This window comes from Scylla paramamosain, chromosome 20 (assembly GCF_035594125.1).
Source record: "Scylla paramamosain isolate STU-SP2022 chromosome 20, ASM3559412v1, whole genome shotgun sequence".
In the NCBI taxonomy this organism is placed as follows: domain Eukaryota; kingdom Metazoa; phylum Arthropoda; class Malacostraca; order Decapoda; family Portunidae; genus Scylla; species Scylla paramamosain.
The window spans coordinates 2,722,194-2,794,282 of record NC_087170.1 but is presented as its reverse complement, the minus strand read 5'-3'; the positions used below and the strand labels follow the sequence as shown (position 1 = coordinate 2,794,282).

At 37.7% G+C, this 72,089-nt stretch overlaps 1 protein-coding gene across 15 annotated transcripts; it reads right to left on the bottom strand.

Moving 5' to 3' along the window:
* Positions 1-27,035: 27,035 nt before the first annotated feature.
* LOC135110174 (uncharacterized) lies at positions 27,036-63,127 on the bottom strand. Of its 15 annotated transcripts, none has more exons than XR_010273136.1 (7): positions 63,005-63,127; positions 53,089-53,331; positions 39,889-42,320; positions 29,116-29,223; positions 28,816-28,951; positions 28,451-28,507; positions 27,036-27,911 (listed from the first exon to the last, which is right to left on the bottom strand). XR_010273136.1 is itself a non-coding variant. In XM_064022170.1 (6 exons), the coding sequence occupies exons 4-6, from the start codon at positions 28,831-28,833 to the stop codon at positions 27,612-27,614; spliced, it is 375 nt and encodes a 124-aa protein (XP_063878240.1). In that variant the 5' UTR covers positions 28,834-28,951; positions 29,116-29,223; positions 39,889-42,402; positions 63,005-63,062; the 3' UTR covers positions 27,036-27,611. The 15 variants fall into 15 exon arrangements, 5 of the variants coding, with proteins under 5 accessions (XP_063878240.1, XP_063878245.1, XP_063878242.1 ...); XR_010273137.1 differs by having other exon boundaries at positions 63,001-63,052; XR_010273134.1 differs by lacking the exon at positions 63,005-63,127 and adding an exon at positions 62,813-62,994.
* Positions 63,128-72,089: the final 8,962 nt, after the last annotated feature.

The window sequence follows — 72,089 nt, the reverse complement described above, 5'->3', positions numbered from 1 at the left end:
GAAAATGGAAATACAGAGCAAGGCAGGGAGTTCCAGAGTTTACCTGAGAAAGGCATACGAGTAAATGATTGAGAATACTGGTTAACTCTTGCATTAGAAAGGTGGACAGAATAGGGGTGAGAGAAAGAAGGAAGTCTTGTGCAGCGAAGGGGAGACATGCGGTTAGCAAGATCAGAAAACCACTTAGCATGAAAATAACGGTAGAAAATAGCTAGAGATGCAACATTGTGGCGATGACAGAGAGACTGAAGAAACTCAGTTAGAGGAGAGGAGCTGATGAGGTGTCTAGAAGAGCGGTGTGAGTGGAACATGACATGTGAAGCATACTCAATACATGGACGGATAAAGGTACAGAATTAGCAGCTGGGAAGGTTAAAAAAAAAAAAAAAACTGGCGGAAACGTCTCAAAACGCCTAACTTCAGAGAAACTGTTTTAGTTTCCAGATTAGATTTTAAGTAAAAGAAAGACTAAGGATGTTAAGTGTAGAAGAAGGGAACAGTTCAGTTTCATTGAAGAAGAGAGGATAATTGTCTGGAAGGTTGTGAGTAGCTGATAGATGGAAGAATTGAGTCTTTCAGGCACTGAACAGTACCAAGTTTTCTCTGCCTCAATCACAAATTTTTGAAACATCAGAAGCCAGGCGTTCTTTGGCTTTTCTGCGTGAAATGTTTACTTACTGAGGTGTTGGACGTCTATGAAAAGACGTGGAAAAGTGCATGGTGGCATCATCAGCGTAGGAGTGGAGAGGACAAAAAGTTTGGTTTAGAAGGTCATTGCTGAATAATAAGAAGAGAGTAGGTAACAGGACAGAATCCTGAAGAACATCACTGTTAATAGATTTAGGAAAAGAACAGTGACCGTCTACCACACCAGCAACACAACGGTCAGAAAGAAAATTTGAGATGATAGAAGCCATAAAAGGACAGTTTGGAAATCAATGCTTTGTGCCTGACTCTATCAAAAGCTTTTCATATGTCCAATGCAGCAGCAAACGTTTCACCAAAGCCTCTATAAGAGGATGACCAAGACCCAGAAGATCACCAATAGAGCGGCCTTGATAGAACCCAAAGTGGCGATCAGATAAAAGGTTGTGATGTACTAGACGTTTAAGAATCTTCCTGTTGAGGATAGATTAAAAAGCTTTGGATAGTCAGGAAATTAAAACAATTGGACGGCATTTTGAGGAGACAGAGTTGAAAGAGTTTGACTAGGCAAGGCGCAAGCACGGAGGCACAGTTTTGGAGAAAAATAGGAGGAACCCCATCAAATCCATAAGCCTTCGGAGGGTTAAGGCCAGAGAAGGCATGGAAAACATCACTGCGAAGAATTTTAATAGGTAACATGAAGTAGTCAGAGGGTAGAGGAGAGGGAGAAACAAACCCTGAACCGTCAAAGGTAGAGTTGTTAGCAAAGGTTTGAGCGAAGAGTTCAGCTTCAGAGATAGATGTGATAGCAGTGGTGCCATCTGGTCGAAATATAGGAGGGAAAGAAGAAGCAAAGTTATTGTATATATTTTGGGCTAGATGCCAGAAGTCACGAGGGGAGTTAGATCTTGAAAGATTTTGACACTTTCTATTAATGAAGGAGTTTTTGGCTAGTTAGAGAACAGACTTGACATGAGTCCGGGCAAAAATATAAAGCACATGATATTCTTGTGGTGGAAGGCTTAAGTACCTTTTGCGGGCCACTTCTTTATCATGTACGAGTATAGCACGAGAACAGGCTGTGTTAAACCAAAGTTTGGAAAGTGTAGGTCGAGAAAAAGAGTAAGGAACGTACGCCTCCATGCCAGGCACCATCACCTCTGTTATGCGTTCGGTACACAGAGACTGGTCTTTGACACGGAAGCAGTAGTCATTCCAAGGAAAATCAGCAAAATACCTTCTCAGGTTCCCTCAACTAGCAGAGGCAAAACGACAGAGGAACCTCATCTTAGGAGGATCCTGAGGTGGGATTGGAGCTATAGGACAGGATATAGATATGAGATTGTGATCGGGGGAGCCCAATGAAGAAGAGAGGGTGACAGCATAACCAGAAGGTTAGGAAAGGTTAGGAAAAAGTCAAGAATGTTGGGTGTATCTCCAAGATGGTCTGGAATACGAGTAGGGTGTTGCACCAATAGCTCTAGGTTGTGGAGGATAGTAAAGTTGAAAGTTAGTTCACCAGGAGGGTCAGTGAAGGGAGAGGAAAGCCGAAGCTGGTGGTGAACATTGAGGTCTCCAAGAATGGAGATCTCCGCAAAAGGGAAGAGAGTCAGAATGTGCTCCACTTTGGAAGTTGAGTAGTCAAAGAATCTTTTATAGTCACAGGAGTTAGATGAGAAGAGGACCAGGAGCAGATCCTTGAGGAACCCTGCATTTAATACTGGTCTAATCTGAAGAATTTCCATTAATTACTACATGTTGTTTATGGTCTGATATCCAACTTGCTATCCAATTCCAAAGATGATGAGTAATCCCATGAGCTTTTAATTTACTAACAGGACAGTTGTGTGGAGCTCTGTAAAATGTTTTTTTTTTTTTTTAACTGAGGTAAATTACATCGACCGCCCTAGTTATCATATATTTTAAGTACATTATATTGTAGAATTCGCTTGTTTCTGAATCCATGTTGAGAATCTCTAACAATGTATTTTTTTTTTTTTTTTCTAAGCAAGTAACGATTTCGTCTCACATGATGAATTCCATTAGTTTTCTGACAACTGACGTTAAGCTGATAGGCCGATAGTTATTGGGGTGTGACTTGTTTCCTTTTTAAATATCGGTGTGACATTTGTTAACTTCCATTACGGTGGCACTACTCCGGTGTATAATGATGAGTTAAATACGATGAAAAGTGGCTTTAATATTTCATGATTTGTTTCCTTAACTATACGTGGTTAAATTTTGTCAAGGCCAGTACTTTTATTGATTCTGACGTTATTTATCGCCAGCAAGATATCGCTTTCCTGGAAAGTTACTGAGCTGATGTAGGAGCCTTTGCTCTAAGCTGTTAGGATAGGTTTACTAATTTCTGTATTTTCGGATGTGAATACTGATGTGAAGAATTTATTTAGAATATTGACCACATTGATGTCATTTTCCGTATATTCACCACTTTCCATAAATAGTGGCCCAATGGTTGAGGTTAACACTTTCTTATTTACGTAATTGTAAAATTCTTTTGGATGTTTTACTTAAACTAGCAATCCAGATTTCGTAATTCATTTTGCTCTGCTTAATGATTTTTTTTTTTTTATTGAGTCTAATTCTGTCGTGTTCGTCTCCCTCATTCATTGTTACTTTGTATTTTTTTTTATAAGCACGTTTCTTTACTTGGAGACTGTCATTTATTTCACGAGTCCACTATTTTGCTTTTTCTTTTTGGAAGCAGCGTCTGTTTCGCATTTGCGCAGAGGATTTGATAGCTACATTTAGTTTAGTTGTGAATATATCCTATGTTTTATTCATGTCATTTGTCTCGGAGATAGTGGTCCAGTCAGTGTTCTCAAGATTCTCCTGAGATTTTTAAAGTTAGCTCTTCGTAGGTCGTGTACTCTATCTTAATTTTTAATTGCGTTCCCTTTGGTAATAAGAATGTCGAAAGTAATCACCAGATGATCACTGCTGCTGAATTCTGATCCAACGCTTTCATTACTAATGAGGCTTTCGTCTGTTATGAAGATCAGATCCAATATGTTTTCACCTCTCGCCGGTTGTTTCACGTGATGGTACAAAGCGCTTTCTAAGACATTTGCATAAAGCTTACGTCCCGAGTGTGTTGTCAGATTGGGTCCCCATATTGATAATGGGATATTGAAGTCACTGAATATTACACATTCATTTACAAAAGATTTTTCTGCAATTTCACAGTACAATTTATCGTCGACTTCACTTGTTTGTGCTGGTTGTCGATAAACAAGGCCAGTTTCTACTTTTTGTGAATGATGTTTAAGTAAAATAAAAAAAATATATTAGTGTTATCCATTTCGTGTTTCGATAAAACAAGAGGATGAAGGCAGGTCTTAACATACAACACTACACCTCCTACTGCCCTATGAGCTCTTTCTGAACTGAAGAAATTATACCATTATCAATTATAGTCAAGAAATTTCTAATTGTTGACTCTAACCGCGATTCGGTAACTCCAGTGATATCATATTCATCTAAATAAACAAGGTTTTCAAAATTTTGAAATTTATTACGTATGGTTTGGGCATTTAAATAGCAAGTTTTAATGGTATATTTTACGGTTGGGACACTGTGACGACTACGCGTGATTACCTTGTTGTTGGTGTCGCTTCCTAACTGACGTTTTCTGGCTTGTGGAGAGCATCAGTATCGTGAAGCAGACGTCCGAGACGAGTTGAGCCAGCTCGGTTTAGGTGGAGACCATCATTATGGAAAAGTACGGATTTATTGTAGAAGTGGTCCCATAGGTTAATGAAATCTACATCTTTTTCCTTACAGAGATTTGCGAGGTGGTTTTCTTAGCTGAAGGCAGGGCTGTAAAATGTGTCAGTTGCGTTGATTCTTGGGTGAATGCCTGATATGATGATGTTTGTAGACTTTGTTTTGTAGTTTTTCATCATACGATATTTGGCAAGGAGATCCTCTGATCTTACTGGGAATAATTTCTTCTCCACTGAGAGACTTATTGAAAGATAGATTACAAAAATTTCGTACATGAGCTTCCGCCAAGCGTGCGCCTACCACCATCACTAGCTTCGTGAAGGCCCTCGGGGCAAACGCGAGTCCAAAAGGGAGTCTAGTAAATTGATGTCTCCCTTCCCACCTGGAACGCCAGAAAACGGCGATATCGGGGGTGGATGGGGACACAACAATATGGGTTTTGAAGGTCTAGGGACGCTAACCAAACTCGCTTCCGGAGTACTGATCGGACCTGAGCCACCGACACCATCTTGAAGCGCATAGTCTTCAAATCTTCAAATCTTCAAAGTCTGCTCAGTGCACTGAGGTCCATAACCAGTCTCGTTTTCCTGGGTCTTTCTTTGGCACAGCAAAGAGGCGGGACAGGAAGACCCGACCTGTCGCTGGTTCCACCACTCCCTTCTCTAACATGTCTCTCACATGAAGCAGCACTGAAGAGGACAACTTGGATGACACAGGATGGCAGTGTAGTGGCTGCAGGCAGAGAGACCAGGGAATTAGCCTGACAGAAGTAGAGCATAGATTACCCCTGCCTGAAGGACTGGGACAAGCTGTCCCAGACAACTTGTCCACAGAGCGCAAAAATCACAACGATAGTTCTCAGAGGAAAAAGTTAATGAGACTCACCGGAAGAGATGTCCAAGGCCAGGTGAGCCCCTGGCGGACAACCCTGGCGAACTACCTGTGCGCAGGCAACGCGTGGTGCCAGGTCAGGAGACACCTTACCTGGGGATGCTGCTGTTATTGACGCGCGAACGAAGGCGGGCGCCGGGGCAGAGAATGGGATCTGGGAGCCGGAGAAGGCCGAGTCCTCAGTTGGGGAAGCGGCTGGAACTGGATGACTGCCGGGACCATAGCGAAGACGCGGTCTGTCGCTTCCTGGTCGAACAAACCACAGGAAAGGGGAGCTGCTATCACCATGCCCCGGCAAGCCATCTCCGGAGCTGACCGTACAGCGGACTGACAATCTGCCTGTCGAGCCTCGGCGAACGCCTTCGCTGCTGGGAGCAGGGTCGCCGACATCATGTTGGCTGTACCTTCTGCCACAGTAGAGTGTGCCGTCAGAGCGTCCCTATAAAGACCGAAAAAAACATACAAAATGTAGGATAAGGAGGACCCCGACTCCGGGTGGCTTTCGTGAAGCCACATCATTTAATTGTAGTCAGTATAACAACATACATGCAAGGCCGAGCTCGCTACTGAGCGACCTCGTCCGTGGGCACTAAGGAGGTGGCCTCGTCATGAGTGCCGCCAGTAGAGGGCCTCGACCTTCGGTCAAAATAAAAGGGCAAGGTGGACCCGATCCTCGGAGGGCGTCTTAAAGCCACATAATTCAACTGAAATCAGTATAACAACATACATGCGAGGCTGAGGTCGCCTCAGAGCGACCTTGCCCTCGTACGTAAGGAAAGAGGCTTCTTCCCGCCAGGAGGGAGCCCCTACCCTCGGTGTAAGATGTATATCCAACTCATCTCAACTCCTCCCGCGGGAAATCCACGAAGAACATCGGAAAAAAAAAAAAAAAACATCTACAGAAAAACAGGCACGGTCACCAAGTGACACGAATAGGAACCAGACTCACCGACATTACGAACACAAAGTGGGCAGCGAAGAGGGGGAATGTCCGGACAAGCTGGTTTCGCGGAGGAAAGTGGCTGAGTGTCACGAATAAGTGAACCCCACAGGGGGGGTGGGAGAGGGTAAGGGTAGGTTGTCTACGCATGCGCGTGCCTGCAAAGAGCCGGGAATTTTAATTTCTGATGAATCATGCGAAATTTTTCCAACCACACTCTCCTTTTTTGGGAGCGGCCACATAGCCATGAATGTGGTGGGATGGTTACTGCCATAGCATCACTGTGCAGGTTTCTTTCAGCCAATAATACCTAAATTTCACTATTTTTCCAGACGCTGTCACAGAGAACTTTTTTGCTCGTCTTTATGAATTATTTTAATTATTATGAATTGTCTAATTATCTAAACATATGTAGCAGAATGCATCTGGAAAATGATTGCAGCCTCTTGATACCATTTCAGCTATTGTGATATGTCTTCTCAGGCAACCAAAGCAAAACTGACTGGTGGTCTGCAAGCCCCTGCTTTTATATTGTAAACCAGTACTCTTGAATATTCTTAGTCTTTCTAGAATGTGTTCCAGAATGTTCTCAAGCTTTCTAGAATATTCTTGAACCTACTTTAAAATATTTTGAATCATTCTAGAAAATTCTTGTGGATTCTAGAAAATTTTTGATAATTTTACATATTTTTTACTATATTCTAGAAAGTTCTAGAATATTCTGGAAATGTTTACATTGAATAGAATGTTCTAAAATGTTCTAGAAACGTCTAAAAGTTTCTGGTAGAACATTCTGGAAGATTTGAGATTTCTGAAATGTAAGGAAATTCTTCTAAATATAGGAAATTTCTTGCTAGATCTGGTCAGTTCAAGAATGATCCTATTAAAATTAAAAATCTTTAGAACACTTTAATATTCTTTCTTTCATTGTTTTAACTTATTTGTAACATTTCATAAGCAATTAGATAAGCAAGCGAAATTTTGCAAAGGTCTCTACCTGACATGAAAACCAATAATAACCCATACTATAGTGAAATAAAGCAAACATGGAAATTCATTGTTTTAACCACAAAAGCAAACTTTTAGGATCAAAATAACTTTTTTTTTTGCATTTTGTTTAAATGGAAATAAATGGAAAATTATGGACTGGGGCCATGGGCAAGACAAAATTAAATTTGTTTTACATAGTGTAATGTATTAAATAATGCTACAATGGACATAATCCAACTGGCTGGTAACCACTTAAACAAAGCCATCCAGGCCACTAGATTCATTAGACTTTAAAAATTTTATTTGGGTTTCCACCTCGTTGGTCCTGATCAGTTCGTCCAACACGGGAATGGTAACCTGCTTGCGTAGTTCCTTCAAGTCCAGATATTCCGTATTTGGCGGATTGAATATTTCTTCAAAGTAAGTTTTAAATGCATCATCGCTAAGCTTAGAATTATCAATATAATAATCTCCCGTTAGTTCGCCACGCCAAATAATTGTCTGCCACAGTTTACCGTGGTCGTTATCCTCTAACATTCTCTCCCACCTACTGCGCACGTCCTCAACACCTTCCATGCAAGTGTCTCTGCCGCGACTGCTAGACAGCACCTCAGCTAGGTACGATGCTACTTCGTTCATGTCATCATGTACCTGTGCTTCTATGTTTATTTCGTTAATTTTTGACAAAAATATGTCACGATCAATATTTCTAAGCTGTATTGGAGGTTTTACATGTGAGATGGTACCTGTCACTGCCTGGATACACTCCGCGCTCTGTTTACCCAAATCGCCTGCTCGGGCTGCCAGTGTCCAGGAATTTTATTTATTTATTTATTCATTCATTTTTTTTTTATGTAGGAGGAACACTGGCCAAAGGCAAAAAAGAAAAAAATGCCCACTGAAATGCCAATCTCAAAAAAGTGTCCGAAGCAGTAGTCAAAAATTGAAGGATGTCTTGAAACCTCCCTCTTGAAGGAATTCAAATCATAGGAAGGTGGACGTACAGAAGCAGGAAGGGAGTTCCAGAGTTTACCAGAGAAAGGGATAAATTATTGAGAATACTGGTTAACTTTTGCGTTAGAGAGGTGGACAGAATATGGGTGAGAGAAAGAAGAAAGTCTTGTGCAGCGACGCCGCGGGAGGAGGGGAGGCATGCAGTTAGCAAGATCAGAAGAGCAGTTAGCATGAAAATAGCGGTAGAAAACAGCTAGAGATGCAACATTGCGGCGATGAGAGAGAGGCTGAAGACAGTCAGTTAGAGGAGAGGAGTTGATGAGACGAAAATCTTTTGATTCCACCCTGTCTAGAAGAGCAGTATGAGTGGAATCCCCCCAGACATGTGAAGCATACTCCATACATGGACGGATAAGGCCCTTGTACAGAGTTAGCAGCTGGTGGGGGGTGAGAAAAACTGGCGGAGACGTCTCACAAAACCTAACTTCATAGAAGCTGTTTTAGCTAGAGATGAGATGTGAAGTTTCCAGTTCGGATTATAAGTAAAGGACAGACCGAGGATGTAGAAGTGTAGAAGAGGGGACAGTTGAGTGTCCAGCTTCCATCACATTTTTCACAGTATGTGATATGAGTCCATATTTTAAACTGGGCGGCACTTGGTCCATAAATTGTTCCATCAGCAGAACTCCCTTCATTTACTCGACCGTAGTGACTTGCTCGGCATTCATCCATCGCTCCAGTTTAAGACAGCACTCTCGAGCCAACTAGAGATAAGTGGTACCTGGGCGTTTTCTGATCCCGCGGAACCTTTCCCGGTACACTCCCGGACTTACACGGGTTGATCCCAACACCGCTTCCTTTATCACTTTATAATCACTTGCCTCTTGCTCACTCAAACTCACAACTTTCCTTCAAATTTAGACTGGACCAGCAATGCCCACTCATCTTGCCCATCCCCTCAACTTCGCAGTTATTTTTTTTTTTTTCACACTGAAGGAAGAAATCTTCTTCCTCCCCTTCCACAAATTTAGTCACATAGATTAGGTTTCTTTCTACATCCCCGTTTCCTTGAGCACCGTTTCCAGCCCTAGCCTCTGTTAATTCCTCTTTCTGCCTTTATCTTTTCTATTTCATCTCCTGCATATGTATCTGCTGTATCTCCACTTCCTTCTGCACTTGTATCTGCTCCTTCTGCATTTGCAATTCAAGTTTCATTAATTCACACTTTTCACTACAAGAAAGGCCATCATTTCCGCCAAATGCACCCAGATTTATCTCACTCACCCCAGCATCTCCCTCTACACTCTCTCCATCATCATCCTCACTTCCGTCACCATCATTTTTAAACCAGCTCCTCCACGAGAGCATTTTTTTTTAAGTTCCACCTGCATTTCCTCCTTTTTTTCTTGGATTTCAGCTCTACTTGGAACTTCTCAGCCACTAAACACAATTTCTGCTTTGTTAGCGGGTACAAGGCATGTACACTCCTTGACAGAAGGAACGCCTCAACACGTTTATCCGCCACAGTTACAATTATTACACTTCACAAAATATTCCTCCAAATATTACACCACTAGTCATTAAGAAAAAAAATATCCCAACAAAATACACTTTCACACACCAATACCGGCACCATAAAATAATATACACAAAATATACATTCCCAATTTAAAGAATATTTCAGACAGGTAAATTCCTTTCAATGACATTACACCCCACAAATATTCAAAATCCCGGACGGGCCCCCATTTCTGTCACGATCCCGGTTATTTTTCCAAGAAAGTGGACGGTACACTGATCCCAGAAAGTTTTAAAGGTCTGGATTTTTAACGGCCTTGAATATCTACCCAACCTATTCTAAATCGTCAGCTATTAAACCATCTCACAAAACCCTTACCTTGGCAAAGCACGCCAGAAATCACCTCAATACGAGATCAATGTTGGTGTAGAAAACACAATTATTCTATATAATAACAGGATATATTAATAATAATGTTAACTTACAAATAACTTGAGGTAGTACACATTAAAGAAAATTAGGGGACAAATTTCTACCCTAGACCAACACAGGATAATCCTCACACTCAATCACAATAGATTCCCTCTTTTATTCAGGCTCTTATATCACCTCCCTTATTGCTCAAAGGCTATACAAATCATTATGTGACATTCCCGTCACTTCACAAAACACTAAAATCCTTTTTACTCCTTCATATGCCGCTGAAATATTTTCCACAGTTGCATTGATTTCCCTAGACGCTGTCACCGCGTTACCAAATAACAATTCCCGTATTTTACCTCCTCAAAACTCACAAGACATCACTACCTTGCCAACCCACACTGTTTTCTTTACAAATCAGTTTGGGTGAATGTTCTCTCCTCCACTATATTATAGTCTATAATCATAGTCAAAGTCTATTTCATCTATCTTTTTCCTTCTGACTACTTGCTTCCTCCAGCAGTGTCCCCCAAAAGAAAAGAGCCTCCACCTCTCCCTATCCATACACTCTCTACTACTCAGCTCACGTCCCCTTGCTCTGCTTCTTTCTCTCAGTACGTCCAAACCACTTCAATGTACTTCTCTTCATCCATTCCACTACTCTAGGTCTGACTCCCCTTTTATATCCATCCATATTACATACCTTATTGTCATTATTTTCATGAACTTCAAGAGTAAAATTTCTGCAAAACAGTCACTAGACTGGGACATTCCACTAGAAAGTATCACACTGTAAGGGGAACTAAGCAGTCATCACAAAATTGTTGGGTTTCCCGGGAGATGAGGTAACCATGAGTGAGATGTGTGTGACCCATCTGGACATGAAAGGGAATGGGGTGGAAGTAGCAAGCAGAGTTGCCATCTAGCTGGTTAGTTCTGGGGAGGAGATTAGTAAACTTCTGAATGAGTATTTTTTAACTGTCTTCTCCCAGGAAAACATGCAGGATATGTCAGATAGTAAACAGGTGTTTAGAACAGATGAGAATGAGAAGCTGATAGATATTTCCATAACTAGGGAGATAGTGGAACAGGAGATAGATAGGCTAAAAAAGTTCAAGACACCAGGACCAGATGAAATATATCCCAGAGTACTTAAGGAATGCAAAAAAATTATTAGTGAGCCGTTAGTTTCTGTCTTTAGGAAATCACTGGAGTCGGGTGAGGTACCAGTAATGTGGAGGCAGGCTAATGTAGTACCCATCTTTAAGAAAGGAGATAAAACTTTAGCGTCTAATTATAGACTTATCAGCTTAACTTGAGTTGTAGGTAAAATATTAGAGTCAATAATAGCGAGGAACATTAGGGAACATTTAGACAAACATAACTTGATAAATCAGTCACAACATGGCTTCACGAAGGGGAAGTCTTGCCTGACAAACTTATTAAGTTTTTACAGTAAGGTATACGAGGCAGTACATAATGGTGATAGTTATGATATCTTATATCTGGACTTTAGTAAAGCATTTGACAAGGTACCCCATCAAAGGCTCCTGAGAAAGGTTAGGGCACACGGGATAGATGGGAAGGTGTTAGGCTGGATAGGGTCATTGCTTAGTGACAGGCGACAGAGAGTGGTAATAAACAGCTCGAAATCCGAGTGGGGTCATGTAATTAGTGGGGTGCCACAAAGATCAGTATTAGGGCCATTGTTATTTCTAATAGATATCAATGACTTGGATGGTGGAATTAGTAGTGATGTTAGTAAATTTGCGGATGACACAAAGATAGGTAGATTAATTAGGTCAGAATCGGATGCCATCGCCTTGCAGGCAGATTTAGATAGAATGAATGAATGAACTGATAGATGGAAAATGCAATTTAATATCAATAAATGCAAAGTGCTTAGCGTAGGTAGAGGAAACCCACACAATAGGTACATATTAAACAACCAAACTCTGGTAGGTACAGGGTACGAGAAAGATTTAGGAGTTATAGTTAACTCTGAATTCCGTCTAGGGAAACAATGCATAGAAGCCAGAAACAGGGCAAATAGGGTACTAGGATTAATTTTTAGGAGTGTTAAAAGTAGAAGGCCGGAAGTAATATTAAAGTTATACTTGGCGCTGGTCAGACCTCATCTAGATTACGCTGTGCAGTTCTGGTCCCCACATTACAGGAAAGATATAGGTCTATTAGAATCAGCACAGAGGAGAATGACTAAAAAAATACAGGGGATGAGGAGTATTCCTTACGAGGCGAGGTTGAAGCTGTTAAATTTACATTCTTTAGAGAGACGTAGGTTAAGAGGGGACTTGATAGAAGTCTTTAAGTGGTATAAGGGTCATAACAAGGGGAATGTAGGCAAAATTCTTAGGATCAGCAACCAGGGTAGAACAAAAAATAACGGTTTCAAGCTTGAAAAAATTAGGTTTAGGAAGGAGATAGGAAAAAATTGATTCTCAAATAGAGTGGTAGATGAGTGGAACGGACTCAGTAATCATATTGTTAGTGCTAGGACACTAGAAAGCTTTAAGAGAAGATTAGACAAGTTTATGGATGGGGATAATAGATGGAAATAGGTAGGTATATTTCATACAGGGACTGCCACGTGTAAGCCTGGTCGCTTCTTGCAGCTTCCCTTATTTCTTATGTTCTTATGTTCTTTATCTAGCCTATCGATCTTCTCATTCCCTTGAACTCCAACATGTGCAGGGACCCAGCAAGACAATACGTGATAGCTTCTATGCTGTAAATCTATCACTTCACAACCTTCTATCTGATCGCCAGTATGGGTTCCATCAAGGTCCCTCTACTGGTGATCTAGTTTTCTTTACTGAGTCTTGGTCATCCTCTTTTAGAGATTCTGGTGAAACTTTTGCTATTGCCTTGGACATACCAAAAGCTCTTTGATTTTCATACTATCCGTGCTTGCACCTTGCCTAGTCAAAACTCTTTCAACTGTAACTGTGGTTATCCAAAGGTTCTGGTACAGGAGTTTAGGTGTTTAGTGTCACGTGTGGCACGGGCCCAGTGATTAGCATGCCACCACTACGCACGATATTTGTTGTATCTTCTTGACATCTAAATTTCATATTAAATTACCAATTTTGTAATGTTGCCACAACGTTTTACACGACATAAGAATCTTAATACATTATCAAACAGCTATTGAGCGAAGGAGCAGTGTTTCATTATATAGGGTACAATGTTCTGGTCCGGGCTTGTAGCTCCCTGTATGTTACGTTTTACTGTTAGCTACTTACGTTCCATTACATTACCATACATGTTAATTTATATATTCCATTTCCAAAACTTCACTATCTAAGATATGTTTTCGTAGTTTTGCAATATTTTTTTTTGTTATACACCATTTTTTTTTTATACAGTCAGAGAATAATGAGCCTCTGCATTATCCTCATGTCACTACATCATTTTATTAGCAAGCGTCATACATTAAAATTCTGTTTGGAACGATAAAGTGACCCCAAGGATGACCCAGACCAGAACATTATCCTGTCACCTTCAATAGCTGATTGACTATATATCAGTGTTGCCACTCTTTGGGATTTTTCCCAAGATCTTGGGATTTTGGATGTCATCTTCGGATCTTGGGAATTTTACTTCGAAAGGCTATACATCGTGGAATTTTCGGAATCCCTACTATTTTTTTTAGTTACTTTTTATTCAGTTTGACGAAATATTTTACTGCTTTTTAAATATCACAATCGAAGTGGAAAATAAGTGGTACTGTGATTTGGGTGTACCATTAACACTCAGGTTTGAAAGGAGAGGGTGGTGGGGTGAGGGTATAGACTGAACATGTACTGGACGGGACGTTTACAAGACAGGAATTTTTCGAAATCGTGGCAGCGCCAACAAGTTTGAGAGAAGAGGGTGGTGGGGGGAGGCGGTAAGGTGTAAACTGAACATATACTGTACAGGACGTCTACAAGACAGGAAATCGTGGCAACACCAACGGACAGGGGCAGAGCCAATCTCATTCCTGCCACAGGTGTGCAAGCGTATGTCGTGTGAGTCGTTGTTTAATCAAAGTTAACGATGAGCGGCCAGAGTGGGCAAGGGGAACCTGGTGGAAGTGGTGGTAATAATCCACCTCGAAAAAAATAAAAAATAAAAATAAATAAATAAATAATCAAAGGCTGGTATCAACAATTATTTAACAATGAGTGGCTAGAAGACCCGGAACTGAAGGACTGGGTAAAACCAGACTCTGTGGACAAGTGCAGTGTATGTGAATGAAAGCTAAAAAAAAATACAATAAGTCTGCCCTGCTGAAGCACAAGGCCTCTGCAAAGCATGTGAAATATTTTGAAGATAAGAAACGCACCGTCAATATTCAAAAGTTTTTTTTTTTTTTTTAAGAAGCCTAAAAAATAAAAAAAAGTTTCAAGATGAAATAGCAAAGGCAGAGCTGCTTCTAGATGGGTATGTTGCAGAGCATAGTGTTCCTTTTGTACAATTAGATCACTTGATAGATGTAATAAAGAAAATGTTTCCTGATTGTGAGGTTGCTCAAGGCATGAATATGAAAAAAAAAGTTTTTTTTACATATTGCAGGATGGGATTGCATGAGAAGAGAGAGTTAATTTCCAATATTTGCAGGGAAAACAAGTTTTCTCTTTTTATTGGTGAATGTACTGATGTATCAGTTTCACAAATCCTGGCAGTGATGGTAAGGTTTTATGATGAACAAAAATGCAAAGTTACTGATGCCCTTCTAGATGTTGTTGAAGTTGACGATGGGAGTGCAGAATGATTGTGCAAATCAGTAAAGGAGTTGCTCAAGTGTAAGAATATACCTCTACAAAACATAATAGGATTTGGCAGTGACAATTGCTCTACAATGCTAGGAGCACATAGAGGAATTCAGGTTTATCTGAAACAGGAAATATCATCTGTCTTCATTCTAGGATGTGTGTGTGTCATTCTTTTTCCCTGTGCGCTAGTCATGGCAGCAACACTTTGCCTTCATGGTTGGAATCTTTCTTCAAGGACGTTTGCGGTTACTTTGCTCGCAGCAGCAAACGTTAGCACATATTCCAGATGATCCAAGATGTTGCTTAGACTCCAAAACATAAAATGCTCAAGTTGGCAGAAACACGTTGGCTGTCGAGAGGGTGCCCTTGTGCGGAGAATATTAGAGCAGTGGGAGCCCTTACGTTTGTTTTTTTCAGAGGGAATCCAGAACTGATAAAGTTGATGGAGCTTCTCATATACACAAAATGATGATGGCTCCAGGTACAAAACACATTTTGCTCTTTCTCATTTATATTCTGAGCAAAGTAGACAAAACGAATACTGAATTTCAGTCATAGTACTTTCGGCTCTACAATATCTGATGAATATCGAAGCATCTTAGCATTGTTTGTGAAATAAGAAGTACTTGAGAAACAAAGGCTCAGGAACATTGATGTCCATAATACTGCAGTACGCAAAAGAGTTCATGATATTGACCTTGGTGGCAGGTGTGAGTCTATGCTCATTAAAGAACCACTGAGAGAAAACGAAGAAAGGTTTCGTCGTGATTGTCAGAAGTTCCTTGTGGAACTCTGTGATCAAATGCGCATGAGATTTATTTTTGATGAAGACGGTATTCTTGCCATGTTACGAGTGCTTGAACCCAAAGAGGCTCTCTCTCCCCTTAAAAAAGCTTACGCTCTATTTCAAAATTGGCAGTTAATTTTCCAACAGTAATCAAAGAGGAAGACTTAGATTACAGGATGAGTGGAAAGATTTACTATATTTCAAGGAATCACTGAAAAACATGAGTGACTCTGCAGCTACTTTTTTGGCTTGAATTGCGATCAGTTAAAGACGGCAACAACCACCCAAAATTTAGCCTGCTTTCAAAGTTCATGTGCTGCCTCCTGGCCCTCTCCCCATGTGTTAAGAGAATTTTCTCTCAACTGAACATAATCAAAACAAAGAAAACAAACAGACTGCATGTCTCAACTGTTGCAGATCGTCTTCTAGTCAAACAAGCAATTCCACGAAAAGATGGAACATGCAATAAGTGGGAGCCGTCAACATCACTGATAGATCTTAAAAGTGGGCAGTGCCACCGGTGCTACAGCGACAGAGAAGCAGCTAGGCAGTAGGAACAAGTGGCAACTCTGTACCCTGATGATCCAGAGGCGCCTATTGGTGAGCAAAATCCTCTTTGTGTCTTTCTACAATAATTAATCAAATTCGAGGAGAGTTTTACACTTCAATTCAATTTTTTTAATATTGATTGATGTTTTTTTGTAAACCTTGGGATATTTTGGCCGATCTTGGGATTTTTCGAGGGTCAGTCTGGGGAATTATGAAATCTTAGAGTGCCAACACTGCTATATATCAGTTAAGATTCTGATCTTGAGTAAAATGTGGAAATATTGCAACACTGGACATTTAATATGAAATGTAGGTAACAGTAAAACACAATGGTATTACTGCAGTTTCAGTCAATGCACTATCGGTGGTAAGTCAGGTTAGATTATGTTAGATCAGGTCAGGTTAGGTTAAGCTAAATTTTAATGGTATTATTATTTACCATTAGTTATTTTGTAATATTCATTATGTAGCATCAATTTTGTATGTAATAAAATCAAATCCCAGTAATGTCACAAAAGCGTTTTCTCTTTTGTTTGTACATGCATTTCCAGCGCTGATAGTTTTAGGTATTCAAATGTTTATTGTCCCTGGCCGCGCCGTTTCAACAATAGATGTAAAAGTTCATGCACTTTTATTCTCCTCCACAACTCATGAATAAATTGTCATCGGACAAGAATGGGACAGGCACAGGCGGAAGCATATAATCACCTCGTGACAGCCTTATACCTTTCAGGTGAGTGTATCTGCAACAAAACACACAAACATAACAGGTATTGGTTGAAAGTAGATTTGCCAACAACAAATAGCTTGCGTAGTAGCAGCATGCAAATTGCTGGACCCGTGACATTGGAGAAACGGATATTAATATAGAAAAAAGGAGCAAAGTGGTTTACAAGTAGGGTAGTTGATGACTGCAACATTCTTATCTGCAGACTTGATAGGAAGCTTCAAAAGAAGATAGATTAATGAATGGGATACAGGATGGAGTTTGACGTTTTAGAAATACAACTCCCTGGTGTGCGTGTGTGTGTGTGTATTTATCTGTCTATCTATATCTATCTATCTATCTATCTATCTATCTATCTATATATATATATATATATATATATATATATATATATATATATATATATATATATATATATATATATATATATATATATATATATATATATATATATATATATATATATATATATATATATATATATATATATATATATATATATATATATATATATATATATATATATATATATATATATATATATATATATATATATATATATATATATATATATATATATATATATATATGTGTGTGTGTGTGTGTGTGTGTGTGTGTGTGTGTGTGTGTGTGTGTGTGTGTTCTTTTCAATTCCATTACAGATTTTGGACATGTGTAGTGAATGGAAATTGATCAAGGTAGCCAACTGGCTGACCTCTAAAGGGTAGAGGAATAAGGCCCAAAATTTATTGGTAAGTGTTTAGAATTTTTTGTTTTCAACATTTTCTTGTATACTTGTTTAGGTTTTTTTTTTTTTCTCTCTCTTTCTCTCTGTAATAGTATTGAGCAGCCAGTACACAATGAAATGTCCATATTGTGAAAGGCCACAGTATAGCTTTTCACAGTATTGTAAACACTTGCAATTATACCATGAATATGAGAGTAACATTTCAGTTTTCTGTCATATCCCAGGATGTAACAAAAACTTCAGAAATGTTCTCAGCTTAAAAAAAAAAGAAAACATAATTCAAGTAATCATGGAACAAAGATGTTTCATAGTACAGACGGTGGTTAGGTTAGAACAAGTAGTATGGATTCAGAACTTAATCCTGCAGATGGTGGAGATGTATGAAGAGAAGGAAACACTGAAGAGGAAAGTTGTGACTTTGATGCCATTTATTGCAAGAAATATTTAGATGATTTCACTAAGCAGTTTGCAACTTTTATATTAAGTATTAAAGAGAAACATCTCTTACCAGATAATATTCAAGAAACCATAATTTCTGAGTCAGTGCATCTTATAACTCAAACAGAAGATTTTTATAAAGTCTCAATAAGAAAAGGACTTTTAGAACTTAGCTCTACTCCTGCAGATTCTGAAACTTTTTCTTACCTTCTTAATAAGGAAACAAGTTTTGATGAGAAAATAAATTTAGACTCAAGCTATAATTATAATGAATATGTAAAGAAGGTGTTCCCATTTGTTGGTTCACAAGAATACTACTTGTCATGCCATGTTGCCCAATCTAAATATCATTATGTGTCACTTCATGAATTACTTAAGACTGCACTTAAAAAGCAAGATGTCTTTGAACTAGTGTGTAAAAACAGACACTGCATGCATCAACATACATAATGTATGATACTTGTGATGGTAAACTTGCTGCATCTTTGGTGGATGATTCATGTGTAAATTTGAAGCTGCACTTGTATGTTGATGAATTTGAATTTTGCAACCCCATTGGAGCCAAACATGGGAAATACAAGTTAGCAGCAGTGTATTGTGCCATTGGGAACATGCCAGTTAGGTATGGATTTTTTTTTTTTTTTAAGCAACACAATATTTTTGTGTTTGTTAATAAGGCACAAATTTCTTAAGATTCTTGATCCAACATATCAAACATTGTTTGAACCCATGCTGGCAGATCTGCAAATTCTTCACAATGGAATTGACATGAAAGTCAATGGGAAGGAAGTACGAGTTAAAGCAGTACTTGAGCTTATACTTGGGGACAATTTATCTTCTCATGCTATTGCAGGATTTCAGACTAACTTTAATTCTGGTTCCATTTGTAGATATTGCACAATAAACTACAATAATTTCAGAAAAATAAAATCAGTATCTGAGGTGGTGGAAAGAACAGATGCAAGCTATGCAAACCACATCAAGTATATTGATGATGACCAACAAGATGCAGCTATTTATGGCATCAAGCACATAGGTGTTTTTTTTTTCTAAGCTTGAGTATTTCTCTATGGTAAATGCTTTCCCAACAGATATAATGCATGACTTCTTAGAAGAATTGATACCAGTAACAGTTTATTTAGTATGGAAAGCCCTTCACTCACAAAAAATACTTATCACAGTATGCTTCCCTCAGTCAGATCAGTACACCAAGCAATAATAAACCTAATATGTTCACTGATGCTTTCTTTACATCTAGCAAAATTATTGGAAGTGCTTCACAAAAGCTGGAGCTGTTCCTATTGTTATTTCAACTAGTAAATCTTGACAGAGTGAAAAATTTAGCACCATGGGATGTGTATTTAATGTTAAGGCAGTGTATGGATTACATTTTAAGCCCTGTAGTAAAAAAAAGAACCACTGCCTTTTTTTGGCTGATAACATTGTGTCTTACATTCAGAAATTTAAAGAAAATTTTGGTGAGAAAAATTAATCCCAAAGCACCATTATATGTTCCATATTCCATCAAAGGTGGAGAAGTTTGGCCCTTTGAGGAATGTTTGGTGTATGAACTTTGAAAAGAAGCATCAGTATTTCAAGAAATTAGTAGCAAACACCAAAACTTCAATAATGTCACTCATACACTGACTGAAAGACATCAGATGAAACTTGCATATGAATTATCAGCTGACAAAATTTTTCCAGTAGAAAGTGAGCCTCTCTCATCTATGAAAAGCATAAGTTTTGGTAGTCTACCTCAAACTCTCAGAGTGACAATTCAGGATAAAATCAGTGCCCCATTAAATGATGATTACATCATGCCAGCTGTCAAGTCATTGCTTATTGATGGAATCACATACAGTGTCAACTCTAGTTCTTGTTTGATATTAGATTTCATTAAAGAATTGCCTGTTTTTGTACAAAGTATATCCTGCAATTGGAAGGAAATTAGCATATGTGTGTCAAAATCTATCTCCTTATCAAATATAACAAGACAGCATATGCTTATGAAGTAGAGTGCCAACCATCATGGTTAGCTGTGCTGCCCCCATGATCTTATTGACAGTCACCAGCACAGAATGTATAGAAAAAAACAACAAAACTTATGCCTACACTGTATTTAATGTAACAGAATACAGTAACACTTCATAGTAATGTTTTCCTTTGTTGTTATCCTTATCTGTATTCTATTAATTGTTAAGTTGTACATAACTTTGCTTCTGTACTTGTTTTCCTCTTACATATGATGTCTGCAAGTACTGATTAGCTTCTTCATGCATGATCCTTAAATGCATTTAATGTACCTACTTGCTTCTTAATGATTAACCGTTATGTAGGCATGCCTTCATGCCCATATATTCATATGAATTTGTTAATTGCACTGTCATTGTTGTCTTTATGGTTCACTATCTTTTATAATTATTGTGCTCCCTTAAACAAGTTATGTTATTTCTTGCTTAGTATTAACTACATGGATTGGCTCTTTCTTCCAAGATTTTTTTTTAGAATGTTCTAAATTGCTCCATGTTTCCTTCTAAAACAGGTAATTACCATACTTTTTTTTTTTTTGTTTCAAGATAACCTTTTAAATGGCTCTTGACTATTAAAGCTGACAGAATGTATGGGAGAGTTACTAGTACCTATCATTGGGCATAGAATATTACTGTTAGAAGAGTTGGAGAAGCTTAGGAGAAAAAGAAAACTCTTCTGAAGATGATCAACATGCAACACCAGTTGATGGAGAGAATACTGGTGTTAATGATGAAAACAGACCAGAAGACATTGAAGCTGCTACTGAGCCAGGTCCATCTTTCTCCACCTCCATTAAATGGCATGATCTCCATGACAACAAGTATGTAAGATGATTTCCGATGTAACATCATATTTGTTCTTCTGTTATATTTGGTCTTGCGCTTGCTCAGAACTCAGGGTTTGTAAATAAACAGACGATCCTTTTTGACATGTGCACCGATTATTATTACATTTTCCAGACTTCCTGTTTTTCCTCCATATGTGAGGACATTGTTACAAATGCAGCAGAACCACCTGAATTATATGCCAAGGACAGCTAGTAGGAGGAGGGTCATAGATGTCATAACTGGAGATCTTGAAAAATGAGACCTCCTATAAGTAACCACACACAATAATTGAAAGATTCGTCAAATGTTCTCAATGAGTATTTCAAAAGAGGGGTGTGAAACCATTTTCTGGTATTATAACTCTTTTGAATCAGGTGAGAAGTTACTGTCATAAAGTCATATGCCTTGTTTCAGTTTGGTGTCCAGAAAAGGACTTTCCAGTGTCTTGAATACCCTGTTCAAGGATTTTCCATATCTAGGAGATCCAGTAAGTCATTTTGTATTCTGTTAAATGTAACATCAGTATTGTAATGGAGAGTACAATATTGTTTTTAATTGCTTATTCTCAAGACCTTATAAATTTCAGCAAAGCTGGAGGCATTCACTGTGGAACAAGATGAAGATTTTAAGGCTGCCATAAACATCAAGCTCTTTTATTGAGCAAAAGGAAAAATTTGGTTCTTGCAGTAGAGTGCAAGGTCAGAAATGGCCTCTTGATGAAGAGACTGTCAGAGACAGGTGATGGCTTGGTGAAGCGTCAGAAACTTCTGGTATGCTTACATATGATATTTACTTGGTGTACAAGTAATTGTTTATATCCACATAGACTTTGTCATTCTTTTGCTAGTTATGATTATGAAAAATTGAAAGAACAAAATATGGGAGAGTGGAGCAATTCTAAGTTCGGTAAATGCTCATGAGATTTCTTTTTTTTTTTTTTTTTTTCTTTTTAGCTGAATAGCTTAGTGTCAAGTGTGCTCAACTCACAGTCTACATAGTTTGAATATAATTGGTTTTCCTTGGCAGTTTCCTGGTCTGACAGGTACAGCTGTCTTATTATGCAAGCAGAGTTGTACTGGCTCAATCCTAGCTTATGGGTGCAATTTAATCATTTGTGGCTTGTATATTTCAAGAGCTGCCTCCAGGTGATGATGAAGTTATCATCAAGCTTCATTTAAATGTTCTGCAGGAGGAGATGAGAAAAAATAGTCTGGACTTCCAGCTGTGTCAGCGAAAAATGGAAAGAACATCCTCCTACTGGCAACGAAGGAGGTACAATCCGGAGGTTTAGGTGTCAGAAATTCTTAAGGAATTTCCAACACTATGGTACAGGAACTTTATAAGTTCCTTTTGTTTTTAATTTGCTTTATTTACACCATATTTACTTCAATTTTGTTGTGAGACTGACCAGTGACCATTGATACATTTTACAAGAATTCTGAACCATACAAGTTACATCTGTAAATAAGTTGTGCAGTGGTAAAAATTAATATTAATTTTAATCAGATTAATTACATGTGTTATTAAGAAGTGTTTGGTCTTTTCAGCTTTCAATTCAGTCCAAGAATGAGAATGTTGGCATTCCTTATGAAATGCAGGATAAATTGCATATTTCCCTCATTCATCTTATGAAATTTGCCAAGCAATGGTGTAAAAATTTTCAAAAATTGTACAGCCAGTACATGGAAAACCTGGACAGCACTCTGAATGAAGAAGGGAAGAAAGGTACAGGATGGAAGAGCAGTAGAATATATATATATATATATATATATATATATATATATATATATATATATATATATATATATATATATATATATATATATATATATATATATATATATATATATATATATATATATATATATATATATATATATGGCAAACATGTCTCACATATCACTCATCATTCATATAATTACTTTTTGCATTACATTTATGGTTTTATATATATTTTAGAATATGGATTGCTGTTTGCTGGCCAGATGATTCCATCACTCTTTAGAGAGGACAAGAAAATCATGATAGTGGACAGCATTAAAATATATTTTATTTCTTTTACCTTGATATAAGGTTGGGGAAATAATGACAAAATATTCTTTCCATCTCAAAAATGATGACTATGGGAGAGAGTGAGGGGGCCTTTAGAAGCCCAGGAAGAAGAGAGGGCAGCATTTAAGTTTTTCGTGTTCTTGGTGTGACTGATATTTGCATTCTGAGGGGGACAAACTAGTATCTTGAATGCTCATGGCGTCCTATCCATCACTGCCTCTAAGACTGAAAAGATGTTTATACCTAAGGCTTTAAGAGCAGATTATTGTTTTGCAGAATATGCATACTAATAACAGTTTTCTACATTCACCAGATGATCAAGTCTCCATCTCCTATGTTGGTGGCACAAAAGGACTTCCAAGTTTTCATTAATGGAGGAGTCCATCTTGATCACAAAGACAGAAAAATTCAGTGAAGGTTTTGAAGCCCTGTTTCATTGCTTTTGGGTGTTTGGCCTTCAGTACCCAAAAGAAGTAAAAATCACAATGCTGTTCTTTGAAAAAAATAATTTTCAAAGGCAGCCCAAAAGTTCTAGCAAAAGTTATGCCATGGGCTAAAAAAAATAGGAATTGCATGAAACCTCACACAGTAAAGCCACATTGTTTTTAGACCACATACCCAACAGGCATTGTTTTTCTAAACACATAAATCAAAGTGACAATATGACACTGCTTGTTCCTCCTCCTCCTCCTCCTCCTCCTCATCATCATCATCATCATCATCATCATCATCATCATCATCATCATTCACTGCAGGACAGCAGGCTTTACCCAACAGCTTTCACTTACAAGTAACTCTGTCATCTGCTTGTCTATTCCTGGCCTTTCCAGCGTAACTTTGTATCTCATCTCTCCACCTAAGCCTCTGTTTCCTCTGCATTCTTTTTCCATCCCTAGGTTGCCACTATGTTACCCTGACTGTCCATCTATTATTATTTGTTCAGCACATATATGCTGCCCATGTCCACTTTTTTGTTGTAACATGTCAAGATTTTTTTTACTTTGCTCTACTCTGCTCCCTGATCCATGATTCTCTTTTCTTGTCTCTAAATATTTTGGCAAGCTTTATTCTCTCCATTCTTATATATATTTATATATTCTGTGTGTGTGTTACACAACACATTCCTATTTATTTTTATTCAGTAGAAGATGTTTATTCTGTGTAATAAATAGATATACTGTACTTATGTTTTGTAATCCCTTTGTTTTAGGATTTTAAAATGTATACAGTAAACAATGGCATTCCATTTCCCTTAGTAATGTTATAAGTACTGAAACTATAAGATTTTTATTTGTGTGCAAGCTTAACAGTTGAAAGAAAATAAGGACCAATAAGTATTTCGTTCCACAGAATAGAAGGATAATTTATATTGAAAAGGGTGAGTTATGTTGAATTTACCCCAATGGAAGGGTTAGCATGTGATAAATCAGAATAAAGTTTTACCCTATAAAAGGGTAAATAAGGTGACTATGGGGCAAATCAGCATCGAATTTTACCCCACAAAGTGTAAAATATGTACCATAGGGGTACATCAGCATTTCAGTTTACCTTACAAAAGGGGGGAAAAAATACTTGATTTACCCTTTTTGAAAAAGGTAAATTACTTTTCGTTCACCCATTTTTGCTAAAAGGTAAACTGTGTGTGATTTACCCTTTAAAGGGTGTGCTATTTGGGGCACTAGATTTAACATTTTCTTGCCTTTACCCATTTTTTCTAACAGTGTAGGTGAGTAACATTATATCTGACTATAATATCTCTCACCCCTGTTCTGTCCACCTCTCTAATGCAAGAGTTAACCAGTATTCTCAGTCATTCATCCCTTTCTCTGGTAAACTCTGGAACTTCCTGTCTGCTTCTGTATTTCCATCTTTCTGTGACTTGAACTCCTTCATGAGAGAGATTTCAAGATGCTTATACTTCAATTTTTGACTATCGCTTTGGACCCTATTCGGGGACCAGTATCTATGTTCGCCTTTTTCTTTTTTTAATTGGATATTTGTTGCCCTTGGGCAACGACCCTTCTACATAAAAAAAAAAAAAAGTGAAATCGTTGTTTTGATGATTTGAGCATTCATATATATCCCAAAACTCGACCCACCTTGTCACATCGCCATTAAAAGAAGGTAAATTAAGCTTGGGCAGTTTAAAAGGGGTTTCCTTAATTTTACCCTTTTGGTGTTTCCTGGGTGACCTCTAACTTGGTAATGATTTCATTTACTCCATCATAGAAAATGTCACAAACATTGCTTCCTGCATGATAATTTGATTTAATATATATATATATATATATATATATATATATATATATATATATATATATATATATATATATATATATATATATATATATATATATATATATATATATATATATATATATATATATATATATATATATATATATATATATATATATTTTTTCATTATTTGTTTGAAATTTAGCTAGTGTATTTTTTTCCTTTTTTATGTAGGAGGGACACCAGCCAAGGACAACAAAACTGCATAAAAAAAAAAAAAAAAGTGGCCCACTGAGGTGTCGGTTCCCGAACAGGGTCAAAAGCAATAGCCAAAAATTACAGGAAAAGTGTCCTAAAGCCTTCCTCTTTAAAGAGTTCAAGTCATAGGAAGGTGAACATACAGAAGCAGGCAGGTAGCTCCAGAGTTTACCAGAGAAAGGAATGAATGGCTACGAATACTGGTTAACTCTTGCATTAGAGAGGTGGACAGAGTAGGGATGAGAGAAAGAAGAAAGTCTTGTGCAGTGAGGCCACAGGAGAAGGGGAGGCATGTAGTTAGCCGGATCAGAAGTACAGTTGACATGAAAATAGCAGTAGAAGATAGCAAGAGATGCAACATTGCAGCAATGAGAAAGAGGCTGAAGACAGTCAGTTAGAGGAGGGGAGTTGATGAGACGAAAAGCTTTTGATTCCACCCTGTCTAAGAGAATGGTATGAGTGGAACCCCACATCCCATGTGAAACATACTTTATACATGGACAGATAAGACCCCTGTACAGAGTTAGCTACTGGGGAAAGGGATGAGAAAAAACTGGCAGATACGACTCATAATGCCTAACTTCGTAGAAGCCGTTTTAGATAGACAAGATGTGAAGTTTCCAGTTTAGATTATAAATAAAGGGCAGTCCAAGGATGTTTAATGTAGAAGAGGGGGCCAGTTGAGTGTCATTGAAGAAGAGGGGATAGTTGTCTGGAAGGTTGTGTCTAGTTTATAGATGGAGGAATTGAGTTTTTGAAGCAGTGAACAATACTAATGATAACCATACTCACCAGTTTCTTAAAATACTCTATCATATCATCCTTTGTTTTGACATGTTCCTCATTACCACATGGTATTTTTCTTATTTTCTCAACTTCTTTCCAAAACATTTTTTTTTTTTTTAATTCTTTTGAACATTGTTAACTTTCTCCACCACCTTTCATCACCCATCCCTGTAGCATCACACACAACTCTTTTTTGCTTCTATTTGGCTTTCATTGCACCTCTCATATGACTTTCAATCTTTCCATTCAATCCTTACTTGTATTCTCTATGGCCACCTTAGCCTGTTCAGACCTGCATCAGCCTTGACAATACAAAAATGTATTATAAATGTACGTCACAATCAATAAGAGTAAATAAAACAATGCAAAAAATTAATACTGTTTTTTTTTTTTTTCCAATCATAAAGGCACTTATCTCGTACAAATTATTTCCTAGCAAGGCACTTTTTAATGCACATCAATATGTCACAATCAATAAAAGGAAATGAAACAATCCAAAGTATTAATACTATTTCTTTCCAGTCATAAAGGCACTTATATCTTGCAAATTATTTCCTAGCTAAGCACACTTCAAACTACAATGTATGCACATTTAGAAATTATTCTTGATTATTTGTTCCTGTTTCTGTCTCCCTTGTTCATTTTCAAATACTTGTATATCCATTCTATAGGGAACATCATTATGAATGACATATTCCCCATCATGAGGCAAAATCAATCTACTTTTAACACCTATATTATGCATCATCACACATGCAGCAATGATGGCTTTAGTGGTGTCTAAATCTGTTCTAAATTTCATACCAAAATAATCAAATCTTTTAAGAACACCAAATGCTCATTCTGTTACTTTTATGTGAGAATGGCTATTGTTATATGCTCTCCCATGGGCATCCCTTGGAGCTGACACTGGAGTCATTACAAATTATTTCAGTTCATAAGCAGCATCTCCAAGTACATGGCATCTAGGATCAAGATTGTATTCCAAAGTTGACTATTAAAAAAAAAAAAAAATCTACTGTCAATGACACTCCCAGGCCAATGAGCAAAAACATTATAAAACATCGACTCAGCCCCACATACACCTTGCACAGTGATAGGGAGAAAAGAAAAAAAAAAAACTTTCAGACAACAAAACACTTCAAAATTATCCACTGATGGTTTATAAATAGCAATGTGGGTATAACCAATGGCCCTGAACACATTGCTGCAAATCATTGCCAGAGGGAAGAAAGATGTGATGCCTGCTCCTACTGGCAATTGTTCTTGAAGTAGACTGAAGGCATTCACTGACTGTTGTCTGTGATATATTGTGGCAGCCACCTATTATTCTTTGATGATCTTAAGTGTTCTTTTCTTTTCATCATTCCTTTTTCCACCTTCTGCTTCTCCTTCAAAAAATTACTACGTTTATCTACATACATGTCATCATGAAGTCTATGACGCTTGCTGGGCCTTTGTGGGACTGATGGTTGGCTGGTACTTGGCCGCCCTGCTGTTGGAACCTCCACCTCTACCTCTTCCACCTCTTCAGGAATGGGCTCTATTGAGACCACCTCACACACCGTCAAGTAGGAGCTTTCTGTCTGTTAATAACTGAATTAATAGATGTAAAAATAAATTAATTAATAAATAGATAAATAAATAAATAAAAAAATGGTGCATGCCACTAGAGTCTGCAGATGCATGCATTCATGTATAAATCACAATATATCATTTGAAAGATCAGCATTTTATTCACATGATCCAACCTATTTCTTTACATCATACTTCAAAAATTAATATTGCATATTGTAATCAGTCTGCTTTTTTTTTTTTCTTAATTTTGATATTCATATTATTACCATCAATATTATTATTATTATTATTATTATTATTATTATTATTATTATTATTATTATTATTATTATTTATTCAATTAATATTATCAATATTGTTGGTATTATTATTATTAACCTTATTATTATGATATATAAATGTTATATTATAAGTTTTATTGATTATTGTTCTTATTTATATTGATATTATTGAACATGCAGTAGAATATAATAGCATCTCAGAAATCAGTTTCATAATGGTGCATGATGAGTTCACTAGCTTACAGCTATGAAATCAGTCTTCTTACCAATCCCGAAGAGAAACTTAGTGTATCGGATGAGTCGACCATGATGATGCGACTTGGCTGAGAGGAAACATGTTTTAATGTATAATATTCTAGTAGTGTACAGTACAGCTGAACAGTAAACATAATTACATTTCACTGTTTTCACTGTACAGTACAGTAGACCTTAACAATAAACATAACAATATGTTTTACTCTTTTCACCGTACTTAAATGAAATTGTGGGTTAAGAATTGAATAAAATTACAGTCATTAATTCTGTGTTATTACTTTGCATTAATGTCTTCTCATATATGCTTTCAATGACTGAAAATTACCTTGCTGACAGAACAAAATTTTAAGGGAAATTTATTATGTTGGTAACTTACCACAAGCTGGCATGGCATCTAAATTATGAGGATTCCCAATGTCGTCAATGTCTCTGTCAAGGACACAGCAGATGGAGGGATCCCACCACTACTCCTCTTCTGCTCCCTCATCTAGAGAGCTTGCTCATGTTTAATCCTGAAAAAAAAGAAAAAAGAAAAAAAAGAAAAAAAAGGAAAAAAATTGGATAAAATGTATTAATAAGTTATTGCTAGCAATACAATCCTACATCGTGTGGAATAATACTGTATGTTACCAATACTATATATTTATACAGTGTGTTCATCACATCATAAACTTACCTTTTCTTTCAAAGGGTCCCAGGCTTTCTTGAGGTGTCGCTTGGACCGTACAGGCTCAAGGTTATGAGAATTAAACTGCTTCGACACACTGTGTTAGGCCTCCCTCTTCTGTAAAACAGTCCTTCCGTCAGTCCACTGGTTCTTAATGTTTTTTTTTTTTTTTTTTCTATTAATTTTATTTTATTTATTTATTTATTTTTTTTCATCTCTGTTGGGGTGGATTAAGAGATATCGCTCAGGAGCAGAGCTGGGGTTTGCTCCCACAAGTTTTCCCGGCTCCACCTTTGAAAGCTGTGAAAAAAAAAAAAGTGGAAAATGGTGAACATTGATTTGTTGTGCCCTTCACTTCTTCATATTGTAATAGGTTAGGTTTCATACGTTTAATGAGTTACATACAATATAACCTAATCTAACTCAACCTAACTTAACATAATCTGAAATAACTGACACTCCTCCATACAGTATTTGGTACGTATACTCATGTACCAAATTAGAGAAGTGTTTACTATGTATATATATACGATTTCGTTTTTTAGCCATATCATGGCCTTCAGTTTTGTTTGTATTGTCACGATCCCGGTTATCTTTCCAAGAAAGTGGACGATACACTGATCTCAGAAAATTTTAAAGGTCTGGATTTTTAAAGGCCTCGAATACCTACCCGACCTATCCGAAATCGCCAGCTATTAAACCCTTTCACAAAACCTTTATCTTGGCACAGCATGCCAGAAATCACCTGAATACCAAATCAGTGTTGGGGCAGATACCACAAGTATTTTATATAATAACAGGATATATTAATAATAATGTTAATTTACAAATAAATTGAGGTAATACACATTAAAGGAAATTAGGGAACAAATTTTGTACCCTGGACCAACACAGGATAATTCATACACTCAATTGCCATGTTTCTCTTTACTCAGGCTCTAATATTGTGTCCCTTATTGAGTAAAGGTTATACACATCAATATATGGCATTCCCGTCACTTTACAAAACATTAAAACCCTTTTACTCCTTCACAGACCGCTGGAATATTTTTCTCATCTGCAGGAATTTTCCCAGACGCCGTCACCACGTCACCAAACAACTTTTCCCGTATTTCACCTCTTTAAACCTCACAAAACATTACCACCATCATCATAGTTCACTTATAGCACCATAACACCATCCCCAAAGACACCAATAACGCCACAACACCACCACAACCCCATCCACAAAATGGCTGCCTCTCAGCCCTGACGCTACCCCTGAGCGTTACATCATCAACACAACTCACCAACCAAATTTCAGCGAACAAGAGCTATTGGTACAACAAAACACTCACCAACCTGATCCTGGATATCAGGGTTACGCCACAATATCACCAGTACCTCCACACATCCACTCAATAACCATAACATCACCTAAATTTATCCCATGAGAACGCCACCCACCTTTTCCCCCAGCGCCTCTATGTGCTCTGAAGAATTTGCTGACTCAGGTATGAGAGACAGATAAATAGATAGATAGATAGATATTTTATTGACCACACCAATTATGTAATATAACATATTTACATATTACAAAACATGGTCCATCAAAAAGTGTATATTTTTAATGACATAATTTTAATCCTATATAACCAATAACTATTCAGGAATAAATCATTAGTATTCTGTAAATAATTTTACATACATCATCATCTCCCATTCGACCAAACAACAGATCATGAATACTATTAATTCTGTAGGTGTCACGAACTTCAAGTGTTAAGGGACACTCCACAACATGTTCTGTCTGTATCTTGCCACAAGCACACAGCCTCTCATCGACTACCAGATGGCCGCGTCCCCTCCTGTTCCATTTTTCTTCTTTTTCCTAGCTAGATCTGTTAGTAATCTTGATGTGTCAATATGTTATATGCAGCCGCGACCCTTCTGTGCTCCCGCCTGTTCCCTAAAAGGCTTAAACCACTGGTTCAGTCTTGCACACAGTATCAAATCATAGAGCTTTACCATCGAATTTATAATAGTTATTCCCCTGTAGTTTTTAGGTTCTTTACGATTTCTTTTCTTTAAAATTGTGAGCATCTTAGCATTTATCCAAGACACTGGATAGGAAACAGAGCGAAATATTATGTTAAACAAACCCATAATCAAGACTATCCAGTGTGTTGGAAGGCTTTTGAAACACGCCAGGTGGAACTCCATCAGGAGCACAGGCTTCATGTTCTTGATTTGAATACTTACTTCCTCGTAAGATATGGGATCGTCTAAAATAGGTATATTGACATCGATGGAAGGATCAAACGGTTGGTACACGGAATCATCACTACATAAACTACTTTCATAAAATTCCTTGAATTCCTGGTCAGATGGAGAGGTATTGTCCCGACCACTATCCTGAACACCGTCCCTTCCAATTAATTGCTCTACACACCCATGAGTCATCCTTATCCTGAAGGGTCATTTCCCATCTATTATGTACATTAGCAGCCTCTACAGTCTCCATTTCTTCTATTACCTCTACATGAACGCGCACATGAGTAAAAAGTATCTGACACATTATGAAGAAAAGTATCAACATCAACATCAGCATCCGGTAGGGCGTTATGAGATCTTTTTTTTTTTTGAGAAAATGTATGCATATCTATATCCGCACTTTTCCACTTTTCCACGTCTTTTCATAGACGTCCAACCCTTCAGGAGGTAAACATATCACGCAGGGAAGCCACAGAACGCCTGACTTCTGATCTTTCTAAAATTTCTGATTGGGGCAGAGCAAACTTGGTATAGTTCAATGCCTCAAAAACTCAATTCCTCCATCTATCAACTCGACACAACCTTCCAGACAACTATCCCCTCTTCTTCAATGACACTCAACTGTCCCCCTCTTCTACACTGAACATCCTCGGTCTGTCCTTTACTTATAATCTGAACTGGAAATTTCACATCTCATCTCTAGCTAAAACAGCTTCTATGAAGTTAGGTGTTCTGAGACGTCTCCGCCAGTTTTTCTCACCCTCCCAGCTGCTAACTCTGTACAAGGGCCTTATCCGTCCATGTATGGAGTATGCTTCACATGTCTGGGGGGGATCCACTCATACTGCTCTTCTAGACAGGGTGGAATCAAAAGCTTTTCGTCTCATCAACTCCTCTCCTCTAACTGACTGTCTTCAGCCTCTCTCTCACCGCCGCAATGGTGCATATCTAGCTGTCTTCTACCGCTATTTTCATGCTAACTGCTCTTCTGATCTTGCTAACTGCATGCCTCCCCTCCTTCCGCGGCCTCGCTGCACAAGACTTTCTTCTTTCTTTCACCCCTATTCTGTCCACCTCTCTAACGCAAGAATTGACCAGTATTCTCAATCATTCACCCCTTTCTCTGGTAAACTCTGGAACTCCCTGCCTGCTTCTGTATTTCCACCTTCCTATGACTTGAATTCCTTCAAGAGGGAGGTTTCAAGACACTTATCCACCAATTTTTGACCACTGCTTTGACCCTTTTATGGGACTGGCATTTCAGTGGGCATTTTTTTTACTAGATTTTTGTTGCCCCTGGCCAGTGTCCTTCCTACATAAAAAAAAAAAAAAAAAACTAACAGGCATGTTGGCTAAGGTTACTCCAGCTCGTTGCCCCTCCAGCACGGCGTGGCCGCCCAACCAACGAGCGCGAGTCACAAGTGAGTCAAGGTCAGCATTCGGTTTTGTCATATTTAGAGATATGTGGGCGTGATCCGATGGTAAGCACTCCGTTTGATGAACATCCAAGCTTTCAATGTTCTCAGTTAGTTGGTAAGATGCGATTACAACATCCAGATGAGATATCCACTGGTTTGCTTTCTTAAAAGTTTACTTGCTTGGGAAATATTTGTCGTTTGCTTGTAAATTATGAACAACCAGTAAACCATTTCCAGAGCACAATGATATCAATATGTGGGCATTATCGTTAGGTGTCGCTACATCATCAGGTATTTGTGGATATTTATACAATGCTTTGACAATAGTAGATTTCGAACACCTCTGCCAAATCGTGCGTTAACATCACCAACAACACAAAATATATTACTAGTAGCACAGTTAGCCACCTTTTCCTGTATTGCAGAGAACGAGTGAAATGAGAAATAAAGAGTCACTAGGTATGATATAGCAGAACCCAAGCATTATTCCCGGGGCACATCTCACTTGCATCCACACTTGATCCTCTATGCTTGTATCCACACTGATCACTTCCCTCGACAAGGAATCTCTAACCATCACAACTGTGCCACCCCGATGGGCATTTCCTTTACCATAACTCTTAAATGCAATGTACCCTGGAAGGCATGTGTGTAATGGAGTTTTCACTTCATAAAAAGAAAAAAAAAAGATGTCAAACTGGAGAAGGAAAGATATTATATTATTCTTTTCTATTTTTGTTTTAACTCCATTTATGTTCCAAGAGAGTATTTTCGGCAGTTTCTTTATTTGATGTGATCTCTCTAAAAACAGTGCAAGTTTCATTGACCAACAACAACACCATCGTCATATAAATTTCTCTCACATTGAAGTGCACTTGGCAACCGACATTTTCTGGCCGCTCCTCTTCTCTCTTCTTTGCTTCCCACAGACGTCTCCACTCCTGTCGGACACTTGGGTGAACGTCCCTCTTTATGTATATTTTGTTATACATTTCACCCATTGTCTTGAGTGTTTTGGCCTTTTTCAAGTGCCTTGTCCCCTACGTCCTTGGTTTCCACACTAACGAGAATGGGCCGCCGACGAGTGCCGCGCTGTCCGCCGCCGGTCTCGCTAGTCCTCCCAAGCCGACGGCTAGACAGAACGTTGCCCTCGATGCCTGCCACTCTCAACACCTTGTCTATCTTATCCGAGTCAGCTGTTGCATTGTCCAGGCTTTCGTGATCAGACATGTATCGCCTCTTGCCTTAACACATTCCACCTTCAAATACACCTTTTCCCTTACATATACATACATATAAAAAAAATTAGATTATGAAGAGAATAATACTACACGATATAAAATGAGTAAGTAAGCCTTAGACTAACTTATAACTAAGAATAAAGATATGTTTAGAAGGAAAACGGAACTGCAGGTGTAGTAGCCACGGCCTTGAGACGTGGTATTGCCAGATGCACATCCAACCATTTTCTTGAACGCACAATTCTTGTTTTTTTTTTTTTTTTATAGGTATTTGTAATGTACATAGATAATTATTTATAACACACACTATAGGATTGTGGAAATTTATGTAAAGGTGAGGATAAAAACTTAAAAAAAAAAATGTAAGAATAAAATTCCGCATCCCAAGTTTGACATCGTGAGCTCTGAGAAGGGGGAAAAAAAATAAATAAAAAATAAAAAATAAAATATTCAAGAATGAAAATCGTATGGTAGCCACACTTCCAATCATGACTTGGGAATAATAATAATAATAGTAATAATTATATATATATATATATATATATATATATATATATATATATATATATATATATATATATATATATATATATATATATATATATATATATATATATATATATATATATATATATATAATTATTACTATTAATTAATTATTATATATATATATATATATATATATATATATATATATATATATATATATATATATATATATATATATATATATATATATATATATATATATATATATATATATATATATATATATATATATATATATATATATATATATATATATATATATATATATATATATATATATATATATATATATATATATATATATATATATATATATATATATATATATATATATATATATATATATATATATATATATATATATATATATATATATATATAATTATTACTATTATTATTATTATTCCCAAGTCATGATTGGAAGTGTGGCTACCATACAATTTTCATCGTATGGTAGCCACACTTCCAATCATAACTTGGGAATAATAATAGTAATAATTATATATATATATATATATATATATATATATATATATATATATATATATATATATATATATATATATATATATATATATATATATATATATATATATATATATATATATATATATATATATATATATATATATATATATATAATTTTTTTTGTTATATTGTCATGTTATTGGCTAAGTTCACCCTGAAAAGGAACAAGTTTTCTTAATGGCCCCCCCCCTGTTCCGTTTTCCTTCTGAATATGTCTATAATTAGTTATAAGTTAGTATAAGGCTTATTTACTCATTTTATATCTTGTAGTATTGTTCTCTTCATAATTTAAGTTCATTATATGTATGTATATGTAATGGAAAATGTGTATTTGAGGTGGAATGTGTGGAGGCGAGGGACAATAGGCGTCCAGCTTTTGTAAAAAGTTAGCAAATTCTTCAGAAAACGATAGAGACCCTGAAGTGTCAGAGGGGAGGCGTTATCTCGGGATGAACGTGGATGATTGAGTGGGTGTGTGGAGGTATTAGTGATGTGATGGTATAACCTTGATATCCAGGATCAGGTTGGTAAGTCTTTTGTGGTACCAAGAGCTCTTGTCCGCTGAAATTTGGTTGGTCAGTTGTGTTTTTATGTAACGCTTAGGGGATGTGTCGGGGTGAGAGGCTGCCATTTTGTGGTTGGGGTTGTGGTGTTGTTATGGCATTATTGGTGTCTTTCGGGGTGGTGCTATGGTGTTATAGGTGATCTATGTTGATGGTGGTGATGTCTTGTGAGATTTGAGGAGTTAAAATACGGGAATTACTATTTAATAACGCGGTGACGGTGTCTGGGGAAATTCCTGCAGGTAGGGAAAATGTTTCAGCGGTCTGTGAAGGAGTAAAAGGGTTTTGGTGCTTTGTGAAGTAATAGGAATGTCATATATTGATGTGTATGATCTTTGAGCAATAAGGGAGGCGAAACAAGAGCCTGAATCTATTGTAATTGAGTGTGGGAGCTATGCTGTGTTAGTCTAAGGTAAAAATTTGTTCCCTAATTTCCTTTAATGGGTTTTACCTCAATTTATTTTGAAGTTATCATTATTATTAATATATTCTGTTATTATATAGGACAATTATGTTTTCTACCTCAACATCGATCTGGTTTTGAGGTGATTTCTGGTGTACTGTGCCAAGGTAAGGGTTATGTGAGAAGGTTAAATTGCTGGCGATTTCGGATAGGTCGGGTAGGTATTCGAGGCCTTGAAAAATCCAGGCCTTTAAAACTTTCTGGGATCATTGTACCGTCCACTTTCTTGGAAAGATAACCGGGATCGTGACAATATATATATATATATATATATATATATATATATATATATATATATATATATATATATATATATATATATATATATATATATATATATATATATATAACAATTTGTTATTTTATTTTCTCATTTTATAGGACAAAAAAAAAAAAAAAAATTACAACCTGACAAGACCTCCATCTCTGACAAAGCACAACACTGTACGGGTTAAGGACACTAATCAAACCCAGCATTACCTAACTTAACTTCCTTAGGTATGGGAGCACTTCTTCCCCACCTAATATTTACCTTGTAAGTGTATTTAAAGGTATATATATATATATATATATATATATATATATATATATATATATATATATATATATATATATATATATATATATATATAGTCACTCTCAGACTAAATTGATCTGTGCTGTATACCTCTCAACTCCTCTGACTATAAAAAATTCTTAACTTCCAAAGTGGAGCACATTCTGACTCTCTTCCCTTTTGAAGAGATCTCCATTCTTGGAGACTTCAATGTTCACCACCAGCTTTGGCTTTCCTCTCCCTTCACTGACCATCCTGGTGAACTAGCCTTCAACTTTGCTCTCCTCCACGACCTAGAGCAATTGGTGTAACACCCTACTCGTATTCCTGACCGTCTTGGAGATACGCCCAACATTCTTGACCTTTTCCTGACCTCTAATTCTTCTGGTTATGCTGTCACCCTTTCTTCTCCGTTGGGCTCCTCCGATCACAATCTCATCTCTGTATCTTGTCCTATCGCTCCAATCCCTCCTCAGGATCCCCCTTAGCGAAGGTGCCTCTGGCGTTTTGCCTCTGCTAGTTGGGGGGACCTGAGGAGGTATTTTGCTGATTTTCCATGGAATGACTACTGCTTCTGTGTCAGAGTCCCGTCTTTGTGTGCTGAGTGCATAATAGAGGTAATATTGTCTGGCATGGAGGCGTACATTCCTCACTCTTTTTCTCGACCTAAAACATTCCAAACCTTGGTTTAACACAGCTTGTTCTCGTGCTATACATGATAGAGAGGTGGCCCACAAAAGGTACTTAAGCCTTCCATCACCAGAATCTCATCCACTTTATATTTCTGCCCGGAACCATGCCAAGCTCCAACTATCCAAAAACTCCTTCATTAACAGAAAATGTCAAAACCTTTCAAGATCGAACTCCCCTCGTGACTTCTGGCATCTAGCCAAAAATATCTCCAATAACTTTTATATTTCTTTCCTTCCTTTATTTCATCCAGATGGTATCACTGCTATCACATCTATTTCTAAAGCTGAAGTCTTAGCTCAAACCTTTGCTAAAAACTCTACCTTGGAAGATTCTGGGCTTGTTCCTCCCTCTCCTCCACCCTCTGACTACTTCATGCTACCTATTAAATTTTTTCGCAATGATGTTTTCCATGCCCTTGCTGGCCTAAACCCTCGGAAGGCTTATGGACCTGATGGGGTCTCTCCTATTGTTCTCCGAAAATCTGCCTCCGTGCTTGCACCTTACCTAGTCAAACTCTTTCAGCTCAGCTCTGTCTGTCAACATCTACCTTTCCTTCTTGCTAGAAGATTGCCTACATTGAGCCTATTCCTAAAAAGGGTGACCGTTGTAATCCCTCAAACTACCGTCCTATTGCTTTAATTTCCTGCATATCTAAAGTTTTTGAATCTATCCTCAACAGGAAGATTCTTAAACATCTATCACTTCACAACCTTCTATCTGATCGCCAGTATGGGTTCCGTCAAGGCCGCTCTACTGGTGATCTTCTGGCTTTCCTTACTGAGTCTTGGTCATCCTCTTTTAGAGATTTTGGTGAAACTTTTGCTGTTGCCTTGAACATATGAAAAGCTTTTGATAGAGTCTGGCACAAAGCTTTGGTTTCCAAACTACCCTCCTACGGCTTCTATCCTTCTCTCTGTAACTTCATCTTAAGTTTCTTTTCTGACCATTCAATTGCTGCTGTGGTAGACAGTCACTATTCTTCTCCTAAATCTATTAACAGTGGTGTTCCTCGGGATTTTGTCCTGTCACCCGCTCTCTTATTATTCATTAATGATCTAAACCAAACTTCTTGTCCTATCCACTCTTACGCTGATGATACCACCCTGCACTTTTCCACGTCTTTTCATAGACTTCCAACCCTTCAGGAGGTAAACATTTCACGCAGGGAAGCCACAGAACGCTTGACTTCTGATATTTCTAAAATTTCTGATTGGGGCAGAGCAAACTTGGTATTGTTCAATGCCTCAAAAACTCAATTCCTTCATCTATCAACTCGACACAACCTTCCAGACAACTATCCCTCTTCTTCAATGACACTCAACTGTCCCCCTCTTCTACACTGAACATCCTCAATCTGTCCTTTACTTATAATTTGAACTGGAAACTTCACATCTCGTCTCTAGCTAAATCAGCTTCTATGAAGTTAGGTATTCTGAGACGTCTCCGCCAGTTTTTCTCACCCTCCCAGCTGCTAACTCTGTACAAGGGCCTTATCCGTCTATGTATGGAGTATGCTTCACATGTCTGGGGGGTTCCACTCATACTGCTCTTCTAGACGGTGGAATCAACAGCTTTTCGTCTCGTCAACTCCTCTCCTCTAACTGATGGTCTTCAGCCTCTCTCTTATCGCCCTATTCTGTCCACCTATCTTACGCAAGAGTTAACCAGTATTCTCAATTATTCATCCCTTTCTCTGGTAAACTCTGGAACTCCCTGCCTGCTTCTGTATTTCCACCTTCCTATGACTTGAATTCCTTGAAGAGGGAGGTTTCAAGACACTAATCTTTCAAAATTTTGACTACCGCTTTGGACCCTCTCTATGGGACTGGCATTACAGTGGGCATTTTTTTTTATCAGATTTTTGTTGCCCTCAGTCAGTGTCCCTCCTACATAAAAAAAAAAAAAAAAAAAAAAAAAAAAATATATATATATATATATATATATATATATATATATATATATATATATATATATATATATATATATATATATATATATATATATATATATATATATATATATATATATATGAAAAAAATGGAAGATAACTGACTAGTAATAAGGGCAGGAAACGACTCTAGACAGTTATCCTAATTACAGTCCATATCTTCTACCAAGTTGAAGTTTGTCATTATATAGCTTTTTTAAGTGCTAATAAACTAAGAATATGTGATAATTTTAGCAATAAGTTGACGCAAAGAAGCATGGTATGACATTCCTCGCATAGGTACTTTGCTATCGTCTGTTTAAAGAATACAAATGTAACAGTTCTTTATATCACGCATACAGATGACCTTTGTTATGAAACTACAAGCAAACTACGAAAAGCTAAGGAAATGTGTTCGTCTTATCAACATATTGAATGAAATTGTCATGGTAAGGGAATGTACTAGCAGGTATATTGCCACAGTCATCTATAAGGTAATTGGCCATCAAAGCGGCCTTTTCACAACACACACAAGTTGATTCCGTTATCAAACTCATGAAAACTAACTGTAAACTACAAAAATAGGCTTACCTGGTTTTAAAAAAATGAGGTGATAATTCTTGACAAGCTACCAGTGTCAGCGAAGGGAAAGGAGAAGCCATGGGGCGGCGGTTCCCTCCGTGTAATGGAGTCCCAAGCCATGCGACGACATCTCTCGCAGCTCAGAGCACTCCTGGAGTTCCACCAGTGGCGATGACCTGTTCCTGCTGCTGATGGCAGAGTAGGAGGTGGCAGGATGGACTGGCGTGACAGTGGAAGGAGGGGCCATGCGTGCAGCGGTGGGCGGTGGTGGTGGTATCCTGCGGGGTGCCTGGGACTTGAACCACTGCAGTTTCTTTAGCATTTTTTTTTTTTTTTTTTTTTTTGGAGGGACTTGCCCTCCTGCGTAAGGGTAGTGTATAACTTTTGGGCTTGCTGGTTGAAGGGACAGTATTTCAAACGCGGCCCGTTTGAAAGCTGTGGTGTTTCCTGTTGCAGATAACATCCTTTTGGAAGTAAGGACGTGGGCTACTATATTAGGAGCACCGTGTGGCCAACCTGCAGGTGTTCATCGAATGCTTGATCTTCTAGCACCCAGGGCAGCGGGATAGCGGCAGGAGGTACGGTTTGGCCCAGTACACCAGCTGTAGGACACATACCTTGGTGAGTATGGCCCCTCACCTTGAGGCGGGACATTTGCCTTTAGCATACCTGAGAAGGCAGTGTGGGACGATCCAGGATGACTTGATCACCTCGTTGCCATCGAGGGGTCTGAGGCCTCACAACACGTCCTGGAGATTGGTGTCATTTGCAAGTGGCCCCACCTTGACATCATTGTAAGTGTCAGCGTCCTTCTCGGCCAGACAAAAGTGGGTTTTTTGGAGGAGTGGCACACTGGGGGGGGTGTTGTGCTCCCACAGTGTCACAACGAGCGCTGAACCGTTCCACAGCGAGCAGGTTTCCCCCTCAAGGAGGTACTTACCCAGGTCAGAGGCTTAGAGTGCCTTGGAGACATGGGAGGGGTTGGCAAACACCCTCGCTCCGTCGGCAGCTCGCAGCAGGAAAGAGGCCCGCACTTCTTCGGCGTGCTGGTGTTCGTTCTGGGTGGTGCGTGGCGTTTTGTGTCCTACCTCTGGTGGTGAGGCAAGCTGTCGTTTGCTGGCGGTGATGGGGAAGGTCGGGACGAAGGCCGTGTCCATGCGGTCATCAATCATGGTGTCCATGCCGGCGGCCACCCTGGATGTCACTATTTTGGTGGCCAAAGCCTCCAAAACAACCTTTGCCTTCCTGTGGTGGATGGCGAAGGATCTCGGCGATGTTGTGAGAGGGAGACAACACCACAAAAGTCGCCGATTGCTGTGATATGAATAGGTATAAGAGCACGCCTGACAGGTCCTCTCACTGTAGCTATCAGGGAGCGAGCCTCGTGGTGGTCAAGGGGCGGCTGTGTTTACGCCGTCCTTCACAAGTTGGTGCTCAGATCCGGATTCAATTCATACAGCACTGTTACCAACACCCACGTGTGTTGTAGTGCCTCTTACTTTACCTTCCCGAGCGACTTGTGGTAAGACTGAAGGCACGGTCTGAGGCCGTGCTTACGTTGTCGAAGGGAAGGCTTGACCTTCATAACTCTGCTACCGGCTAAAGTTCCTCACATTTTATATATCATAACCATAATCAACTAAATTATTGACACAAATAAAACATTACATGTGAACACATTAATATTGATTATAAAATGAGATATTATTGTTCCCACAAAAAGAGAATATTAAGTAAATAATGCAGTTTTGTGAGATCAAGAGACAAACAAAAATTTTATGTATGATGCAGAAACACGATAATCGGATATATTGCGGCAACAATGAATGTTGCATTGGTATGAACATTGCAACTTTAGTATACAATTTACAGTTAAATACAAGAAACACAATAGATACCAGTCAAAAAATGTATTTATTTGTTACTCATCAGTATTAATTTTAGAATAGTTAATGACGAAAATTGAACTTGACATTGGAAATAACAGGAACTTTTTCACTGCGAACTGTAATACCTGATATTCCGCACAGTACACTCTTGAGATCATTGCAATCTTCAGGTACGGTTTTCTCTTTGGCTTCATTTCTAGTTCCGACAGGCCCTAAGACATCGCCATTATCAAGCATGAAACCAAGAGAGTGTATGTAAGCATCAGACTCAATACATATTTTGCTGATTTGTCTATCATCTGGGATAGTGAATGTTACTGTATCGTAGAGATCATTATAATTCATTCCAAAAGCTCTACCATCCCCGTCTCTAACGCAGACTTGAAACCCTTGTATAATGGTTTTACCTCTCCATTGCCTAGTTTTTATAGTAATTTTTCTGATTGTTCCTTCCATTGTCCACTTTTGTTGTATTTGTCGAACCAAATCCTCAGCTTTCCCAAAAGGTCCAATCCAGGTTGATTTCATCAAGGCTGACCTCATCATCTTTTTCTTTATGGAGAAATAATTTTCAGTCGAAAATAAATAAATAAATAAATAAATGAAAATTTAAATAACAATATGATTTAAATATCTGTGGAGAAAGAAATTACATTAATTTGTATGGTGAGTAGCAAACTGGTAACTTACACAATATAAAAATGCACGGACTGAAAAATTTTTCAACTTAAAATTGAGTTAAAAGTACCTACATAGCATATACAACCAATGTTGGCTAATCTAAATGAGGATTGCTTACACCCTAATCATTGTCATAAAAAAAAAAAAATCGAAAAAAAAAAAATTTGCTTCCAGAAAGCCCTTCGCCCCGAGTTTTTACCTCTTTCTGACGGAATGATGAGCATACATGCAACTTAACTATTCAGGCGAGCCTTACTGCAAAGATACAACGCATTCATAGTGAGTAATTTCATAAATGTGTAAAATCTTGTCTTATTATTTGCTGATGTCATGTTCGTTCATTTAGACCACTTCTATGAATTCCACGAATAATAATAGTTCCAAGAATAATCAACACTCAAACCAGGCTAATGTCATTTAACACTTTTGAAACAGCGAACGTTGATACAAGTTCTGCAAAGTGGGTTATATTGATCAAAAAACATTTGGTCAGCAACCTCAAAAAAAAAAAAATAAATAAATAAATAAAATAAATAAATAAATAAAATTATAAAAAATAAATAAATAAATAGCAAAGGAGAGCCAACCAATTTTATTTAGATGACACACAGTTTCATATTAACATGTTCAAGATATATATATAAAAAAAAAAAAAAACAGCCGAAGTAACCTGTTATCAGCCAAAACCCCTATAAACTTGTGAGACCTCCATGACGATATTTTTCCAGGATTTGAGCTAAGAAAACATTTTGACGATAGTGGCATATTATTTAGCATTGTTAACTAACCTTTAAATTTGACATTAATTTTTCTATTAATAATATGACTTAAATAATTGCTACAATTATTCTACCTCGTTGCCTTTTCAGTACATACCTCATGGAAATCAAAACCGCGCAGCAAACCTTTAAACTGGTTGATGTTAAAACAAGTGTTCTAAGATTCGCAATAAATATGTTCTGATTACTAATGAAGTTGAGCCGAATTAAAATCCCAGTTATGAAATACAAAAATGTAAAAATTCCCGTGAGTGAATGCAGTCCTAGGATTTAAAATCTTTCATTAGGCTCGTATGCAGTCCGGTAGATATAGACACCATAACATATGTTACAGACAAACATAAATAGATCATGGAAAATATAATAGATAATTGAAATATTGCAACATGCAGCCCCATTTGATGAATGTTCTATAAGATAGTTTCATATAAGTCGGGTATTAAGATTTCCATCCCGGCAATGTCACAAAAAAAAAAAAAAAAAAAAAAATCTGAGTGAACGTCTACAGTATGGTTGAGGAAATGTGTATATTTTTCTTATCAATTTTCCTGTGATATTTGTTTATATGGTAGAATAATATATATATATATATATATATATATATATATATATATATATATATATATATATATATATATATATATATATATATATATATATATATATATATATATATATATATATATATATATATATATATATATTCAAGTATGGAGTTACTTGATGGGCGGAGTTTGAGTTTAAGGTACAAAGACAGGACTGCAATCGCACACATTTTTTATTGTCCTAGAAATCTCGAGCTTTCCAGACAATACTCAATAGTCCCCCCGACAAAAAAATAAATAAATAAAAAATAATAATAAATAAATAAATAAATACAAATAATAATAATAATAATAATAAATAAATAAAGCTAGGTTTAATGATCCAGTTCTTTAGACCTCACTTTGAGTAATTATCGTTTCGGCAGGCGCCTACTGCCTTTTCCTTAGAAGTATAGAATATATATATATATATATATATATATATATATATATATATATATATATATATATATATATATATATATATATATATATATATATATATATATAACCCCCCACAAAAAATAAATAAATAAAAACAATAGTAATAAATAAATAAATAAAAAATGGAATCTCGAAAAGTAATGGCTATGAAAATGTATCAATCAAATATTAACCTAAACCGAAATAAAGTCAAGTAACGAAAGTAATTGTAACCTAATCAAAGTATTTTAAACAAAAACATCATTAATGAATATATATATATATATATATATATATATATATATATATATATATATATATATATATATATATATATATATATATATATATATATATATATATATATATATATATATATATATATATATATATATATATATTCTATACTTCTAAGGAAAAGGCAGTAGGCGCCTGCCGAAACGATAATTACTCAAAGTGAGGTCTAAAGAACTGGATCATTAAACCTAGCTGTGACCTCACTGAACGTTTCCCTTTGTGTCTCACAGCCTACCCCCTAAGACAACTCTTCCTTCATACAAAACTACAAGCACCTAATCATACACACACCCTTCACTCAAAATTCAAAATTATCAAGGAAACTCCTACACCAGCCGCGGAATCCCAATCTGGAGAGGGGACCACAAATGTCCTTAGGTCGGACTACTCTTCTGATATCAACTCTAAGTGTCTTGACAACTCCCTCAATTTTCCTTCAATAACTTATGCAACATTCGTGGTCTTCGATCAAATTTTCAATCCACAGAACACAATCTCTCATCTATTGAACCTCATCTTCTATTCCTCACTATAACACAGGTGCCTGAAGCAACTGACAGTAGACCCTTTCTGTCCCTTCCTACTTTCTCTATCCTCATTTTCAATCCAAAGCTAGTGGATGTTGCGTTTATGTGCACAAGGACTTAACCTGCTCTCGTGACCACGCTCTTGAATATTCTGAGTTTTCCGCCATCTAGCTACGACTACATATTCCCTCTCAAAACTAAATTATCTGTGCTGTTCAGTGAGGTCACAGCTAGTTTTCCGCCATCTGGCTACGACTACAGAGTCACTCTTAAACCAAATTATCTGTGCTGTATACTTCTCACCCAACTCCTCAGAAATTTTTTGACTACTTAACTTCCAAACTAAAGCACATTCTGACTCTCTTCCCTTTTGTGGAGATCTCAATTCTTGGAGACTTTAATGCTTACCACCAGCTTTGGCTTTCCTCTCCTTTCACTGACCATCCTGGTGAACTAGCCTTCAACTTTGCTATTCTCCACGACCTAGAGGAATTGGTGCAACACCCTACTCATATCGTGGAGATCAGCACAACCTTTCAGATAACAATCCCCTCTTCTTCAATGGCACCCAACTCTCTTCTACACTTAGCATTCTCGGTCTGTCCTTTACTTATAATGTAAACTGGAAACTTCATATATCATCTCTATCTTCTATGAAGTTAGGTATTCTGAGTCATCTCCGCTAGTTTTTCTCACCCCTCCCACACCCCACCTGCTAGCTTTGTATAGGGGCCTTATCCGTCCATGTATGAAGTATGCCTCACATGTATTTTCCACTCATACCGCTATTTTAGACAGGGTAAAATCGAAAGCTTTTCGTCTTATCAACTTCTCTCCTCTAACTGTCTTCAGGCTCTTTTTCATCGCTGCAATGTTGCATCTCTTGCTTTCTTCTACCACCATTTTCACGCTAACTGATCTTCTCATCTTGCTAACTGCGTGCCTCCCCTTCTCCCAAGGCCTCACTGCACAAGACTTTTTTTCTTTCTCTCATTCCTATTCTGTCCACCGCTCTAATGTTAATAAACAAATTGTTTTACTGAGGTGATGTGTAATGCCTGGAAAATATCCAGGCACTTATTACATAGTACGAGTGTTTTATTTTTAATGTTAATCAGTATTCTCATTCATTCATCCCTTTCTATGATAAAGTCTGGAACTACCTTCCTGCTTCTGTATTCCCTTCTTATGACTTGGATTGGATTTTTTTTTTTTTTTTTCACCATTCTACGTGTCATCTGTGTGGAAACTGGCAATAAGTTGCCCATGGTCAGTGGCCTTGTATATATATATATATATATATATATATATATATATATATATATATATATATATATATATATATATATATATATATATATATATATATATATATATATATATATATAGGTGAAGAAATAGAGCGATGAGGGTAAGGATGTGCCTCACCACAAACATTGTGGTGAGCTAGAAGAAAGCAAAAGATGCAACATTGCAGCGATGAAAAAGAGGCTGAAGACAGTTAGAGGAGAGAAGTTGATAAGACGAAAAGCTTTCGATTTTACCCTGTCTAAAATAGCGGTATGAGTGGAAAATACATGTGAGGCATACTTCATACAAAGCTAGCAGGTGGGGTGTGGGAGGGGTGAGAAAAACTAGCGGAGATGACTTAGAATACCTAACTTCATAGAAGATAGAGATGAGATATGAAGTTTCCAGTTTATATTATAAGTAAAGGACAGACCGAGAATGCTAAGTGTAGAAGAGAGTTGGGTGCCATTGAAGAAGAGGGGATTGTTATCTGAAAGTTGTGCTGAGTTGATAGGTAGAAGAATTTTTGAGGCATTGAACATTGCTAAATTTGTTCTATCCCCAGTCAGAAATTTTAGAGAGATTAGAAGTCAGGCGTTATGTGGCTTCCCAGCATGAAGTGTTTACTTCCTGAAAGGTTGAATGTCTACGAAAAGACGTGAAAAGTGCAGGGTGGTATCATCATCATAAGAGTGAAGAGGACACAAATTTAGGTTCACAAGGTCATGATAAATAATAGGAAGCGAGTGGGTTACAGGACAAAATCGTGAAGAACATAACTGTTAAGGAGAAGAACAGTGACCGTCTACCACAGCAGTAATAGGCGCGGTCAAAGAGGAAACTTGAGATGAAGTTACAGAGAGAAGGATAGAAGCCATAGGAGGGTAGTTTGGAAATCAAAGCTTTGTGTCAGACTCTGTCAAAAGCTTTTTGATATGTCCAAGGCAACAGCAAAAGTTTCACCAAAATCCCTAAAAGAGGATGACCAAGATTCAGATAGGAAAGCCAGAAGATCAACAGTAAAGCTACCACAACAGAACCCATACTGGCGATCAGATAGAAGGTTGTGAGGTTATAGATGTTTGAGAATCTTCCTGTTAAGGATTGATTGAAAAACTTTAGAGTGACAGGAAATTAAATAAATAGGACGGTAGTTTGAGGGATTAGAGCGGTAACCTTTTTTTAGGAACAGGCTGAATGTAGGCAAACTTCCAACAGGAAGGAAAGATAGATAGATGTTGATAGACAAAGTTGGAAGCGTTTGACTAGGCAAGGTGCAAGCATGGAAGCACAGTTTCAGAGAACAATAGGAGGGACCCCATCAGGCTCATAAGCTTTTTAAGGGTTAAGACCAGCGAGGGCATTGAAAACATCACTGAGAAGGATCTTAATGGGTAGCATGAAGTAGTTAGAGGGTGGAGAAGAGGGAGGAACAATCCCTAAATTATCCAAGGTGTAGTGTTTAGCAAAAGTTTGAGTGAAGAGTTCAGCTTTAGAAACAGATGAAATGCTGTGATGATATATATATATATATATATATATATATATATATATATATATATATATATATATATATATATATATATATATATATATATATATATATATATATATATATATACATATATATATATATAATACACAAACGCACACACACGTGTATACATATGTATGTATATTTCGCCTTTGTTGACAAAACAATTTGCCCTCTTAACTCATGTAAGAGAGAGAGAGAGAGAGAGAGAGAGAGAGAGAGAGAGAGAGAGAGAGAGAGAGAGAGAGAGAGAGAGAGAGAGAGAGAGAATGTACAATGCATATGATATGTATGTATGCATCCTTAATTTACATGGGCAAGAATGTCTGCCCATACAGTCTTCTTCTCCTTGGATGTCACTCCCACATAATTTTTTATCCTTTATATATATATATACGAGTATATAAATATATATATATATATATATATATATATATATATATATATATATATATATATATATATATATATATATATATATATATATATATATATATATATATATATATATATATATATATATATATATATATATATATATATATATATATATATATATATATATATATATATATATATATATATATATATACTCGTATATATATATATATATATATATATATATATATATATATATATATATATATATATATATATATATATATATATATATATATATATATATATATATATATATATATATATATTTTCATTTGTGAGGTTTACAAGGAGTAATGTTTTATTATCACTCCCCTACCACTGAATCTCCCGCTACATCCCCTTCTCTTTACTTAACGACCACGTTTTGCTTCCTCTCATTTCCCTATCTACACCTCATTTCATTACATACAACACTCCTCATCCTCTTTTACTCTCCTGTCCTTTAACCTCATTCCCCTTTATTCTCCTGCCCTTTAACCTTATCCTCTATCCATTGTTTCCAACATTAGTTATGAATCTTCCTGATATAAATCTTTATGATACTTTTGGATAATCCTGAAGAAAAAATTGATGAAAATGGTATAGGTCTGGAAATTGTTAACTCCGTGTATAACTCCATAAAAACTGAAAATATTTGTAAATATCGTGACATTAACTCATATAAGTCAACATTCCCTGTTAAATGTCCTGGTTATTTAAACATACTTCACGTGAATATTCGCTCCCTAAGCAAGAATTATGATAAACTAATTTCCCTTCTTACATAACTGCCAAAGCTTCCTGACATATTATGTATTAGTGAAACCTGGCTCAAATCTAACACTGTACCGTTAAACGAAATTCAAGGTTTCAAATCTTACCATACACTCAGACCCGATGGCTTCGGTGGTGTTGCGATCTACGCTAATAACAATATCTCCAGCGTTCTGATTAGTGATTATTGTTTGTGCATTGATAATATAGAATTGTGTACAGTTAAAATCACAATTGGTAGTTCTAGCTACATCATATCTAACCATTATCGCCCCAATAGTAAGCACTACCAAGTAAATGAGTTCACAGTACAAATGGATAACATACTCTCACAGAACATATTTACTAATAATAAAACCATAATTTCTGGGGATTTTAACATTAGCCTGCTTGAACACAGTTCACACCCACCAACTAACAATTTCTTAAGCACAATGCAATCTCTCAACTAGTTTCCTCGCATATCCCGGTCCACAAGATTTCCTGGCGACAACTTCACTGCTTCCCTTTCCCTACTGGACCACATATGGACAAATTTTACAGTTCCCTCCTCTCCTGGTATCCTTCTGTCTCCCTTAAGTGACATCTTCCAGTGTTCCTGAACCTTCCAATCCTAGAGAAGATGAATGAGACCCAAAAAGTAACTTTTAGGATAAAAAATTTAGAACAACGTGCTGAAGGGTATATTGGGCCCTATACTCTTCCTTTTATATATCAATGATATTTTCAATGAATCAGATACACTCCACACTATACTATTTGCAGATGATTCTACATTTTACCTGATTGGAGGAAAAAACAACAGATTTCATGGCCAATACAGAACTTCAAAAATGTTCACCTGGTGCTTAGCAAACCGAACCACAGTTAATACTAATAAAACCTACTACATGCTATTTTCCTAAGTATACTAAAGTGATATTCTACAGGTAAATCAAATAAAATTATTTGGAATAAGTTTTGACAAAAATTTAAACTTCAAGCACCACTTGTCTAATCTATGTTCAAAGATATCAAGAACCATCCCACTCCTTCTCAAAGTAAGACATTTTGCTCCAATTAATGTTCTTAAATGTTTATATTATGCTCATATTTATCAACAACTTAATTATTGTAACCCTATCTGGTCCTATACTTACCCCAATCATCTGTATCAACTTAAAATACTACATAAAAAAAAAAGTTGTCAGGATAATAACCAACAATAATTTTAGTGAGCACACACATACCCATTATTTAAAGCATTAAATATCTTGAACCTTGCCGATTTATCTAAGGTGAATATTGCATCTTATATGTACAAATCGATAAATTCTAATAACTACAACACACTACCTATACACTATTACCAAACTAACACAAACTAACACAAACTACACAAACTAACCCTGTTCAAACATTCACTGCTGTACTTAGAACCAAAAATATGGATTGATGTGCCACTTAAAATCAGACATTCCACCAGCCTACCTTCATTTAAGAAAAATTTAAAAAGACATATGATACACTCCGACTGAATGCTATATTCCAGCAAGCTGATGTTGTAAAGCTAGGATTATGAAAGTCTTATATTTACTGTTACCATTATTTCGCATTATCATCATTACTATCATTATTATTATTATTATTATTATTATTATTATTATTATTATTATTATTATTATTATTAATTAATTAATTATCATTATTACTATTGTTATTGTTATTATTATTATTGTTATTATTATTATTATTATTATTATTATTATTATTATTATTATTATTATTACTATTGTTATTATTATTATTATTATTATTATTATTATTATTATTTTTATTTTTATTACTGATATCTATCATTATAATTATTTATTGTAATTTACTGCTTGGATATGAGGAAGTTTCAATTCAACTATATAGATATAAGCATGTGCATTTATATACATGCAAATACCTATGTATGCACTTATAATGTGAATGGATGCTACATTTTCTTTTTTTCCACATATGTTAAATATTTTTCTATACCATTGCCCATAAAGCTTTCTATAGCTTGCAAAGGGATATTTGTCTCTTTTGTTTATCATTTCAAAAATACATTTATATAAGACAAATATAATAAAGTGTTTGAAGTGTTTAAAGTGTTTAAAGCTGCACTAATTTCTTTCACTCTTGAACTGGCTGCCATCCTCTGGCTGGGAGAGCGGCGCTTTGTTTACATCAGCCAAATTATCGACATGTCCGGAAATTACATAATGCTCTAGAATTACTTAAGTATATTCAAAATTAACTCAGGAATATAAATTAGTTCAAAATGAGTGACATCTTGGTATATTTGATTCAAAACAATGTTCCTACATTTAGAAAATCCTCTATTTTAGCGGCATTTCTACAGTGTTCCTAGGAGTATATTTTACTTTGAAAGTAAAAGTTGCTTTTAAGAGCAACTTGTATGATCAAAGTTGAGGATAAAAGCATTTCTAGGAGCGTTCCTAGGGATCTTTATTAATATGGGACAAGATGGTAGAAAATTTAGAAGATTCAAGATCATAGGCATGAGAGAAAGTTTAGTACTTGTGCACATAAACGCAGCATCCACCTTTGGATTGAAAATGAGGATATAGAAAATATGAGGGGAGAGAGAAGTGTCTGCCAGTTACCGCAGATACCTGTGTTTCAGTAAGGTAAAGAAGAGGAGGTTATATATATATATATATATATATATATATATATATATATATATATATATATATATATATATATATATATATATATATATATATATATATATATATATATATATATATATATATATATATATATATACTCGTATATATTTAGTCTAGGAAAAATCAATTAAAATTATTGAATAAGAAACTTCAGTTTTAAGAATCAAGAAGAATGAGTATTTTTCTCCAAACTTCTCGTGAAACCGACCCTTTACTCACTGTCTGTTTCATCCTCATCGTCATTATTTACGGCATAGCCGACAAAGGCAGCACCAACCGCATGTGCCACAAATCCATCCCTCACATAACCAGAAGTGGGAACAGGAGTTCTGTCAGGAATACAATCTGTAACCACGTTTCCCATCCCGGTACCGTAGGCTAGACAGTTCTCACACCGTCGTGCGGTGTTAATAATATCTTGTTTCTTATAGACAGTTGCTGCGTTGACGTTCTCTGGGTTGTAATTTGGATTTTTCCTCACTAAATTATCAAATGCTGGGTGTTCAGCACATGCAGCTTGAGGTCTTGTTGGGTGAACTTGCCTAACGTTTTCATATCTGGTTTGGAGATGAGATGGCTCACCATAACCATTGGCTCTTGCAGCAGCATTCCTGGATGGGTATCCCAAATTTTCAAAATTCTGTACCCTCATTTCCTTTCTATATAATCCACTATGACCAACACCTTTCTGACCAGTAGCTGAGTCTACAGCTTCACAGGTTGCATAAGAAATTTGTTTATTCAGTGCTCCTTGTGCTTTTTTGCTCGCTTCAGCAGCCTCCATAGTAAGTTTAGTGGCAGTTCTGTAGTTAGTTCCTGTCCCTCTGAGACCTTCTGAATTCTTGTAAGTATTTTGTAAAGCCCTTTGTCCATTTATGCGGGTTCGAATATTTTTTCCCACTTGCGCTCCACCTGCGCCTGTCAGCCCATCACCAGCAATACCAAGGATACCACCAACAAATTCATTTGGGTTCATCTTGTCTGCACGAGCTAAAGCAATAGATCCGTGGAGTGTTGCGTCTTCCCCGTTTACTGTATTATCAACAATAGTCGCCGTGGCGTCATATGCAACCCCAGCACCAATACCAGCAACAGCTCCTACGGCCACTCCAGCACCAAGTCCACCTGTAACAATTCCAGCACCTAAAACGGCCACATTTCTTGTAGAGATCTCCATAGACCTATTCCCTTTATCTACGTCGCCCATCGCATAGTGAACAACTCCTTTAACGTGTCCGACTACAGGAATGCCATCTGCGCAAGATGATGCTGCACTGAGATAAGAATCTTCAAGCTCTTTTACCTTTTCATGATCTCCCTTGCTTTTATGTACGATCATATTGATCGGAGCTGCCAAAGCATTTGTTTCACTGTATTCCTTCCAAGATTTGCCTGCACTATCAGCAAGTTGACTGGCAGCTTTGTCATCCCCACAAACTTTGGCCAAGCCAGCAGACATGATTAAAATGCCACTTTCAACTGTTGTGTATGCTTCGCCAATAATAGGTAAGAATTTGGCCATGTTTCTTGGAATTCACTTCTCAACCTAGAAAAAAAAAAAAAGGTAAATTTTAAACACTAAACATTTGAAATGAATTACATAGCTGAAACAATAAGTGGACAATAGGCAGAACTATTATTTCCATTAATAATGTGATGACAATAACAAAACTGACGTTAAATTTAATTAATTGAGGATACATACTCTGTACTCGCATACAAATATTAAAACCAGAGGTAAAACCTGCACAAGCGAGGTAGCGCATGGCACAGATCCGGGAGGGGAGTGGAAAACTAAGAACTGAAACAAGGCGGAGTTATGGAATGAATTGAAAACACAAGCCTTGGGCATGTACTATACAACCAGAGAGTTAAGGGTCAACGTCGAACCCAGGTGACATACACCAGGCACTCATAGCTGAAGTCCAGAATGGCAAGGACCAAAGCAGAACCCAGCTGAGTACAGGATCCTATGGCAAGAGATACCACTGAAGCGACGTTGCTTGATGCTTGGACGAGAATGAAGTCTCTCAACCTCATCACCCAGAGCCAAGGATGTTCACCAAGCCACCCATCTTCCTTCTTTATCTGCCCCACTTGTATCCTGTTAAGTGGCCAACAGTCCTAAAGAAGGTGTTGCAACCACAAATAGTTTTATCCCAGACTCTCTCACTCAGCCCAAGTACCAGCGTCTGGCACACCAAAGGCAACTCCACCTACCATCACACCCAACAGCCTCAGTCCCACCAACTCTCACTTTGGGGGATTTGTATGTGAGAGTGGATCCTTAGCCCTCACTCATGAAACTGCACCTCACAGGATGGGCGATGGGGTCGTAACTTCACTACGCCAAAATTCTTTACATAATAATTACAATAAATAAGATTTTTTTTTCTTTTTACAATACTGGAGTATATATGCACAATTTGTAGTTTTAGACTTAACCTCTATTTCTAGTCGGTGGTAAACATCCTGAATAAGCTGTACCTTTTTCTTGTTAGTCACTCTGCAGCCATTGTTTCAACACGTTCCTCGTAAGTCTGTCTGCCTTCAAAAGTGAGGGACGCCTTATCGAATTTCCTAGATCACGATCCCCAGCAAATTTATTTATTTTATTTTATTTTATTTTTCCTAATTAACTTAACCTTATCTAGGAGGAGGAATTTAGCAGGAGAACAGGCGTCTAACATCTCGGTCACATGACGCCCGAAAAGTAAGTCAAGGGAGAAGGAAATAAAAATTAAAGGGACAAAGGGAAAAATAGGTGGTAATTTACAAGGAGAGAAAAGGAGAAGACTCGGGCCGGGAGGACCTGCAAGACCTCCAGATACAATGGGTGGTGAGACCTAAGGTTTCCATACCAGCGATTGCATCTCCTTTAGGGGTTAACCTAGCCTAACCTAACCAAACCCACCCGATGCATGGGTTAGATTGATTAAAACAAAAAAAAAAATAAAAATAAAAATAAATAAATAAATAAACAAAATTTGCTGAGGACGAATGTACTTTAGTTAATCATTTACTAGTTCTTTAAATGGTGTTTTAGAATTATTTTAAACAACAGATAGCTCTGTTGCTTTTAAAATCTATATAATTTTGATATCTCCTGGGTTATATATATATATATATATATATATATATATATATATATATATATATATATATATATATATATATATATATATATATATATATATATATATATATATATATATATATATATATATATATATATATATATATATATATATATATATATATATATATATATATATATATATATATATATACTCGTATATATATATATATATATATATATATATATATATATATATATATATATATATATATATATATATATGTGTGTGTGTGTGTGTGTGTGTGTGTGTGTGTTGTTAATAAACTAACACATAAGAACATGAGAAAATAAGGAAGCTGCATGAATTAAGCCATCAGGCCTACACGTGGCAGTCCCTCCGTGAAACATGCCTACCTGTTCCCATGTAATCCTCATTAATAGCTACCCAATCTTCCTTTAACGAAAGCTGCCAAGTGACTTCGGACTAGCAATCTGATTACTGCGTCTGGCTGCCAGGAGGAGGAAGAATAGGAATAATAGGATGTGGAGGAGGAAGAGGAGGAGAGGGAGGGCGTTTGTTTCACACTGAGAGACGGCAATGATTTTGGAAGTAAAGAATGATTGTGGTAGGTTATTAGGTGTTTTGCTTCATCACACACACACATACACACACACACACACACACACACACTACCGCCATTTTCCTCAATTCATCCTCGCCCTGTGAACACCAAGTCCTCACACTCTACTCCTGTGGAATAAGTATACAAGCCTGCGGAGCGGGTACGCAACAAGTGGACACGTGGCGCTGTTACTGTAACACCGTATCGTATCACTGGGAGACACGGCATTCCTTATGGGTCGTACACTAAGAGATGCAGCAACATAACAGTCTGAGCTGTAGTATGGTCGGTTATTTGGTTCTCCTGTTTACAGGCATCAAAACACGCAGTACGCCCAAAGATTGGGTTCGATTTAGGTGTCCCTTTCGGCCGTTAATAAGACACCACTAGGTTGTCTCTGTCAATGTAATCGATTTATATCAACTACGAAAGAAAACCAATATGCTTGAACATGTAGATCTTTAATGCAAAAAGGCTATTTTATTATTACATCCCGTATGGTATGTGGCCTGGGGTGCAACCCAATGCTTTATTACTGCGGGGGAATTAAAGCAGTCTCTTGATATATGCAAACTACGCGGTTGCATAGAACCCCGAGGCTACCAGGGGCTTTCAAGTTGCCATTATTATTATTATTATTATTATTATTATTATTATTATTATTATTATTATTATTATTATTATTATTATTTTATTATTAAAATATGTGTTGAGTAACGAAAGCCACAGAAATTCTTAATCTCCAGAAATTCAGATATTTCTATAGATTTTGCTATATTGTCCTGAAATTTGGACAGGATTGCAGAACGCTTCCTTTACCTACAGATATGTGGTACTTTGGCCACCCATACTCGGAGTCACCGTGTCAGGATCAGGCCGCTCAGCCATCTGTCAGTGGCGACCAAGGATGCAGAATCTTTGGTGGCGACTGAGGAGTGACGGCGACGTGGCGTTAAAAAAAGGATATACATTTCTGATGCCGAGAAAAGAAGAAGAAAAAAAAAAAAAAAAGAGCTGAAGAAGATAAACACTCATGGTGTTGATTTCTAGTGGTATTTTTTTTTTTTTTTAGACACCCTTATATTATTATTTTTTTACTTTCTACATATATTTCAATGTTTTTGGAAATAAAACCTTCACATATAGCATGTTTTTTTTTTCTTTTTTTACGTAGGAGGGACACCGGCCAAAAGCGCAAAAAAAAAAAAACAGTAAAAAAAAAAAATGAGATGCAGGTCCTAAACAGGATCCGAAGCGGTAGTAAAAAAAAATGAAGGATAAGTGTCTTGAAACCTCCCTCTTAAAGGAGTTCAAGTCACAGGAAGGTGGAAATACAGAAGCAGGCAGGGAGTTCCGCAGTTTACCTGAGAAAGGGATGAAAGATTGAGAATACTCCTGCATTAGAGAGGTAAGCAGAATAGGGATGAGAGAAAGAAGAAAATCTTGTGTAGCGGAGCCGTGGGAGGAGGGGAGACATGAAGTTAACAAGATCAGAAGAGCAGTCAACATGAAAACAAAGGTAGAAGATAGCTAGACATGCAACATTGCGGTGATGAGAAAGAGGCTGAAGACATTCAGTTAGAGGAGAGGAGTTGACAAAAGGAAAATATTTTTTTTTTTCCACCCTGTCTAAAAGAGCGCTATGAGTGGAACCCCCCAGACATGTGAAGCATACTACATACATGGACAGATAAAAGCCCTTGCACAGAGTTAGCTACTGGAGGGGGCGGGGGTGAGAAAAACTGGCGGAGACTCAGAACGCCTAATTTCAAAGAAGTTGTTTTGGCTAGAGATGAGGTATGAAGCTTCCAGTTTAGTTTATGAGAAAAAGACAGACTGAGGATGTTCAGTGTAGAAGAAGGGGACAGTTGAGAGTCATTGAAGAAGAGGGGATAGTTGTTTGGAAGGTTGTGTTGACTTGACAGATGGAGGACTTGAACTTTTGAGACAAGTTTGTTCTGCCCCAATCAGAAATTTTAGAGAAATCAGAAGTAAGGCGTTCTGTGGCTTCCATGTGTAAACTGTTTACTTCCTGAAGGGTTGGACGTCTATGAAAAGACATGGAAAAGTGCAGGGTGGTATGTATCATCGGCGTAGGAGTGGATAGGACAAGAAGTTTGGACAAGATCATTGATGAATAATAGAAAGAGAGTGAGTAATAGACAGAACCCTGAGGAACACCACTGTTAATAGATTTAGGAGAACAGTGAACGTCTACCACAGCAGCAATAGAACGGTGAGAAAGGAAACTTGAGATGAAGTTACAGAAAGAAGGATAGAAGCTGTCGGAGGGTAGTTTGGAAATCAAAGCTTTGTGCCACACTCTAGGAATACCTTTTGATATGTCTAAGGCAACAACAAAAGTTTCACCAAAATCTCTAAAAGAGGATGACCAAGACTCAGTCAGGAAAGCCAGAAGATCACTAGTAGAGCGGTCTTCATGAATCCCATAATGGCGATCAAATAGAAGATTGTGAAGTGATAGATGTTTAAGAATCTTCCCGTTGAGGATAGATAGGCAGAAAATTAAAGCAATAGGACGGTAGCTTGAGGGATTAGAACAGTCACCGCTTTTAGGAGCAGGCTGAATGTAGGCAAATTTCCAGGAAGAAGGAAAGGTAGATGTTGACAGACAGAGCTGAAAAAAGTTTGACTAGTCAAGAGGCACAGTTTCTGACAACAATAGGAGGGACCCCACCAAGTCAATAAGCTTTCTGAGGATATAGGCCAGCGAGGGCATGGAAAACAGCACTGCGAAGACTTTTAATAAGTAGCGTAAAGTAGTCAGAGGGATGGAAGAGAGGGAGGAACAAGCCCTGAATCGTCCAAGGTAGTGTTTTTAGCAAAGGTTTAAGCGAAGATTTCAGCTTTAGAGATAGATGTTGTAGCAGTGGTGCCATCTGATTGAAATAAAAGAGGGAAAGAAGAAGAAGCAAAGTTATTGGATATATTTTTGGCTAGACTAAAGCCAGAAGTCACGAGAGGAGCTAGATCTTGAAACATTTTGACACTTTCTACTAATGAAGGAGTTTTGTGCTAGTTGGAGAACACCAAACTTGGCATGGTTCCGGGAAGAAATATAAGGCACATGAGATTCTGGTGATGGAAGGCTCAAGTACCTTTTGTGGGCCACCTCTCTATCGTGTATAGCACGAGAATAGGCTGTGTTAAAGCAAGGTATTGAAGGTTTAGGTCGAGAAAAAGAGTCAGGATTGTATGCCTCCATGCCAGACACTAACACCTCTGTTATGCACTCTGCACACAGAGACGGGTCTCTGACACGGAATCAGTATTCATTCCAAAGAAAATCAGTAAAATACCTCCTCAGGTCTCCCCAACTAGCAGAGGCAAAACGACAGAGGTACCTCCGCTTAGGGGGATCTTGAAGAGGGATTGGGGCAATAGGACAAAATAAAGATATGAGATTGTGATTGGAGGGGCCCAACGGAGAAGAGATGGTAACAGCATAAGCAGAAGAATTAGAGGTTAGGAAAAGATCAAGAATGTTAGACGTATCTTCAAGACTCAGGAATATGAGTAAGGTGTTCCACCAATTGCTTTAGGTCCTGGAGGATAGCAAAGTTGAAGACTAGTTTACCAGGATGGTCAGTGAAGGGAGAGGAAAGCCAAAGCTGATGATGAACATTGAAGTCTCCAAGAATGGAGATCTCCACAAAAGGGAAGAGAGAGAATGTGCTCCACGATTCTGGGCTTGTTCCTCCCTCTCCTCCACCCCCTGACTACTTCATGCCACCTATTAAAATTCTTCGCAATGATGTTTTCCATGCCCTCGCTGGCCTAAACCCTCGGAAGGCTTATGGAGCTGATGGGGTCCCTCCTATTGTTCTCCGAAACTGTGCCTCCGTGCTTGCACCTTGCCAAGTGAAACTTTTTCAGCTCTGTCTGTCAACATCTACCTTTCCTTCTTGCTGGAAGTTTGCCTACATTCAACCTGTTCTTAAAAAGGGTGACCGCTCTAATCCCTCAAACTACCGTCCTATTGCTCTAATTTCCTGCTTATCTAAAGTTTTTGAATATATCCTCAACAGGAAGATTCTTAAACATCTATCACTTCACAACCTTCTATATGATCGCCAGTATGGGTTCCGTCAAGTCGGCTCTACTGGTGATCTTCTGGCTTTCCTTACTGAGTCTTGGTCATCCTCTTTTAGAGATTTTGGTGAAACTTATGCTGTTGCCTTGGACATATCAAAAACCTTTGATAGAGTCTGGCACAAAGCTTTGACTTCCAAACTACCCTCCTACGGTTTCTATACTTCTCTCTGTAACTTAATCTCAAGTTTCCTTTCTGACCGTTCTATTGCTGCTGTGGTAGACGGTCACTGTTCTTCTCCTAAATCTATTAACAGTGGTGTTCCTCAGGGTTCTGTCCTGTCACCCACTCTCTTCTTATTATTCATTAGTGATCATTAGTGATCAAAAACTCAATTCCTCCATCTATCAACTCAACACAACCTTCCAGACAACTATCCCCTCTTCTTCAATGACACTCAACTGTCCCCCTCTTCTACACTGAACATCCTCGGTCTGTCCTTTACTTATAATCTGAACTGGAAACTTCACATCTCATCTCTAGCTAAAACAGTTTCTATGAAGTTAGGTGTTCTGAGACGTCTCCGCCAGTTTTTCTCACCCCACCAGCTGCTAACTCTGTACAATGGCCTTATCCGTCCTTGTATGGAGTATGCTTCACATGTCTGGGGGGGTTCCACTCATACTGCTCTTCTAGACAGGGTGGAATCAAAAGCTTTTCGTCTCATCAACTCCTCTTCTCTAACTGACTGTCTTCGGCCTCTCTCTCACCGCCGCAATGTTGCATATCTAGCTGTCTTCTACCGCTATTTTCATGCTAACTGCTCTTCTGATCCTGCTAACTGCATGCCTCCCCTCCTTCCGCGGCCTCGCTGCAGAAGACTTTCTTCTTTCTCTCACCCCTATTCTGTCCACCTCTCTAACGCAAGAGTTAACCAGTATTCTCAATCATTCATCCCTTTCTCTGGTAAACTCTGGAACTCCCTGCCTGCTTCTGTATTTCCACCTTCCTACGACTTGAATTCCTTCAAGAGGGAGGTTTCAAGACACTTATCCACCAATTTTTGACCACTGCTTTGACTCTTTTATGGGACTGGCATTTCAGTGGGCATTTTTTTTATTAGATTTTTGTTGCCCTTGACCAGTATCCTTCCTACATGAAAAAAAAAAAAAACTTTGGAAGTTAAGTAACAGAAAAAAAGGAACTACTGTCAGCTGCTTCAGACACCTGTGTTTCAGTGACGAAAAGAAGATGAGGTTTAGTAGAGGAGAGGTGGTGTTCTAGATTGAAAATTATATCTAAGACCGCGAATGTTTTTTTTTTTTTTTATGTAGGAAGGACACTGGCCAAGGGCAACAAAAATGCAATAAAAAAAAAATGCCCACTGAAATGCCAGTCCCACAAAAGGGTCAAAGCAGTGGTCAAAAATTGATGAATAAGTGTCTTGAAACCTCCCTCTTGAAGGAATTTAAGTCATAGGAAGGTGGAAATACAGAAGCAGGCAGGGAGTTCCAGAGTTTACCAGAGAAAGGGATGAATGATTGAGAATACTGGTTAATTCTTGCGTTAGAGAGGTTGACAGAATAGATGTGAGAGAAAGAAGAAAGTCTTGTGCAGCGAGGCCGCGGAAGGAGGGGAGGCATGCAATTAGCAAGATCAGAAGAGCAGTTAGCATGAAAGTAGCGGTAGAAGACAGCTAGATATACAACATTGCGGCGGTGAGAGAGAGGCTGAAGATAGTAAGTTAGAGGAGAGGATTTGATGAAACGAAAAGCTTTTGATTCCACCCTGTCTAGAAGAGCAATATGAGTGAAACCTTCCCAGACATGTGAAGCAGAAGTTAATGAAGAAAAAGTTGAGGGGGTGTCAGGACACTCAAGGTAGATACTAGAAGGGCAGTCCGGCCTAGGGATATTTGTGGTCCTCTCCCCATATGGGGACTCCGAGGCTGGTATAGGAGTCGCTATGATAATTTTGAATTTTGAGTGAAAGGTGTGTGTTTAGTTAAGTGCATTTAGTTTTGTGTGAAGGAAAAGAGTTTTCTTTAGAGGGCAGGTTGTGACTGCCCCCTTTGTATTGTAAGAAAGAAAAGGAAACGTTCAGTGAGGTCACAGCTGGGTTTAATGAAAAGATCACAGCACCCCTTGATCCAGTGGTTTAGACCTCACTGGGAGTAATTATTGTTTCTGCAGGTGCCTACTGCCTCCTCCTGTGAAATGTAATATGGAAAGTATATTTCACTTGCTAATTTTGAGGATAATTTTTAAGTTTGTGCCCTTTACCTTTCATTCTCTCTCACGATGTCAGCTAGCTATGTCTTCCTGTCGTTCTCTCTCTTGGGCAGACTATGGTATCTCGCCTTGGGTCGGTTGGTCTCGCAAAATGTACACATTTTAATTTTTATCCGTTATGTTTGTTTACTTTTTTTTTATTATTTCGAAAATGGGGTGAATGTCTCCAAGTGATACCCCTACTGTATCATGTGCGTAATCATGTTAAAGAACGTAGGCTAGGCTAACAAGCAACATATTTACGAATTTAGGTTTTTCCTCTTAAAGTTCACCAGATTGATATATTTAAGTGTGAAAGGAGTGATGCATACCACTTTCGAAGGCTTGATGTCGTTGGGCTGCGATGATCTTATAGGGATCATATGTTCCCTGCCTTGGAAGGCTGGGAATCCACCCATCATAGTTTCAAAACACAGGGGCACCAAACAACACTTCGCTCAAGGCCTTCAAAAGGCTAGAAAGGGCAATGACGGGATTAATTGTTGTACCTACAAGTGATCAATGGACACACTCACATACGCACTCTCTCTCTCTCTCTCTCTCTGATGTAATCCACAATCCATCCTCTCTCTACGAATTCACGTTGCTGTGCGAGTGTGTGAAGCCAAGGATGATAACATGATTGGTGTGACTAAGGTCTAAATATAGTCAGACGCTTTGAGAAACAACAGCCACTCACTGCTGCCAAGTGCACGATGGCCTGGCTCTTGTACATATTGGAAACTGAGGCACCAAGGAAGTATTTCTTTCCTGTTGTTGTTATTACTAACAGAGAGAGAGAGAGAGAGAGAGAGGTGGGGAGAAAATAACACACTCACTCTCTCTCTCTCTCTCTTTCTCTCTCTCTCTCTCTCTCTCTCTCTCTTTGTGTGTGTGTGTGTGTGTGTGTGTGTGTGTGTGTGTGTGTGTGTGTGTTCTAAATTTTATTACACACACACACACACACACACACACACACACACAGAGAGACAGCAGCTCACCGTGATCTGGGGTGCAGCATGGGGAGTCTGGCAACTTTCACACGATCATTTCAACAGGGTGTAAGGTGAAACACAAAGGCTTGTACACAATACGCGTGTAACGTGATCAACTATGTAATCCGTGGTGTTGTAAGAGCGAAACCTTTCTCTGGGACGATAGTAAAGCTGACGGTTGTGTCTATATTCACCTACTGATGGGCGGAGTAGCGAGGCAGCCTGAGTGGTCCAAGGTCTCTCAAATGGATCTGCCAGTGAGGCGGAGCGTATATGACATTCCTGCGCAGCGCGTCATTTCCGCCCCGGCACCAACTTTACTCAACACCCTTCTTCCTGCTATTCCCGAGAGTAGCGACCCGCATTCTGATTTTGCTCGTCTTCTTGGGAAGGCTCTCCTGCTCTCAGCAATGAGCGATGTTGTTTGCTTTCTCCTTAAATAGAAATCTTTGGTTTAATAATCATAATGATAATAATAATAATAATAATAATAATAATAATAATAATAATAATATTATTATTATTATTAATATAATTATTATTATTATATAATAATAATAATAATAATATTATTATTATTATTGCAATCAAAACTTTTAAGATCTAACTCCCCTCGTAATTTCTGGCACTTTGCCAAAAGTATCCCCAATAACTTTGCTTCTTCATCTTTCTCTCCTTTATTTCAAACTGATGACACCATTGCCATCTCATCTATTCCTAAAGCTGAACCCTTCGCTTAAACCTTTGCTAAACACACTACTTTGGATGGTTCAGGGCTTGTTCCTCCCATTCTTCCACCTTCTAACTACTTCATGCTAGCTATTAAAATCCTTTACAGTGATGACCATGACCTCGCTGGTCCATAAACCTCGGAAGACTTATGGACCTGATGGGGCCCCTCCTATTATTCTCCGAAACTGTGCCTTAGTGCTTGCACCTTCCCTAGTCATATTCTTTAAACTCTGTCTGTCAATATCCACCTTTCCTTCTTGTTAGACGTTTGCCTACATTCTGCCTGTTCCTGAAAAGGGAAAATGTTCTAATCAAATCTACCGTCTTACTGCTTTAATTTCCTGCCTATCTAAAGTTTTTGAATCTATCCTCAAGAGGAAGATTCTTAAATATCTATCACTTCACAACCTTGTATCTGATCGCCGGTATGAATTCCGTCAAGACCGCTTTACTGGTGATCTTCTGGCTTTTCTGAGTCTTGGTTATCCTCTTTTAGAGATTTTGGTGAAATTTTGCTCTTGCCTTACCCATATCAAAAAGTTTTTGTAGAGTGTGTCACAAAGCTTTCATTTCCAAACTACTCTCATATGGCTTTTATCCTTCTCTTTATAACTTCATCTCAAGTTTCCTTTTATGACCGTTCTATTGCTGTTGTGGTAGACGGTCACTGTTCTTCTACATCTATTAACAATGGTCTTCCTCAGGGTTCTGTTGTATCACTCATTCTCTTCCTATTGATCATTAGCTATCTTCTAAATCAAACTTCTTGTCATTCACTACTACGCTGATGACGCCACCTTGCACTTTTCCACGTCTTTTCGTAGATGTTCAGCCCTTCAAAAAGTAAACGCAGGGAAGCAACAGAACGCCTGACTTCTTATCTCTTTAAACTTTCTGATTAGGGCAGAGCAAACTTAGTATTATTCAGTACCTCAAAAACTCATTTCCTCCATATATGAAGTCGACACAATCTTCCAGACAACTATCCCCTCTTCTTCAATGACACTGAACTGTTCCCCTCTTCTACGTTGAACATCCTTAGCCTATCATTTACTTATAATCTAAATTGAAACTTCACATCTCATTTCTAGCTAAAACAGTTTCTATGAAGTTAAGCGTTCTGAGTCGTCTCCGCCAGTTTTTTTTCTCCACCACCCCCCTTCCTTCAGCTGCTAAGACTGTACAGAGGCTTTAATCATCCGGTTATGGAATATACTTCACATGTATGGAGGGTTCCACTCATACCGCTATTTTAGACAGGGTGAAATCAAAAGATTTTCGTCTTATCAACTCCTCTCCTCTAACTGACTGTCTTCAGCCTCTTTCTCATCGCTGCAATATTGCATCACTTGCTATCTTCGGCTATTTCCATGCTAACAGTTCTTCTGATCTTTCTAACTGCATACCTCCCCTCCTCCCTTGGCTTCGCTGCACAAGACTTTCTTCTTTTTGTCATGCCTATCCTCTCTACCTACCTATCTAATGCAAGAGTTAACCGGTATATTTAATAATCCATGCCTTTCTCTGGTAAGCTCTGGAACTCCCTGCCTGCTTCTATATTTCTTCCTTCCTATGACCTGAACACTTGTAAGTTAAGAGTGAGGTTTCAAGATAATTATCCTTCATTTTTTGATGATTCTCTTGATTTCTTTTTTTTTTATTTATTATTTTTTTAACTCACCTCAGTGGGATTTCTTCCTCTTTTTTTTTTTCTTGCCCAGTGACCTTACACAAAAAAATAGATTTAAAAAATCTATTGTATGGAATACAGTTTGAATATTGACACTATGATGTTCTTTCTGTTCACAAACTGATTGTCATACTCATAAGGGATAACAATTTTCATATGAGTTTCATCTATTACCCCAACTACTCCTGTGAAATTCGCAATATCCATTAATTACCTTTGCTTTCTTTGAATGTCTGCTGGATCTGTTGGAAATTCAAGTAATTGGGCAAAGATGTTTGGAGCAGCTAAGGCATCCAGAGTTTGGCTTACAACCTTGCTAATTATAGGCTGTGACAGGCCGAAGTCATCACCATTGCATAACTACAGTTTTCCAGTTACCAAATATCTGAGTGATCATTACTTTCATTTCAGGGGTGACAGCATGGTTGCACTTAGTATGACTTTGTAGCTTCCCTCTCACTAAATCCGTAACAAAAACTATTACATCACGATTCAGTTTTTATCTCTTGATAAGCTCAGCGTCATCATACATCTGGAGAATGTTTTTGCGTTCACGAAAAGTCCTTGGACACAGTCTTCGTATTTTTTGATATTCATCCATTAGGGTCAGCGCCATGTATATGTACTTGGTCTTACAGATTTTTGTGTACTTGTACTTGGAGCTTAAAAATTCAATGATACTTGTACTTGGACCCAAAGTACTTGGGAAATACCAAGCACAAACAAGTACATTGTACAAGTACAAGTACAAGTACAAGTACAAGTATTTAATAATATATATATATATATATATATATATATATATATATATATATATATATATATATATATATATATATATATATATATATATATATATATATATATATATATTATTTTTTTTTTTTATGTAAGAAGGACACTGGCGAAGGAAAACAAAAATCCAATAAAAAAAAAATGCCCACTGAAATACCAGTCCCATAAAAGGGTCAAAGCAGTAGTCAAAAACTGATGAATAAGTGTCTTGAAACCTCCCTCTTGAAGGAATTCAAATCATAGGAAGGTAGAAATACAGAAGCAGGCAGGGAGTTTCAGATTTTACCAGAGAAAGGGATGAATGATAGGGAATACTGGTTAACTCTTGCGTTAGAGAAAGTCTTGTACAGTGAGGCTGTGGGAGGAGGGGAGGCATTCAGTTAGCAAGATCAGAGCAGTTAGCATGAAAATAGCGGTAAAAGACAGCTAGAGATGCAACATGGCGGCGGTGAGAGAGAAGCTGAAGACAGTCAGTTAGAGGAGAGGAGTTGATGAGACAAAAAGCTTTTGATTCCACTCTGTCTAGAAGAGCAGTATGAGTGGAACCCCCCAGGCATGTGAAGCATACTCCATACATGAACGGATAAGGCCCTTGTACAGAGTTAGCAGCTGGGAGAGTGAGAAAAACTGGCGGAGACGTCTCATAGAAACTGTTTTAGCTAAAGATGAGATGTGAAGTTTCCAGTTCAGATTACAAGTAAAGGACCGACCAAGGATGTTCAATGTAGAAGAGAGGAACAGTTGGTTGGAATGTCACTGAAGAAGAGGGGATAGTTATTTGGAAGGTTGTGTCGAGTTGATAGATGAAGGAATTGAGTTTTTGAGGCATTGAACAATGCCAAGTTTGAGCGAAGACTTCAGCTTTAGAAATAGATTTGATAGCAGTGGTGCCATCTGGTTGAAATAGAGGAAGGGAAGAAGAAGAAGCAAAGTTATTGGAGATATTTTTGGCTAGATGCCAGAAGTCACAAGGGGAGTTAGATCTTGAAAGGTTTTGACATTTTCTGTTAATGAAGGAGTTTTTGGCTAGTTGGAGAACAGACTTGGCATGGTTCCGGGCAGAAATATAAAGTGCATAAGATTTTGATGATGGAAGGCTCAAGTACTTTTTGTGGGCCACCTCTCTATCATGTATAGCACGAGAACAAGCTGTGTTAAACCAAGGTTTAGAAGGTTTAGGACGAGAAAAAGAGTGAGGAATGTACGCCTCCATGCCAGACACTATCACGTCTGTTATGCGCTCAGCACACAAAGGCGGGTCCCTGACACGGAAGCAGTAGTCATTCCAAAGAGAATCAGCAAAAAAACCTCCGCAGGTCTCCCCAACTAGCAGAGGCAAAACGCCAGAGGCACCTTCGCTTAGGGGGATCCTGAGGAGGGATTGGAGTGATATGACAAGATACAGATATGAGATTGTGATCAGAGGAGCCCAACAGAGAAGAAAGGGTGACAGCATAAGCAGAAGGATTAGAGGTCAGGAAAAGGTCAAGAATGTTGGGCGTATCTCCAAGACGGTCAGGAATACGAGTAGGGTGTTGCACCAATTGCTCTAGGTCGTGGAGGATAGTAAAGTTGTAGGCTAGTTCACCAGGAAGGTCAGTGAAGGGAGAGGAAAGACAAAGCTGGTGGTGAACATTGAAGTCTTCAAGAATGGAGATCTCTGCAAAATGACAGATGGTCAGAATGTGCTCCACTTTGGAAGTTAAGTAGTCAAAGAATTTCTTATAGTCAGAGGAGTTAGGTGAGCAGTATACAGCACATATAAATTTAGTTTGAGAGTGACTCTGTAGTCGTAGCCAGATGGTGGAAAACTCGGAAGATTCAAGAGCGTGGGCACGAGAGCAGGTTAAGTCATTGCGCACATAAACGCAGCATCCAGCTTTGGATCGAAAATGAGGATAGAGAAAGTAGGAGGGAACAGAAAAGGGGCTATTGTCAGTTGCCTCAGACACCTGAGTTTCAGTGGGGAAAAGAAGATGAGGTTTAGAAGAGGAGAGGTGATGTTCTATAGATTGAAAATTAGATCTTAGACCGCGAATGTTGGAAAAGTTAATGAAGAAAAAGTTGAGGGGGGTGTCAAGACACTTAGGGTCGACAGAAAGGCAGTCCGACCTGGGGACATTTATGGTCCCCTCCTCAGATGGGGACTCCGAGGATGGTGTAGGAGTCGCCATGATGATTTTGAAATTTTTGAGTGAAGGGTGTGTGTGTTATTAGGTGCTTGTAGTTTTGTGTGGAGGAAGAGAGTTGTTTTTAGAGGGCAGGCTATGACTGCCCCCTTGTATTGTGAGACACAAAGGGAAACGTTCAGTCAGGTCACAGGTGGGTTTAATGATAAGTTCACAGCACCCCGTGAACAGTGCTCATATATATATATATATATATATATATATATATATATATATATATATATATATATATATATATATATATATATATATATATATATATATATATATATATATATATATATATATATATATATATATATATATATATATATATATATATATATATATATATATATATATATATATATACTGTTTACAGATTCTAGCGAAGTTGTAATGATACTATTGATACTATTGGGTAAATACGTACATTGAGTGTTATGATACTGTAGTATAATATAGGATAACGGAACATAATTAAGTACTCTTTTTCTCAACGGTAACATGCTACAGTAGACAGGGCCAGTATAGCACCATATTACTCAACAAGCGCGAACGCGCTTATTCCTGTCACGCTAAAATAAAATGAAAATAGAATATTCATTTACTTTTCTATATCGAATCCCCTTTTTTTTAACAGTGTACTCATTAATGTGTATATAAAACTACTTACTTCCGTGCTTTACGAATCTGTGACAATTCTTTTCTTTTTCACATAAAGTACTTGTATTTAAGTACAATGACATGTACCTGGAATGAGGTACATAACAAAGTAACTGTACTTGGACCCAAACCTGTCAGCCATATTTGTTGTTGTTGCCTGAGTGCTACCTTAGCTACCTCGAGTTTTGGGTTAAATCTTGTCGTATGCTAAGGCAAGGCCAAGTAGCGCTCATCAGATCTGACGAGTTTGAGACATTTCATAACACATGCTTAGTGATGCCTTAGCATTTTTTCGAGCTAAGACCATGCTTATCACTTTAAGAAATACCAGCCCAGAAGCCTACTTCCTTATCGCCACACCTGCTCTCTCTCTCTCTCTCTCTCTCTCTCTCTCTCTCTCTCTCTCTCTCTCTCTCTCTCCAATAAGCATCATGTCTCTTGTATAATAACTTGGCGTAAAATGCCTGGGCTGGTATTTATATAAATGTTAAACACTTATACAAGTGCTAAGACCTTATGCTTATTGGAGAGAGAGAGAGAGAGAGAGAGAGAGAGAGAGAGAGAGAGAGAGAGAGAGAGAGAGAGAGAGAGAGAGAGAGAGAATCATTCTACGGCTTGCGCTTGGCACAAGCTGCTGGCACTGTGTGCTGAGTAAAGGAAATAAATAAAGTGTATCCTTGTACAGTTTATGTGTGGGGGAGATGGGGGAGGAAGTCTTGTGTGTGTGTGTGTGTGTGTGTTTGTTTGTTAAATGGGCCCTAATAGATCTACGAAAGCCGTAAGCCTCGCAGGGCCGCCTCACTTGGAAGACCTGCTGGCGACTGCCTGTAGTAGCTACAGCAGTCGACTCACCTGCACCGCCTGTAGCGTCACCAAAGGCACAATGAATGCTGACACTGGTAATTAGTGCTATGGTAATTGATGCTAAGGGCGTGAATGAGGAGAAAAGGTGCACTAGAGATGCCAAGAAGTCAACTGATCTCAGCCCATTTGTTGTTTGTTCCAAAAAAACGTATAAGAAGGAAGTAGTGGTGTGCGGTTAAAGTTTGGAGAGCAGCGGCGGTGGCTTTAAGAGGTAATTTACGTAGATTTCTTCCAACCCTCCTCTCTCTCTCTCTCTCTCTCTCTCTCTCTCTCTCTCTCTCTCTCTCTCTCTCTCTCTCTCTCTCTCTCTCTCTCTCTCTCTCTCTCTCTCTCTCTCTCTCTCTCTCGCTGTTACAAACTTATATATATATATATATATATATATATATATATATATATATATATATATATATATATATATATATATATATATATATATATATATATATATATATATTTTAATATAAGACTACCAGTCAAACACGTAATAACATATGTATGCAGCAAAATTAAAAATAAAAGGAAAGAAAAAGAAATTTCCCAAGACAATCTTTATACACCGATACTATGCAGACATGTATAGCACTTTGTAAGGCCATGTCACTAAGTATACAAGCACAACATTCAATTCATATCTGTAAAGTAGGTTTCCTGTAATGATAAATGGAAATGGCAGTACATTGTTTAAGGGATTATGTACAATAGTAAACTATTGCTTTAATTTCCTGCCTATCTAATTTTTTTTTTTTTTCAATCCATTTTCAACAGGAAGATTCTTAAACATCTAGCACTCCACAACCTTTTATCTGATCGCGAGTATGGGCTCCGTCAAGGCCGCTATACTGGTGATCTTCTGGCTTTCCTTACTGAGTCTTGGTCATCCTCTTTTAGAGATTTTGGTGAAAGTTTTGCTGTTGCCTTAGACATATCAAAAGCTGTTAATAGAGTCTAGCATAAAGCTTTGATTTCCAAACTACCCTCCTATGGCTTCTTCCCTTCTTTCTTTAACTTCATATCAAATTTCTTTTCTGACCGTTCTATTGCTGCTGTGGTAGACGGTCTCTGTTCTTCTCCCAAATCTATTAACAGTGGTGTTCCTCAGGGTTCTGTCCTGTCATCCACTCTCTTCGAATTATTCATCAATGATCTTCTAAACCAAACTTCTTGTCCCATCCACTCCTGCGCTGATGATACCACACTGCAGTTTTCCACGTCCTTTCTTAGACGTCCAACCCTTCAGGAAGTAAACATTTCACGCAGGGAACCCATAGAATGCCTGACTTCTAATCTCTCTAAACTTTCTGATTGGACCAAAGCAAATTTAGTATTGTTCAGTGCCTCAAAAACTCAATTACTCCATATATTAACTCGACCCAACCTTCCAGACAACTATCTCCTTTTCTTCAATGACACTTAACTGTCCCACTTTTCTACACTGAACATCCTCGGTCTGTCCTTTACTTATATTCTGAACTAGAAACCTCACATTTCATCTCTTACTAAAAGAGCTTCTATGAAGTTAGGTGTTATGAGACGTCTCCGCCAGTTTTTCTCACCCCTCCAGCTGCTAACTCTGTACAGGGGGCTTATCCGTCCATGTATAGAGTATGTTTCATATGTCTGGGATTCCACTCATACCACTATTTTAGACAGTGTGGTGTCAAAAGTTTTTCGTCTCATCAACTCCTCTCCTTTAACTGACTGTCTTCAGCCTCTTTCTCATCGTTACAATGTTGCATCTCTTGCTACCTTCTATCGTTACTTTCATGCTAACTGCTCTTCTGATCTTGTTAACAACATGCCTTCCCTCCTTCCACGGGCTCGCTGCACACAACTTTCTTCTTTCTCTCACCCCAATTCTGTCCACCTCTCTTATGTACTCTCAATCATTCATACCTTTTCTGGTAAATTAAGGAAGTCCGTGCCTGCTTTTATATTTCCACCTTCTTGTGACTTGAACTCCTTGAAAAGGGAGGTTTTAAGACACTTATCCTTTAGTTTTTGGCTACCGCTTTGTACTCTATTCGAGGACCGGCATCTCATTGGGCCTTTTTTTTTATTGGATTTTTGTTGGCCTTGGTCAGTGCCCCTCCTATAAAAAAAAAAATCCATGTGACATGCTACTAAGCCATATATGAGACAGAAAAAAAAGGCAAGTGCTAATCGTCACGCTTTGGGTACACAAGTTCCACACATAGTTTTCCATTTCAGAGGACAGATTATGCATTATTTCAACTATATCATTCCTTGAAATTTGATGATTTATTTATTTGTTTTTTATGAAAGAAAATAATGTAGCAATGGCCAAAAGAAAAATATTTTTCATACACTATAAAAAGTAGGATAGTTAAAAATAAAAGTAATAACA

Bases quoted from the DNA above. Each gene is read 5' to 3' on its own strand.
- LOC135110174 (XM_064022172.1), bottom strand. The intron at 27,912-28,450 runs GTAAGAAGACTG...AGTTATTAACAG, and splicing joins TAAGTTTCTCTTCGGGATTG to ACAGAAAGCTCCTACTTGAC.